The following is a 72,089-nucleotide window of genomic DNA, read 5'->3' on the forward strand; positions in this document are numbered from 1 at the left end:
CACCAGTGATCATCAAAGTTGACAGCGTCTGAAATCGACATTAATCCGCTTTCACCCAGCATGAAGTTAAAACACGCCAATGTACATGTATTTAAAATCTAAATAGAGTCTGTAGTAAAATGCGCTTGTTTCGGTATGAAAGCTATATAAAGTAGCAGATGTGTGTTAAAACACGTTTACAGGTAGAAAATCACAACATTATGATATATACTAATATTCGCTCACAAGCTTCCTATAATTGTGTACTGCTGGGTGTATGACTACACCCGTAAAGATCCGGGTAAGAATTGGTCTTCAGCAACTACTGCTTGTAGCTCAGAAACGTCGTGTTATACAATAAAGACGAAGTTGCCATTCCATATACTGATACTCGTCTTATATATTCACCAACTTCTAAATGCCTCTCAAGAATCTCCTGCTTGTCGTAAGAGGCGACTAACGGGATCGGGTGGTCAGGCTCGCTGACTTGGTTGACACATGTCATCATATCCCAATGGCGTAGTTCGATGTTCATACTGTTGATCACTGGATTGTCTGGTCCAGACTCAATTGTTTACAGACCGCCGCCGTATATAGCTGGAATATTGTTGAGTGCGGCGTTAAACAGCAACTGAACTGATCGGTATATATAGACCAACGCTTAGTCACTGAATATATATCATTTTGATAGAAACAAATAATTCCTTTTGAATTGAAAAGGCGCCCCAGTGATGGGAGATTCAGAGCCTGATTCACAGCCTCGACTTGCTTTATTTAGGGCTTTAGCAAAGGCTGGGCGGAAGGGAAAATAGTGCGGTTCAGGGACTGTGAGACAGACTATAATACACAAAAGTCAACACATTTAGCTGAGGTCGCTAATTTGTGCAGTTATAAGTGTAGGAACGGGGATAACATTATTTCAGTACGTTATTTACTGTATGAAGCGTCATAAAATCCGTCCAGGGGGCGTAATTTACACTGTTTCGAAATGAATGACTCATCGAGCGCACCTGTTTGACGGACATTGCCGGAAAATCACGAGTGGATTACAAGTTCAAGGACCACAGCCATATTCCAAGATGGCGTCGAATTCTTGCCCCTCTAGCCTGAGGGAATGCAACAGCCTTTAGATCATCACCGGAGAAGTCCACAGCATAGGTATGTATCAGTTATGCTCTTTTTGGATTAAATGTGTCAAAGACTGAAAAACAACTTGATTATGGTTGTGATTATTCTCAAAAGAATGTGTGTGTGTATGTAAACAAGACTGTTCCGCAAGATCCCTGCTGTCAAACTCGGCACGACTTTTACATGTTTCTTTCTCAATAATCCGCCTCCCTCATGGTATGAATAAAGTGCATATACTGAAACTTAAAGTATATCCTTATCTGTTATTCATTCACCTTTTAGTTTTGTTCATACATCCATGTTCAGGTATTGTCATTTTCCTACTCGATCAGTGTTCTCTGATCAGAACAAGCCTAATCGAATATTGCCTTGGTCAGTTTAGTAGGTAAGACTTTAGACATTGACGTAACATAATATTATCAAACTATGTCAGTCATAAATATATCTGCAATCACTTGGAAGAGTGGAGGAGGTTTGCTTATGGATTTTCCACATGATATATCTTTTGGGTGTGCGAAGTACTACAGGTGTAGGCACATGTACATACAAGTTATACAATAAAGGCTACTGCAGACTTTGTCCCACAGGTAAGCATTTGGAAGTCAGAGTTGATGCATGACTGCATACAGGTACATTCTTGTATAATCTCGCTCAACAAGTCTAGCAGTATTTCTTATTACTGGCAGGTATATGCTGCATATTTTATTTGACATAGTTGTGATGATCAAGTGGTAACTAATGATATGAATGTACACAGTGTGTCCTAGCTGTGGCACTTTAAACAAGGCCTCAGTGTGGACTCCAGTTCCGTAGTCCCCAGCAGTTTATGTGTGTCGTACAGAATCATTACAAGGATCAAGTGGGCAGTGTTGGTGACAGGGTAGACTAAGGCTTAGTCTCTGAATATATATAATTTTGATAGTAACAAACAAGCCCATTTATATTGAAAAGGAGCCCTAGGGAGACCAGAGATTCAGAGGAAATCTAGACTTGCTTTATTTAGGGCTTTAGTACTGCAGAGAGGCTTGGCAGTAGGGAAAATATTGTGGTTCAGGGACTGTGAGACAGACTAGTGACAGGGCTGTAAGTTACGATACATCGAACTATCAATATATTGCAATTGTTGAGTCTCCGATAGCAATTAATCGATGGTAGAAATAAAAAAAACTATCGATAGCATGTGTGACTATCGATATTTTAGTAATGGACTTCCGTTGATAAATGCTTATCGCAAAAAACAGGAAGTACCAGATTCATTCACTTAGATTTATAGTGCAGACTTGCAGCTTCATTGAGTTTATTTTTTAACTGTTTACCTGATCTTGGTTCAAGTATCTTGTCAGTTATAAAAAGAGACTGAAACTATTTCAACTTGTTTTTATTTCATATAAACTATACATTCATTTGGGAAATGACTTCAAATGAGACAATTCAAGGAGATGAAACTATTGCAATAGTATTGCAAATAGTTGGTCGCGATAGTCTATCGCAATAGCATGTTGCAATAGACTATCATTATCGCAATAGTTGTTTCCCCACAATAGTCACCCCTATGACCGAGTAACATGTTACTAGGACTGTGTGGGTGATGCTCACAATGTCAGTCACAGGTTTGTGTGAACCAGATATGTTTATCTACAGGCAGCTGTACTACCAACTTGTGAAAAAATTCATTTTTACTGGTATTTAGAGCTTCGTGGGGAGATCTTGTTAATATACTGTAATGCCAGATGTCACATGATATTTGATCATATTTACTAAGGCTGATATGATTCACTCACATATTCACTCAATTGAACCGTATCCCTTCATGGATTCAATTTGTTATTCATGATTACTTGTATCGAATATTCTTGGATGTTTTACGAAGGAGTGTTTTACTTGAATTTGGTATTGTTTATGAAAGAGAGATATGTTAAATAGAATATATACAACCCAGGCAGGTTAATAATCAACACCCTTATATATTAAATTTGACATTGTTTTTTGTTTTTTTGCTATTGTAGTTGAAAAATTGCAAAGGGACACTAAACAGTTAATTTGAAGATCACTCATGAGGGATGGTCTACATGATCCAATTATCAATCTTTGCAGCAGAAGCAATTCCAAGTACCATTAAATACTGTACAGCTGTCACTGTGTGAAATTACATAGTTTTCAGAATAGAAGTATGTAAGATGTATGATGCTTGATGACCTCCAATTATAAAACTAACCATTTTGACCTTTTGGGGATTCAGGTTTGATTGGGTCCCAAGCCAGTACTCTGTTGCCGTGGATTGGGGGTGGGGAGAGAGAAGAAATGGGGTCGAAAGTTCACATGTGGTTATCTGTTGGTCTGTTATCTACCTGTAGACTCTGCCCTGATAACACTGGACTAGCATCTCTAACATCAGTTGTGTATGTGTATCTCAGAGGTCACTATTTGTTTATACTTCCACGGAACAACAATGAACCCAGTATATAATGACCCAGCATGCACTTGTGTATAAAGTATTCATACCATTCTGTGCCCCATATAATGCACTACAACTGAAAAAAATATTGTGCATTCAGCATTATCTGGTCGGACATGCAATGATTGTCCTATCATCTTATATATAGTTTAGTGATACAGGGATGGAAATAACCCATTGCCCGACGTCTGAGTCCAGTGTTTTTCCCAGTCGGGCAAGCAAATTTGTATATCACGCTGTACCAATGTCGAGTTGACTTTCCAATGTTAATTATGTTGTTTATTTAAAAAATCAACAAGAAAATCAGCCGGTATAGAGGCAAAATTATCAGGGCAAGTGATTTTACATGTGCCACTGTACCGGTGTACTCTAGCAATTTTAAAGTTATTTCTACCCCTGTGATAACATGTGAAAAAGATGCTAGTTACAAAAATGAGTCTTAGACATCAAAGCTTCATACCAGCTCCACAACTGGAATTTTCAAAAATAGATCCATGTTTCTGGAAAAAACAGGCCTCTCCACTGAATTCAATGTATATTTTTTGTATTACATTTTGCTGTCTCTGATTGTTCCTATGTCTGATTCAGGGTTTAATAGAGATTCATGTTGACCACAGTTTGTAAACATTTTCTACTTTGCTCAAAGTGCTTTGTTCAGTAATGTTATTCTATCTTACCATGTTTACCTGCGATTTTCAGGGTAATGATCATAGCAGCATGGATAAATAGTGGTAAATAAAACGAACCCATTTCAACAATGATCCATGAACAGTCTTAATGTTATAGGATTTGAACTGTTATTTTTGTGATAGGGACTTACAACACAACCATTAAACATGTCAACACATGTTGCAGGGAAATTGTCAATATATATAACCTTGTTGTTTTGACAACCAGATTTAACATGTGTATATTCCTGTTTTCAAAATAAGGATTTTATTCATACACTTACAGTTTTACTCTGAAATAGTGTTATGATGATGTATAATCACTAGATCATGGCTTTAACATGTACTGCCATGCACTTTGCTTGTACACTTGATGCAAAGCTGTGTGTTGTCTTACAACCTTTTTGGACCGTCACCATGGTCTAGTAGAGAGAGCATCTGTAAGAGGTGTGCATCCTATCCTATCCTGTCTTCTCCATGTTGAACTGTATGGTGGCTCAGTTGGCCAGCAATGTAAACCAGGCATTAGTGAGGACTAGTACAAGCAGGTCTGTGTCAAAAACTCACGTCTAGTATAATTCTGTTGGTCCTTGTAAGCTTACAGTCAGTGCTGACAGACGTTCAGTCATCTGCTGTTCACTCCACTATGCATCTACCCCTCACCACGCATCTAACACACACACACACACACACACACACACACACACACACACACACACACACACACACACACACACACACACACACACACACACACACACACACACACACACCTCCCCTGCATCTCCCCTCACAACGCATCTACCCCTCCCCCCCTCACCCCGCATCTACCCCTCTCCCCGACTGGAGGTGCACACAGTCTGTGTCGAAAGCACTGAAACTACTGGCCTGAACACTGCTCTTGGCATCATTTTCAGTAGTTTTAGTGGTCAGGTGCTCTGACTTGGTTGACACATGTTATCGTATCCCAACTGTGTAGATCGATGCTCAAGCTCTTGATCACTGGTCTGGTCCAGACTCGATTATTTACCGGTACTAACCGCTGCCATATAGCTGGAATATTGCTGAGTGTGGTATTAAACACCAACCAACCAGTAGTTTTAAGAGTGATTGTGTGGACTTTTAGGAGCTATTTTATGTCAACCCTACTTTTGACTCCAAGTTGTTAGGAATTAAATTTGCCAGAGTATGTTTGTATATAAGGAAATCAGATATATACTATTTGTATCATTTCATCTAGCTAGAAATATGTGAGTTTCATAGTTTCACATCCCACATTAAAGATTTTTCCTCCATTGTTATCATGTAAGTCCACGACAAGGATCGTGTTCCAGTCGGGGGTGGGGGGAGTAGATGCGTGGTGGGGTGAACTACAGATGATTGAACGTCTGTCAGACTGTAAGCTTACAAGGGCCAACAGAATTATACTAGACGTGAGTATTGGACTAGTAAACATGGTAATGCTAGTACTGAAATCACTTTTCATTTCACATTTCATACACATGTGACTCATGAAGATGCGGGTTAAAATTGATGTTCAGTAACCCATGCTTGTCGTAAAAGGCGATTAAAAGGATTGGGTGGTCAGACTCGCTGACTTGGTCGAAACATGTCATTGTATCCCAACTGCAATCAATGCTCATGAAGTTGATCACTGGATTGTCTGGTCCAGACTCGATTATTTACAGACCACCATCATAAAGCTGGAATATTGCTGAGTGTGGTGTAAAGCTAAACTTGCTCACTCATACACATGCACCCTTCAGCACAATTTGTTGATCTTGTTCTAGTTAAAATGTTGTATGATGTTTTTGCTGGTGTTACCTTGTCTGTAGTCATAAAGATCCCCAAACAAATATGTCCAATTATACAGCAAACATATGTCTATACAATTTGGTGAGTATGTAATTAAGAATATCTCTTGCACCGTGTTATATTTTTTTAGATGATTTCAGACTTCTTTTTTTTTTGTAAAGATGTATATTTCAGAGACTAGTTGTTAGTCTGATATGTCTGCAGTACGTGTTTTTCATGAATATGTACAAAATTGAGAGTGAAGATCTCTGTGTAACCTTGCTCTAAGGCTGTACTGAAGGTTAAGCCTAACCTATAAGGAGGCTAGTCTAGATTAGCGGACAGTACAAGTACTACAACAAGTCTAAGTCCAGGGATGCCAGTCTGTTATTTATATTTTTTTAGAAATTTTCATTGAAACTGTTAATTATTACCTTAGAGACTTGTGCACATCTAGTCTCAGGGAATGTATCATGTTTTGTTATTAAATTACTGGTGAGAGTACACTGTATTGTCCTCTAAATGTGATAAGTAATTGGTATTGCATTTCAACACTACTACCACTGACCTAACATGTTTCCATAGTGATTTGATCAAGCCGGTTGTTAGTAACACATTTTGTCCATGCATCAATAGCTGTTGGTCAATAGTCATTGATAGAGACTGCGTGATTGTGGACATTGTGTTGGCAGCACATAGACTTTGACATCAATAAACAAGCATTTACAAGCTATCTGTTTGCACGTTTATGTGAAGCGTGATGTGGCAGTTGACCAAGTTTGTGATCTTGTTTATGAAATGTGAGTGGATTTCACCAACTGTGCACGTGAATCAATGACTTTGTTTTCATTTATCATTGACCCTACTAAGTAGGTGAGAGAGATCATGTCTTGTGTGGGTTCATGCAGATATAATACATATCTGATTGGTGCTTGTATATCTGGAAATGTATCCTAGACAACCAACGCTTTGTGTGTAATTCACTGTGTTAGCATCGTTAGATTATTGGATCCTCGTCAGTCAACTGAGAGCTTGGGTGAATTTGATTAACTGAATCAATTCAGTCTTTTGTGTGTCATCCTATAGTATATGCAGGTCTGGGTGGCTCAGTCAGATGTCTAAGGCACCACAATTCATTGTACAGAGTTACATCCCTTGGACACACCAGGAACCTATGAATAAATAGACCATTCATTATATAGCTGGAATACTTTTCAAGGCAGCAGTGAAACAAGCTTACTCCTTCTGTACTTGAATTAAAAACCACTGACCTTCTGAGATTTTAACACTAGGGTTCTGACAAGGCCCCCTTTTCTTCCATGTGTAATTGGAACACTACACCAGACATTACCTGAGGAAACCATGTGTGTAAAGTTGTGTCACTGTTCCAGAAGCGTACAGTATTAGAATAGCTTGACAAGATACAATGCACCATTCCTTTTAGCAGAAACATGAATCCCAAAAGAGTGAAGAATCCTATTAAGATTTGATGAGTGAGTGAGTATGGTTTTACGCCGCTTATTCCAGCAATATCATGGCAGGGGACACCAGAAATGGGTTTCACACATTGTACCCATGTGGGGAATTGAACCCGGGTCTTCGGCGTGACGAGCGAGCGCTTTAACACTAGGCTGCCCCACCGCCCTAAGATTTGATGAAAGTTGACTATGACAGTTCATAATGTTGGGATCAGCATTCTTGTTTGACATAGTGTCCTGAGTGGATTGCAAGTGTCACTCTGCTTCTGGTTTTTTCACCTGTTTATTATCATTTTATTCAGGAAATAATTGAAATGTATGGGCAAGTTAGATTACTCATACTGTAATTATATTTTAGACATATCTGCTTGTTCTGAGAAATTGGTTTCAAGTTTTAGTGACTTTGCAAATTTGATTCCTCAGGAGAAATTGGAAGTAGTTGTGTTATAAAGCTTCATTTCCTAAATGTGTGCGTAATTCATTTTCTAAATGTCTGTGAAGTTTCATTTCCGAAATGTCTGTGGTCAATCTCAACAGAAAATTGATAGCATGCTCTTTTTGTGAGTTATGGCTTGGTTGTTTGGTCTATTTGTCTTAATGCAAGAGCAGCCATCAATATCCCATTAGCTGTATATGGAGGCCAGGTGGTATGTGGGTGTGTAGCTGTATGTAGCAGTGTGGTTAGCATGGTTAGTGATGTATTGTAATTACCTGCTTGCTGGGTGGGAGGGGATGACTGACAGGGAGCCGGCAGGTGCTTGACTGTCTGTACCTTAAGATGTATAGCTGGACACAGTGATGACGTCAGAAGAAGATGTACCATGTATCCCTGGATGGTGATTCACCTGTTTCAGATTCTGTACAGTTCTTAGTCGTACACGAAAACCTTCGGGACCTAGAGGATTTTCTGGTATGAAGCTCCTGAAGAACTTTCCAGTGTTAATATCATGATGTCTGTGCAAAGTACTAGGTAATGTATATAATGCATTATACTGTATATGTGTGAGACTTCATGTCGAAATGAGCATTTCAACCTAACCATGATTTCTAGGGCTTTAGAATAGATAGTGGTATTTATGATAATATGTTTCAGAAACTTGTGTTACTTACTATTCATGTGTGGTGAGTTACTTTATTAAGATACAAACACTATGTATCATGTTAATAGGAATTCTTGTACAAAAATTCTAGTGAATTTAGGATGGCTTGATTGTATCCTTAATAGGTATTTAAGTTTTGATCAGGTATATGAAAGAATAATTTTGATATCTAGGTAATGGATATCTGAAATATTATGTGGTGCTTGCATTTCAGTAATTCCATGTCAGATGTGCTTTTTAATGTGAAAGACTTGTAGCATTGTTGAGAGTTCACTAGCAGCTGACATTTTGAAATGCATTGTCTACTTGGAAAACACATTGATTAACCCAAACGGCCAAGAGCGGTTTGATTGTGCAGTCACCTCATGGGTTTTATTGTAGTTTGATATAAACAGGACAAAGCAATTTGATGGTCCCAGTGATTGCTAGAGTGAAACTGGATGATTTGATTCCCAGGCCTGTAATACCGTTTCCTTGTTTGAATGAATGGTTTAGGTTGTGCTGATAGTTTCCCATCAGATGGCATTGTGTGTCACCTCAAGCAGGTTGCTAGTTGCCCATAGACAGACATTTACACCCAGAAATGCAGTTATATAAAAATGTGTATTTAGAAAATGGAAAAAACCAGTCCAAATAGAACCCTGAAGCCTAGATCTGATGCATTCTACACTTCAGTTAGACTCCTTGTTAATTTATTGTCTAAGTTCAGAGCGACTTAGTGTTCTTGATAGCAATTGTTACTGAAGAAACTGTGATGTATTTGCATTTATTACATGTTCAGTTATTATATATGACCGGATGTTAATCATGACTATGGATGTATCTGAAGTATTAAGGGTGTTATGTTACTTCTGGTCATGTTAATGAAAGTGTGTGAGAAGTATCCAATATTCTCAGTCTTAGACTGTGTTCCAGGTAGTAGCATTCATTAATGGTGCTGCTTGGACTGTTATAGTATTTGAATCTAGACCATCTAATTCTTCAGTGGTTAACAGTTGGGTTGTGATAGGACTTTTGTGTTAAATTTCTGACTCTGATGTAGGAAATCCAGTTTTGCAGCCAATAGTCTGCAATGTCAGAAGCTAGAGTGTTGTAAACTTCAGCAGTATTCTTTATTAAGCTTTAGCTGATACCAGCTATCCATGTCCAACACCATCATGCTAGTGGCCACTAGTCCAGGTGACTGGACCAGACAATCCAGTGATTGACATCATGAGCATTGATTGATCTACAAAATACCGGTAGGTGTACAATTACTTTCATCAACGAAGATGCTCTTTGACTGACAAGTGTTGGCCACCCTGTTTGCACACTGTCCTAAAAACGCATCCTCTGATACAGAGTTTAGTGGTGGTCTTCACCTCATCAGTTTAACGTATCGGATGTTACTGTAGCCATTTAGCTGTTACGTACGTCTGGCTGGTCAGTGTGATCTCAGGAACATTAGGAGGAGTTGTGGAGCAAGGGAAGTGCCTGCTTTGATGTCAGTGATTGACTCAGTGCTTGTCTGTGTGCTTCCTGGCCACCGGGAACTCTCCAGGATAACCTGGAACTTGGGAGTTTGATGATGGAAACTTCAAACATAGAGGTCTCCCTCTGGGAACAAGAGGTTCCTACACTCATCATTTTTTGCAAGATAAACATCTTTTGACCTTAGCGGTGATGGTAAGGGGTAAAAATTGAAGTTAAACTTCAGTCTTTGATTATTGATGTGTGAGGCAAAATGTTTGATGAGCTGCATTCATGCAGAGGCTATGTCAGGAAGACGAGATTGCACATGCTCCTATATTCTCTTTCAACGGCACTTTATTCTCTGCTGTTTGGGTTTTATTACTGGGGGCATGATGGTTTACAGTGTTAATGATGCATGTAACTGGGTCCTTGTTTTGTGCCATTTGTAAGCAGGGTTTCACCAGACACTAAATATTACATTGTGCACACATGGAATTAAGACTGGACACAAATAATGCCCACTGCAAGTCCTATTAAATGTAAAATAGCATGGATGTAGGGATTGTTAAAGTGATTCATGTATTGGAAATAAAATCTAGTTTGGAATGCTTGTATCATTTTGCTATTAGGCTCGTTCGACCAAAATGTTGAATCCTGCACATGACAATTAAGATTGGGATTCAAATAACATCCACTGCATGTTTCACTGAACATGAACGAGTATGGATGTTAGAATCTGAAACATCACAGCATGTATATTGGATATTTCTGTTCTGATTGGAAATAAGGCTGACAATTCATATGAGACTTTGCCTGTAAATTTAATGGAAACCAAAAACTTCCTATCAAGAAGAATCATGGGACATATCACAGAGTGTATGTTATATTTGCTTCCATTTGCTGCTGGGTCAGTCTACATTCTACACCAAGGGCACCCTACTCTAATACCCAGGACTATCTTAAACTGCATTAACTACCCCTCCACCCCCCTTCACGATATTTAAATCTTGGTAGTTGCTTGGTAATTTACTAGATAAAACTTGTATGACAGAATACCCAGACATATATTAATGATGAAAGTCAACAGGTGCTTGTCATGACTCTATACATCATGGTATAGGATAGATCAATGTGCCTGTAGATTAATGTATGAGGTGAGGTGAGGTGAAATTGGATTTAACGAGGTGCTTGAGAATATTTCGCTCATATAATGACCTGCATGCGTGTGTGTGTGTATGAGCGGCTGCTTGTACTAGCCCAGACTTAAGCTGGTTTTATAGTGCTAGCCCACTTAGATACCATGCAGAAGTGAAGCATGAATACCCCACTCAGACACATTATGCTGACTCTGAGCCGACCAGTCCTTGTTGTACCCATTAATGCCGAGTGCCAGGCAGGGACCAACAAGTACCATATTTTCACGTCTTTTGGTACGGCGCGGTCGGGGATCGAACCCGCGACCTTCCGCTCTCCGGGCGGACGCTCTAACCTCTACACCACGCAGGCGGTCGATTAATGTATGAAACTCCTCAAGGAGGCCCCAGCGTATCGATACTTGTGTTGGATTTCTGTCTGTTACTGCATGACATCACAGTCATGACCGTTTGTGACAATCAGTTTTCCTGGTCGCCTCCCCTATTGTTTCATGGACATTTACGACAATAAAACTCTATGGTTACAGTTCAAGTCGCTAATGTTTATATTTCATTCTGACTATGAACATATTGTTTAACTTTTGAAGTGTTACAGATAAAACTTCTGTGAAAGTCACTGAGTGATCAACTTTTTTGTTAAATGTATCTAAACAATTTGTATGCAGGGAAACAATTCCCAACTTAACATTTTGTACCAAACTCAGAGACCTATAGCAGGTACCCAGGGAGTAAATTCAGATTTGTCTCAGACCTAGACTTGCACAAGTCTCTAAGGTAAAAATTGATAGTTTACATGATAATTTCTAAAAACTTAATTAACAACAGATTTGGGGTTCGCTTATCTAGACTTGCCTCTTTGAGGGATAGAATTACTATACATCCATGGGCTCAGCATTTAGTACAGCCTTGGAGCAAGGCTATCCCAGACCTAACCACAGTGTATGCAGTACTCAGTACTACCAGGTCAGTAGACTGCATCGAGAAACTCTATTCAGGATGAATAATTTACTGTAACGTTAATGGAATTCAATGAAGAATGGTAATTTACTTGTGCACATTATTCACTGTTTATGTCTATTCAAATTATGAACTTTTGACATGGCAAAGAAATGTTCTATAAATTTGGGATATGTGCAGCCATTTTGATCACCAACTGATGCAGGGTGAAGATGTGTTGAATACTGGCACATGAGGATGTGGCGAATAATAATGTACATAGATTAGTAAGTAAAACACAAAGAAGAAATCCCCATGGATAGTGTCTGACCCCTCTGTTGAAAGGTTGAGTGACTGTGTGGTGGTCCTGTAGTTCGGTAGTCCATCTACATGCTTGATAGTGACCCCCGGAGAGAGAAACACAGTGGTTGGCGTGGTGACCAGGGATTGACGTTAACACAGCAGGATGCACTGGCTGGAAACGGGACTCAAATTTTGAGTGTTGATATTATGGCAGTTTTTATATCTTTGTGTCTGGTCATTGTGAATTTCTGAAACAGAAACCTGACGAACAACGGGAGAGAATGTGGAAGGTATTTCCTTTCTTATTGTACTGCTCTTGAATAGCTCAGTATGCTTGAGAATCATCCTCTATAAAGACTTAGTTATGTTCAGATAGATATAATTATGGGAGTTGTCCTTTAAAGTTCAGTGTAGCTTGATAATGTTGGCATTACTAAATGACAACAACCTTTACCAGTTTACACACTCGATAGGTTTCATGATTCTGCCCATTAGGCAGAAGCCTTTGATCTTGATCTAACCAATTTTGATTGTAAGTTTTTCTGCTGTAAATCTTAAGTGGTAGCCTGTTATGGGGTGGCTAAAATCACTGAGATCCCTTAAATTTTGTAAAGAATGTGAAAATAGTATTGACTGTGTTCACAGTACAGTATAGACCTGTGGATGCAACTCCCCAGAACATATTCCACCACACCAATCTTCTGTCTTGAAGGTGTACTCACTTAGCTTCAGTTCCCAGTCTGATGTATATCCTTGACTAGCTGGAGGAAAGCAATTTCTGTCTGTAATTGACTACTGTGATTATAGGCAAGTGGAGACTTTTTATCAATGTTTAGAGGGGAGGGATCCTTAGCTGGCTGATTGCAGCTGATTGTCCAGGTTGACAGGCATTGTTGTGGTGGGGAGAAGGAGGGAGGCGGAATAGTGTAACTGACATATCCTAATGTCAACTTAATGAGGATGTTGATCATATCTGACAGGCAAATGTGCTTCCACAAGGGAAGGTACAGCTCCAGGATGTATATAGAATAGTCCTGTTGCCTGGGAAATGTTACCACATTCTCAATACAGTAAGTCTTAACACAGATGTATGTAGGCTTGTACGGAACTTATATTGATTTACTTGATACCATGGACTATTCTATTCCAGATGCTAACGTCTCAAATCTGTTCCTGATGTATGATTGGATGTATGAGTATCTAGGTATAGATATCTAGCCAGGTGCTGGAGACAGGAGGAATTACACTGGACGGACCTTTAGTCCCTTAAATAAACTGATCTTATGTACAAATATAACTGTATACATAAATATTATCCGAATGGTGCCCATAACAATGCTTAATTTAAGGATACCTTGAGCTGAGGCAGTTAGAGTTGCCAAATGATTCCACACTTGAGTTGGAGTCCCTATTTGATTTTACTTATTAAGTCTTAAAGAATCAAACTAGACTATGTTGGCTTGGGCTTGTTGATTTAGACAACTTTAGACCTAGTTGATGTAAATGTCACAGTAGCTGGTTGAGGTAGGCATCACAGGAGCTGGCTAATGTATGCATCACAGGAGCTGGTTGATGCAGGCATCACAGGAGCTGGTTGATGCAGGCATCACAGGAGCTGGTTGATGCAGGCATCACAGGAGCTGGTTGATGTAGGCATCACAGGAGCTGGTTGATGTATGCATCACAGGAGCTGGTTGATGTAGGCATCACAGGAGCTGGTGGTTGATGCAGGCATCACAGGAGCTGGTTGATGATGTCACAGGCATCACAGGAGCTGGTTGGTAGGCATGATGCATCACAGGAGCTGGTTGATGTAGGCATCACAGGAGCTGGTGGTTGATGCAGGCATCACAGGAGCTGGTTGATGCAGGCATCACAGGAGCTGGTTGATGAAGGCATCACAGGAGCTGGTTGATGTAGGCATCACAGGAGCTGGTTGATGTAGGCTTCACAGGAACTGGTTGATGTAGGCATCACAGGAGCTGGTTGATGTAGGCATCACAGGAGCTGGTGGTTGATGTAGGTGTCACAGGAGCTGGTTGATGCAGGTGTCACAGGAGCTGGTTGATGCAGGCGTCACAGGAGCTGGTTGATGTAGTCTTCACAGGAGCTGGTGGTTGAGGTAGGCATCACAGGAGCTGGTGGTTGAGGTAGGCATCACAGGAGCTGGTTGATGTAGTCTTCACAGGAGCTGGTTGATGTAGGCATCACAGGAGCTGGTTGATGTAGGTTTCACAAGAGCTGGTTGAGGTAGGCATCACAGGAGCTGGTTGATGTAGGTTTCACAAGAGCTGGTTGATGCAGGCATCACAGGAACTGGTTGATGAAGTCTTCACAGGAGCTGGTGGTTGAGGTAGGCATCACAGGAGCTGGTTGATGTAGGCATCACAGGAGCTGGTTGATGTAGGCATCACAGGAGCTGGTTGATGTAGGCATCACAGGAGCTGGTTGAGGTAGGCATCACAGGAGCTGGTTGATGTAGGCTTCACAGGAGCTGGTTGAGGTAGGCATCACAGGAGCTGGTTGAGCTGGTTGATGTAGTCTTCACAGGAGCTGGTTGATGTAGGCATCACAGGAGCTGGTTGATGTAGGTTTCACAAGAGCTGGTTGAGGTAGGCATCACAGGAGCTGGTTGAGGTAGGCATCACAGGAGCTGGTTGATGTAGTCTTCACAGGAGCTGGTTGATGTAGGCATCACAGGAGCTGGTTGATGTAGGTTTCACAAGAGCTTGTTGAGGTAGGCATCAAACATCAGAGCAATCGCTACCCGCCAGGTCACACCAGAAGTATATGACCACCGAATCCTCAGTAGTCATTTCCTGCATCATGCATAGGCAGCCTGACCAGCCATTCTGTCCAACAAATCACCACAAGGCCAGCACACTATGTTCTCATGGTCTTCACAATCAAGACACTTTGTTCAACGGAATGCATGTCGCACATCTAGTTTGCAGTGGTGAGCAGTTAAATTCAACTTCAGTGCTCACAGAGAAACACCATTCAGTTAGAAAACAGAACCTCATCTATTATGTCAGTCTCATCACCAACTTACTTCAAAATTTCACTCTAATATCATAAATGTCCTCTTGCTACAATTATAGAACCTTGAAGTTTGAACTAATTTGTTGTAAACCAAATTAGAAATATGTGGAATGTAGGAAGCATTATTAAATAATGATATTGGTATCGAAATGATGGAGTATAGTGATCTTTATGCATGGAGTCACAGCCTAAAGCCTGTTGCAGCCACTTAAGCCTGGGTAGGTTTACAAGCCAACCCCGATCATTTCTTCCCTCTTCTGCTAGTTTTCTTGCTTTGATGTTTGATGTCTCCAGCCTCATCTGATAGCTTTAATGATGCTGGGTCTGTCCTGCAACACAAACACAAACGGACAAGTGTATTCAGTTGTATGCAGTGGGCGTGTTTCAGCTGCAGCCAGGGGTACATTGTCCTCTTACTTCCACTGACAACTGTGCATAAAGGATTATTTTGGTGATGAGTTTCTCAATCCCATAAACACTTGTTTAAGTGACAGGCCACGTATGTTCCTGCTTGATCATACAGACAGTGTATTTCCAGTTTGGCCGATGTTGAGACTGAGACTATTTTCCCGAAATTGAGGTACTCTGTCATACAATTCTAAAACATCATATGTATTATGAACAATATTGTTAGTTAAAGCGTTGACTGAGGTCAGTTTATGCGATCCAACCATCATGTGTTCGCAGGGTTTCTGTAATGGAGTGGTGGTTCAATGCTTCAGTACTGAGGGAGCAGGGGCTTTATAATGCTTGGTGTATTGATCTGAAGGAACTTAGTGCTGAATAGATTTGTATGGAGATTTGTGTGACTGACCATATTCTGTTGACAGACACCTTATTCCTGAGAACAATACTGTGTACTCCAAACCCAAACCAGGTCTTTGGAAGGACAAATCACCCTGTTCAGATTAAATATTTATTTGAGAGAAGAGGCAGCAATATGGCGAAAAAACACTTACTGTGAGAGCAAAATTAGCAGTATATTATCGCTAGGTCTTGTAGAAGAATGATTTGATCCTCACCAACTAAACAGAACTAGTCTTTGATCATGTTTACAATATCGCAGGTTCTCTATTTACCTCTTTGTAGATGTGGTAGATGTTCTGTAAAATCACAAATAAGAAATACTGAAATAAATTCCTGCTCTGACTGGCAACTACATTAATAAGCTAATGCTGTGTACCATCATCAGTTGTTGTTGTGTCCTACTCCACTGCCTCAATCCACGTGACTATAGATGTTAGGGATGTAATTATTCACTGATGGGACCAACACAGTGGGAGATGCTTCAGATCACATTATTTAATTGAGTGCAATGTTAAAATACATCTGAATTCAACATGTTAAAGCGAATAAACAGGTTTTTTTATTCTATTGTTAACAGTTCAGAAGCCTGACAATGGCTCTATGTTTATGGCTCTCTTTTTTAACTATTACTTGTAGTCTCAACAATAAACTTTATAACACACTTTCATGATAGTCATCCTGCTGAGCTATTTTAGATACTTAACATATTTTAGCTTGTTATTGTAATGGATCACGGTGCTAATTATGACATGAGAGTACATGGCAGAGGTATTGATGGCAACACTAGGCCAGTGTAAAAATCTCTGAGTACATTGTCACATAGTCTGTCGTACAGACCCTGAAGTAAATATATCCTAAAAAGCCCACGCAAATCTAGAAAATGTGGCAAGTCTAGATTTCCTCAGCTTCAGGGTCTCTGGAAATGAAGAAAGTCTCAGGGCTCCTTTTCATTATATTTTTTTTTTTTTACTATGAACTTTTTTACAGTAAAATATGTTCATTTCAGAGACTAGTTTTTAGTCTAATTATCACAGATTTTCCAGAAAATGAGTCAGGTATTTGTATATGATATCTTCCAAAGAAGCAACACAGCACTTATGACGCATTGATCCGAATCTGAATTCCATTAAACTGAGCTCTGGGTGGAGGTGGTTGAGTGAGGTGTGGGAGTACAATCTCATGATTAATTTAAGCTGGCCTATGAGGCAAAGTTCACAGGCATAGAATTCGCAAGGGACTTTGTAGCATTACACTTAGAAAGTGTCTGTGGCCGCAATCATGGATAATGGTCAGTGTTATGTTATGAATGGGGAGATAATTGCTCTAAGCTGTCTGTTCCTGTGTGATACAGGAAGTGATCATTGGACCATGTAATATCTGACCGCTCTGCTGCTTTCGGCCCTGGTTATGGACTCCCACAGTGATGTTGCTGGGTGTCCACTATTGTCCATCATGCCCCATGGGAAGGTGTATCCATACACCAGAGGCTGTGATTTATCATGGCTTCATTCGAACATTTGTTTAATGTGAAGGTAATGTTCTTGGAATTAATTTGCATACCAAAACCTTGAATAGATTGTATTTATAAGCAAGATTAATTGGGATCATCTTGTTGGATTTTCATCAAATGCATAGATTCATTGTTAAAAATCAAATCATGAATATGCATGAGGGAGACTAACATGCTTAATAAGATTCTATCTGTTTAGGCCAGGATACCATATTTGCCATAGTGATGCCGTAAGCGTTTGCTATTGTGTTCATGCAGAAAGCATTTACATTAAAGTTTTACTGGATATCCCAAACATATGGGAATGTGAAATGTAGTGACACATTATTAACTATAAGATATCATATGGATTAGTTTGGTCATCTTTCACAACTAGTCTGAATAATTGGTCCTCAGCAACCGATACTTCTTTTTAGACAACTTATGAGATCGGATGGCCAGGCTTGCTGGCTTGATTGATACAATAGTGTTATGCCAGTGGCATTGATCCATGATCATGATGTCTGTCAGGTGATAGTCTGGATAAGACTAAACTATTTAGTCTGCCATCACCAGTGATTTTATTGAAGGGTGCTGAGTACAGGGTTCAACAAGACACAAAAGACACAAACTGAATATTTAAGTCTGCTGCAGAACAATTTGGTTCATGATGTTATGACAGTAGCTGTGCTAATGAAAATGAATGTTCAGTATTGTAAAAAATAAATGAATATTTTGGGCACAATTTAAATCACCAGAAAATAGTTTATAGTGACAATTTCATTTGAATGTTTAGATGAACATTTTCTCTAGGGGGATTTAAAACAACAGGAAATACAGAAATAACCTAGTATTTCAATTCCAGTTTTATATTGAGTTAGTGAAACACTTGCTGGGCCCTAGCTGATATGATACCATATAAGGAAGCTATAGACAAGGCATTCCTGCCTTCTTACTATTAATCGTGACAGATAGAGCCAGTTATCAGCTGCTGATAGATGGTTTCACTTTTCCCCTCAGTCATCACTTGTGTGATGTAGAGATAAAGTGACAATGACGGAGAGCGGAATGACTGGGACTGTTTGTAATTCATCCATCATATTAATATGTACGGTTGTGTAACTGCATGTGTAGCGTAGTATAGATGTCATAATCAACATTCAGTATTAGGAGATAGTTTAACATTAAGGCTGAAAATATCTGGACGTGATAATCTTGATGTTAAAAGATTAAATTAAGGGGGCATGTAGATTTGAAAATTGTAGGAGAATTATTCTCAAGGACTCAGTTGATCGATGCTCATTTTGTTGATCACTGAGGGTCTGATCCAGACTCAATTATTTACAGACCGCCACCATATGGCTGGAATATTGCTGAGTGGCATTAAACACTAACCAATGGACAACAACAATTAACTGAACCTTATTATTCAAGAACACAGTATTCAATACAAGTTGTTATCCATAAATCAAGCCAATTTTGTCTTCTGTCAGTATGGGTATGCCTGAAACGTATGGTAGTGGATTCAAGTTTCAGTACACACCAGTAATATTTCTAGGTTTATCAGTGCCATTCCCATGCTTCTGTATTTCACCTGAGTGTTGAATACCTGAGTCTGTATCACTTCGTGCTTCCCTTCCACATTAAGCTTACACCCCATGGTATGTGTGGACTACACTTCAAAGTGTTGTTCAATCAAACACAATCACTTGTAAATCTGTCAACTTCTAAGAAATGCTTGCAAAACAAAGGCATGTAGCATGTGTAGAGGCCATAATATCTAACATGATGAAGTAAAACATTTTTATCTGAAAATACTTATTTACTATATACTATATACTTACCAGGTAAATCTTATTTTCTACACTATATAAACAGGTATATTCACATTGTTTTGTTTACTTAGAGTTTATCAAAAAGCTATTATGAAATAAAACAAGACATTTCAGATAAAAATGTTTTACACAGTCATAAAGAAGTGGTCCTTTTTCACGCTATCCTCACGCTGTCCTCGTGCTATCTTCATGCTATCTTCACAGTGTACTGCACCTACTACTACACATACTATCTTGACTCTGCAGTGGTAAAGGTACCTCTATTACACTGGAGTAAGGTAGCCTGTAATCGGTATTTAGTCCATGCTAAGCATGGAAGCTATGTTGAGGCTTCTGTCAGGGGCTTACCTAGGGGTTTACCCATTGTTATGTCACACAACCCATCCTAGCTACACCCACTAAGGTCAAGGCCAGCTGTGGGCATTGATGAGTGGCGGTGGGAGTGCAGGGAGGGCTAAGCGCTGACTGTAAGGTGAAGGTCAGGCTAGGAGAACACAAGCCAGTGAAGCATGGAGTCACTGGCTGTGGATTGTTTGTAGGAAGGAGGCGTGTTAGGGCCTGACATTAACGCAACACGTGAAACTCTACCTATTGTACTGAGGAATGTGTAGAGGAAGCCAGGTTCAGCTGATTGACAGAACTATCCCATGGGAGTGAGATTGTCAGAGGTTTATGTGGGATGAAGGAATAACAGTGTTATCATTGGAGGCATACCGACCGATACCATGGATACCAGAGGATTACTATAAGAGAACTCACTGTAGTTCCATTATGATGGACTAGGTAGTGTTTTTTGAGTGATTTGAGCCAAATTAACCTTTCATAAAGACCTCGGTCAGATTATCTGTATTTATACACTGTTGGATTATGGATTCCTGTTGTTTGTTCTCTCAATACATCAGATGCAGGAATCAAAAGAATAAAGGGACTTAAATCTGCAAGCATCTTCCAGATGCTGCATATTGTAAATGTTATGTACAGATAATGAAACTGTACTTTTGAAAGACAACAGTTCCCCAAAGTGATCGTAGTGCTGAGACTGTTGAAGTCTGTATTAAAGATTGATCATCAAAGTACTAAGATAGCTTTGAGCAGTCCAGGGCCTAGATTTTCGAAGCTCTCTTAGAGCTAAGATAGTCGTAAATTAATGTTAATATATGGCACTTACGACTATCTTAGCACTAAGTAAGCTTCGAAAATCTGGGCCCTGGTTGGTGTAGGATCTGTATGTTGAGCATTTCTGATTAGCTAGGGGCTCTAGTCACAGATTCCTATCAACACAAATGACCTTCCACTTATGCATGATTTGATTGCCTGGAAAATATTCTGTTACTTGTGACACAGTGACTTCCACCATAGTACATCATGTGACCCATAAGCCCTGACATCAGTCTGAATCAGGGTTGTTTTATTGAATTGTTCATTCTCTGTAACATGTCTATTTATCACATAATTATCACATATTTATCATATTTATTCTCTTCAGCAGGAGATGCTCTTGGATATTATGTACAATATCTACTGGCTGAGAGTACCAGTACACTAGATGTTCTTGGATAATACACGCATCTAATTGGCTAACTGTTTCATCACATCTGGCATGGTAAGATATTCATCATTATCACATACTTATTGCAAGTGGAAAAAATACCATACTAACATTTGAAATGGTCCCTTACAGTTAGCATGTTTATTCCAATTGGTCAGAGACCACCATGTGGGTCATCTCAACATCTCTCCTTCGCTGTATCTGGGAATACACCAGACTGATCACACGTTTGCTGTTTGCTTCGTTTCATCTCAGCACCTTATGTTAACTCAATTACGCTGTGATATACAAATCTGATTCACACTTTCTTCTAAGTTTACCAACAAATTACTCAACTCCCACCCTTCTTTTGACTTGATAAACAAACCCCTTAATAGTTTAAAGCTAAGAGGTTTTGACATAGCCCCCCCCCAAACTGACACCAGGGATTGAGGGCAACCTGCATCCTTCGACCAACTTCCTGCCCAGCTAAGCACAACATAAATGTCATCTAAATGTTGATCTCAACTTCATACACTCACACTTGGAAACTAAATATTGATGGGAAGGTTGGGTTGTTTGTTTAAACAGACAAGACAACAAAAAAACACAGGTGAAAGACAAAGATTGCTCTGTTTCTTGCCAAGAGAGATTGTGTTTAGTTTGTGTGGTGCTTGGATCTTTTAGACATGAGAGGGGAATATTCTGATCGGATATCGTATGTATCTATCTTTGTCAAATGAAAATATTGCATCTGTCCTGTTAACCATATTTATCCTATTTGTTGGTGAAGTTGATAAATTTCTGAGGTTAAGAGATTTAAAAGTTTGGAAATATATACTAATTTGTGTATCATACACCATTTGTAATATTGTTAGCTTATACCAAGTAATATATTAGTCAGCCTGTTGATCATTTTAGTCTGCTATTCTGCCCGTCTAGTTATTCATTCTTTCATTTATATTTTATTTACCATTATTTGTGTCACTGTGAACCTTGATCTTAAAATATTTTCTTATTGCCACCATTTGAGTTAATTGGCATGATTAGTGCATTTATGATTGGGACATGATCTCTGCCAGATATTTCATTTTCTAAACATTTCCATCCCTCTTCACTCATGTGAGATCTTATATATATTGTACCTTTCACTGTTGGCTAACTACCAGTGTGTGCTACGGTGTGGAATTGACTGGTTGACCAGTTACATCATCATGATAATGATAATAATATGTATTGTTGGATGTGTGGTCTAATGGGTTGTGATTTGAACAACACGATCATGATCTTGCCATTCATCCTTTATGTTATGTAGTGTAAGACTTGGTGATGTGTATTGGCCCGACTTTCTTATTGAAATTTATTGCAGTAATGATTCACTTATTGTGGTATATATTACAATATATTGCATGCATTCTTTCATCTGTAATTTGTAATGAACCTGAATAAATAACAACTTATTCCCCACAATGTTTACAACTTTGTCAAGGTCCGCCATTTTGTTAGAATACTTGTGTAACAGGTGTTACATACAGGAAACTGGTAGTGAATAGTTCGGCTTCTTTTATTACCAGAAACAGTTGCTTATTTGTGTAGCATCCTTTCGATAAACTTTGCCAACAAAATGAAAATGTGCATGATTTAGAGAAAAAAGAAATATACTGGAAGATACCATGGTGTATAGAGATACATATTCATTAATATTTGTTCTGGTTGTATCCTGGGGCATTACTGTGCACCTCTAGTCGGCCCACTGAAGGGTAATGTGTCAGTGTATTCATACAGCCCCACAGTGTTGATGGAGGCTTCTGTCAAGTGCCATTGTTTCCTGTTGAATCGCTTGTCACAAGATCAGGACCAGACAGGCCATTAAGTACGGATGTCCTTGTATGTCACAACATCTACATCTTGACTAACTTATGTCAATGCTATGTGAACATTTATTTAAACTATAGATGCAGCTGACTGCCTTGTTTACAGCCATTAAGATTGACAATGGGGAGGTGGAAAATTTAAATTTGATTTAAACATATATGTTTCCAATGAAAGAAACCAGATTGGTAAACAAGCGTGAGCTTATATGAATACCGCTCCGGGATACAATGGAAGGAAGAGTAAACATGTCATGATGAATGTACAATGTGAATGATGTATAAATGTTGCAAAAACAAGAAATAACGCCAATCATTGTTAAACAGTAAATGTCATAAAAACAAATTATTTTGGATCAAATCTGCCTGTTAAATTTATAAACGAGTGCACTGAAATTAAAATTAAAATTTAAGCTTTTATGGATGAAAATGATAAAATTCAGGTCTACATAGTTCACTTTTATATATATATATATAATGTCAGTGTCATCCCTGGCATTAGGGGCGGTGGGGTAGGCTAGTGGGTAAAGCATTAGCTCGTCATGCCAAAGATCCAGGTTCGATTCCCCATATGGGTGCAATGTGTGTCCCCTGCCGAGATATTGCTGGAATATTGCTAAAAGCAGCATAAAACTAAACTCATCCCTAGCATTAGAACCTGCTGTTTGAGATTGGTCATCATTCAAATATTGCTGCATGTGTTATGAGAACTGCATTATACATCATTGAAGTACTTCCATGCATAATGAATTTAATGGCCCTATTAATATATATAAGATCATTTCATTACCACATACAGCACCAGTGTTTTTAGACTCAGTCAGCATGCTTAGTGATATAAACAGCAAGAATGGTGCCATAATGCTTGGGAGATCTGTTCTCATGACAAGCTTGTGTTTACAGTTTAGATAATGTACCCCAGTGACATGATTCATGCTTTCAACCACTGTTTACTGTAGTCCAGAGTCACACATTCACTCGTCATGCTGACGACCCAGGTTCGATTCCCTACATGGGTAAAATGTGTGAAGCCGATTTCTGGTGTCCCCCGCCATGATATTGCTGGAATATTGCTAAAAGCGGTGTCAAACCAAACTCACTCACTCACTCCAGAGTCACACATGTACATGGCACTGTGATATAACTACAATATTGCTGACTGCAGCTTAACTCAACACCCACACACTCAAGGGGAAGTGGTGATGTTATTTGTCCTTTAAACTTCTTATTCTCGTATCTGTCAAGGTAGCCATGCAACATTAAAATGATGATATGTACACAGAGGTTGCAGTTACTGGCAGAAAGTTAAGATTATATGTAGGTAAATTAGGTGAATGAAACATACAGGCCATTGCTGTGACTGCTGATCAGGCCTCCATCAAATGGGCTGTATCATGTCATTGGTGGGCAGGAGAGGGAATGTTTTAATGAAACCTTATAAGAGAAGGAGGCAGAGAACAGCATTTGTATTGTGTTCCACAGGTTTGTTCGATATCACAGTGAGATATGGGACAATGGATCTTTCATATGAATATGTTGAAGGTGAACAATAAGTGTACGTGTTTTACTTTATTTGGTCGGATGTTTGGACCCTTACGTTAATAATTTCCTTGAACAGACTACAATTTTGTCTACAATGTCCAAGATTAAATGTACAAGTGATAATCTATACATTACACTCTCTGAGCATATGTTAGTTCAACACATTGAAGAAACACTGTATTAAAGAAGAAGCATGATAATCCTTGTCCCATATACTATTTTTGAATTCTGCATACTGTGTGAATATGTTTGTCATGGGGCTGAAATGTCCCCACAATCCTTGGTCTGGCTGGCTTCATTGATCAAGCTAAAGCACAGACATATCTGTAGTCCACCACTGTACATCTGGGCGTTGCCACTTGACAAGATCTATACTTGAATTATGAATACTGTTGGTGGTTGAATACTGAAACCTGTACATGGGCTGACTGATTGTACTAATTATCCCTATTTCTTCTATTGTACGTCATATTGGAGACCGGAGTTGTCTCTTTTTTAAATAACATTGTGCCAGGTGGAGAGAATATTTGATAGATATTTTAAAAGTACTTTGTGACATACAGGATTCTGAAATGAAATCACATTTTGTTTTTTTCCTGACTCTATCCAAGTTTTTAATTAAAACATTGTCAAATTTCGAAAATAAGATTTAAAGTTCACCATCTTCTCAACCCTGCCGAAGCAATGAACATGATGAAGCCATCATCTCTGTTCCTATGGTTACACCTGCATGTCTTCATGTGTTTCCTGACCAAATTTTATTTCATTTGAAAACATGTATTGTGTGAGCATCATTTCATGATCAGTGTTCCCGTCATACAGCATGGCGAGGGCCTTACGCATTGTAACCATGTGAGAATCAAACCAAATTCTTCAGTGTAACAAGCAAACGCTTTAACCACTAGGTTACCCAACTGCTCCTCTGTAGCATGCATGGTGCTAGACTTCACTTGGCAAATTCTGAATCTTCCTATCTGACAGGACCGCCTCCATGGTGTAGTGGTTAGAGCGTCCGTCCGGAGAGCGGAAGGTCGCGGGTTCGATCCACGACCGTGTCATACCAAAAGACGTTAATATATGGTACTTGTTGGTCCCTGTCTGGCACTCGGCATTAATGGGTACAACAAGGACTGGTCGGCTTGGAGTCAGTATAATGTGTCTGAGTGGGGTATTCATGCTTCACTGCAGCATGGTATCTCAGTGGGCTAGCACTATAAAACCAGCTTAAGTCTGGGCTAGTACAAGCAGCCGCACATACATATACACATGCATGCACGTCGTCATATGAGCGAAATATTCTCAAGCAAAACGTAAACCCCAATTTCATCTCACCTCACCTCACCTCCTATCTGACAGACTTTCTCTAACAGATTCCCAGGATGCCATTTGAGGTATTTCTTTAACAGATGTGTACTTTACTGTCATGTTTAGATTTGACACTAATGTATCTGTTCTGATTTGTATATCTAGAAGATCAGTTCAGTAAAGAAGTGTATAAACAAAGTTTGTTGGAACAGGCTCTGTTATCAAATCTGTCAGGAGGTGAAGATGCTTCAGATTCATTTCTGATTGTTAGAAGGGTTCATGGTGCTTAATCAGCATGGTTAGAGCCCTGTTACGCAAGCACAACTCTCTGGAAAAAAATATCAATTAATCATTAGATCTTCACTCCTCTTGTGGGTGGTGAGGTAGCCTAGTGGTTAAAACGTTCCCTCGTCACGCCAAACACTGGGGTTTGTTTTCCTACTTGGGCACAATGTGTGAAGCCCATTTCTGGTGTCCCCAGTGCCGTGATATTGCTGGAATATTGCTAAAAGCAGTGTAAAACTAAACTCACTCATTCATTCCTTGTCATGTGATTGCTTATCAAGAATCATGTTCAGGTTTGACGTAGAGATGTATTTAAAACGTGATGCATCTTTGATTCATGAATGACAACTTGGTTTATTACCTGGGTGGGGTAGCCTAATGGTTAAAGTGTTGGCTCGTCACGCCGAAGACCCGGGTTCGAATCCCCACATGGGCACAATGTGTGAAGCCCATTTCTGGTGTCCCCCGCCGTGATGTTGCTGGAATATTGCTAAAAGCGGTGTAAAACCAAACTCAGTCAGTCAGTATTACCTGGGTATTTCCCTGAATCCTGGTACAGATATACTACAGCAAGTCATCATCACCCTGCCCACGTCCCTCACCATATCCCTGGACTCTGCCCACTTGATTACATTCTGACATAATATTGCTATCTCCAAGTGTAGGAATAACATCACGATTACAGATGCAGGCCAAGGGCCAGATTTCACCCAGTGGTTCTCATAGATATTGATAGACTATCAGTTCGTGGTCATCAGGGTATACAGAAAGTCCATCACCATCTCTCATAATAGGTAGGAGGGTTTCTCAGTATCATTTAACAAGTACAGAACAGTGAACTGTTGTTGTTGAGGATTTTTCATTATCGTTAAGTAAATACAGAACAGTGATCTACTGTTGTTATTTAAGATTTTTTATTATCGTTTACCATATAGTTAACTTGTAGTATGGACTATGTATGATCTTTACTAAATATCACCTCTCTTGACTCGTAAGCGAAAAATATTGTCATTTTAAATTTTTGACAAGAAAGGATATGGATAGATATATATATTTTTTTTTCTATCAACAGAAAGTGTTTTATATTTAATGATTTTTCATGAAAAACATAATAAAACAAAATTAACAATTTGACAGGTATTTTGTCAATTCCAATATCAATAACTTGGTGACACTACACACTGCTGATCATTAAATTTCTTGCTTTTGAAAGATTTTTATTCATGGCACAAGAACAAAGAAAATTATGAACAAAACTGTGACACATAGAGTTTATAAAGATGTCAACGATGTGACTGGCATGCAAGCCTTCTGAAAGCTGTCACCAACAGTTAATGTGCACTAGCATGCTTGAGCTGGCAATGGATAATGAACACGCAGGTATGTCTCTTATGAAGACACTGGAGTGAGCCGCAGTTCATGAACAAATTGAATACAGTCGGAAAAGTAGTTATCCTTTGGTTGTCATAAAACATTAATGGACCATATTGATGACATGCCTAACGGCACAAAGCGACTCATGTACTTTTTTCTTGTTCTGTCTGTTTTATGGCCTGTTTCTTGTCCACGTTTTACACCATCTGATATAATCAAGTCCGGAACAAGTCAATGTCATAAAATGACACATTAATGATCTTGCTGCATTGAAATATTTTTTGTTGACAGGAAAAATATGATGATAACGTAAGAGCAAACTGAACTGTTCATTATGTATGACATATCATACAGATGTCATCAATTTAATGTGAAATGTATTATGTTTTGCATATGCATAAAACATTGCATAGGATCTGTTGCTAAGAGAAACTCAGTGATGCCAAGATACGCACCACAAACTCTTTCATTTCAAAGTGCGTGCGTACTGATAATAGTGGACTGGAAGCTCCCCTGTAATTAGCTTTATTCTTTGTTATTGAGAAGGGGCGGTGGGGTAGCCTAGTGGTTAAAGCGTTGGCTCGTCACCCCGAAGACCCGGGTTCGAATCCCCACATGGGTACAATGTGTGAAGCCCATTTCTGGTGTCCCCCGACGTGATGTTGCTGGAATATTGCTAAAAGCGGCGTAAAATCAAACTCACTCAGTCAGTCGGTGTTATTGAAAAAGAATATGTAATGTCTGCAACATGTGTGAGGTTGGCGATGAATTTCATTACATTTTCCTCTGCGCTTTCTTCAAACATTATTGTAAAATATATATCCTAAACCATTATCTTAATCACCAACACCAGACATCGAGATCACATCTCCCCGGTCTTACAAGACCTCCATTGGCTGCCAGTGAGACAACGTATCCAGTTCAAGATCCTGGTGTTTGTTTTCAAATCGCTGCATGGTCTAGCTCCTGAGTATATCAGTGAACTCCTATCAACCTACACTCCAGGGAGAGAGCTTAGGTCAAGACCATCAAGAGCACTGGATGTTCCTATGACTAGGAAAAGACACTATGGAGATAGATCGTTCTCCAAAGCCGGGCCCTGGCTCTGGAACCGTCTTCCTCGGCACATTCAGAACATTGTCAATCTCGACCAGTTTAAACGACAACTAAAAACCCACTTGTTCAACATAGCCTTCGCCTAAGAGCCTTTGAGCAATACGTTGGAACAGGCGCTATACAAATATTAACTTTATTATAAACAAATGTGTTAAAATTTAACAAATTGTTTAACTGTAAACAAATAAGTGTTTTAAAAAAACCTAAATATATTCTGTATTACCATCATGAAAACTGTACCATCTTCGGTGTAAACCATCCCACCATCCTTTGTATTCTTAACTATCTATTTGTACCTCTTATGCCGAGTATCCTGGCCTGAGCGTAATAAAAGTTCTGTTCTGTTATGAGATTAGACCATGTACAAATTCAATAGGCTCCTTCATGGACTGCCACAACAAGTTTTCCCTCATAGTACAATCTGAGTGGAGTTATTCCCACAAGTGCAAGCCATGCTGTGTGAGTAGTAAGTGTACTCTAAACAGGGTAAATTGATGTTACACCTCCTTACACAACTGGCCATAAGGGCAAGTGATTATCCAGCAATTAACACTTGAAAGCACCAATTAGAGGTACACAGCTAATTACTCTGCCACCTGCTCGTAATCCTGGTAGTACGTGGTATAGAAGAGGAAGTCCATGCAGGCAGAGTTTATTTGACTATGTTTATTTAAGTTGATATATGGAGTAGGTTGGCGTGGGATGGGTTCTTCAGGTGAATCAGTCGCTGTTCACTCAAGACTCACAGTGGTACATCTCTTGACGGTTTTCATGTTCTGGTAAGAACGTTTTTCAACTGGATATAGTTAAGACTTGTAAGGAAATGTGGTTTAACTTTTCTGGCTGTTGAGGGATAATGTTGAAAGGATTTCAGTGGAGTATTCATAGTCATCAGTCACTTCAAGATAGTTATGCCAAAACAAGATTTGATAATGTTCTTAAGTACCTATGTACATTCTTAAGTGAAGCCAGTGAATTCTAGCGGAGTTGACATTTCAGCTGAGCTCTGTGTATAGGTTAGCTGACCTACAGTTATCAGCCCTGTCTTGTCTCTGTAGAACAGTTAGGTCACATGGCAAAGGGGAATGAATCACCTGTCACTGTAATTTTCTGTTGATCAAGAAAATGTCTAAAGATTTCATAAATTGTAAAAAGAATTCTATTCATATCAAGTTATTTATCAATTATAATTTGGATATATCTCTGAAAGCAGGATATAAAATGAATGAGAGACTTCAATGTACACTTTATGTTTTATGTCATGTTTTTAAAGGAAGTGTCAAACTACTTCTGAATTTAAAAATAGATATAAACAAATTAACAGGTTCACTAAACAATTTACATCTTGGGGCTTTTTGTTCAAACTACAAGAAAATCCTAGCTTTTTGCTGTATAATCTTTATTTGCCAGTGTGACAAGGTGATGGACATGTATTGAACAGTATCATGGGAGAAAAAACTGTGTAAATCTTTTTTTACACAATACTGTTATATTTAATACTGTAAGAATTTGTTTTCAAAAACCTAAAGAGAACAATATTGTTATGAAAATATATAATAGTAATGAATGGAACCAAATGCAGTAATAGTAAGTTTAAATGAAAGCTCTGTTTACGTTAAAGGATGATTTGCTGCCATTCCTTCATCTCAGCAACATCACTTTGTTTCACTGGTACAAGGGTTGAAGCACTACACAAGTACTGATGATTCGCCTGCAGGTTTAGAGAGTTTATAAACACTCCCTTACAATAAGCATTGGACTGACACCTCATATATACAGTTAACTCAAACCACATTCAACATAGATATTGTTTGTGTATACAGTTGCCTAGCAACTGTTTTTCACCCTGTGTTCCTGTAAGCGATACTCTACAGTGAGTGGAGAGGACAGGCTGTCTACAAGCAGTGGACTGAAGGTATGTAAGTCTTTACTGTTAGTCCGGAGTAGGTCTTGAAAAATGCCACTCTTACTTGTAACCTTAAAACTGAAATAGTTTCTTGATCCACTTTCTGTGACAATCATGGTTGGTTTAATAAGATCATGAATTATGTTTCTAAATAGTCTTAAACATTAGCATCATAGCCCTGTGTTGGAGATTGTCATAGTAGCTCTGTCATATCCATCAGCGGGAAAGTTTTGTACTTGTTGGATCAAATTTAGTACAGTGCTTGGTCGTTTTTATTAGTATTGTAGCGGTGTCTGAAATGAAGATTTCCTTCTGTGTGGTGTGTCTGACATAAAGATTTCCTTCTGTGCTATGTGTCTGACATGAAGATTTCCTTCTGTGCTATGTGTCTGACATAAAGATTTCCTTCTGTGAGATGTGTCTGACATGAAGATTTCCTTCTGTGTGATGTGTCTGACATAAAGATTTCCTTCTGTGTGATGTGTCTGACATAAAGATTTCCTTCTGTGCTATGTGTCTGACATAAAGATTTCCTTCTGTGTGATGTGTCTGACATAAAGATTTCCTTCTGTGTGATGTGTCTGACATGAAGATTTCCTTCTGTGTGGTGTGTCTGACAAAAAGACTTCCTTCTGTGTGACGTGTCTGACATAAAGATTTCCTTCTGTGTGATGTGTATGACATGAAGATTTCCTTCTGTGTGATGTGTCTGACATGAAGATTTCCTTCTGTGTGATGTGTCTGACATAAAGATTTCCTTCTGTGTGATGTGTCTCACATAAAGATTTCCTTCTGTGTGATGTGTCTCACATAAAGATTTCCTTCTGTGTGATGTGTCTGACATGAAGATTTCCTTCTGTGTGATGTGTCTGACATGAAGATTTCCTTCTGTGTGATGTGTCTGACATAAAGATTTCCTTCTGTGTGGCGTGTCTGACATAAAGATTTCCTTCTGTGTGATGTGTCTGACATGAAGATTTCCTTCTGTGTGATGTGTCTGACATGAAGATTTCCTTCTGTGTGATGTGTCTGACATGAAGATTTCCTTCTGTGTGATGTGTCTGACATAAAGATTTCCTTCTGTGTGATGTGTCTGACATGAAGATTTCCTTCTGTGTGATGTGTCTGACATAAAGATTTCCTTCTGTGTGATGTGTCTGACATAAAGATTTCCTTCTGTGTGATGTGTCTGACATAAAGATTTCCTTCTGTGTGATGTGTCTGACATGAAGATTTCCTTCTGTGTGATGTGTCTGACATAAAGATTTCCTTCTGTGTGATGTGTCTGACATAAAGATTTCCTTCTGTGTGATGTGTCTGACATGAAGATTTCCTTCTGTGTGATGTGTCTGACATAAAGATTTCCTTCTGTGTGATGTGTCTGACGTGAAGATTTCCTTCTGTGTGATGTGTCTGACATGAAGATTTCCTTCTGTGTGATGTGTCTGACATAAAGATTTCCTTCTGTGTGGCGTGTCTGACATAAAGATTTCCTTCTGTGTGATGTGTCTCACATAAAGATTTCCTTCTGTGTGATGTGTCTGACATGAAGATTTCCTTCTGTGTGACATGTCTGACATAAAGATCTAACATGTTCAAGACTGTATAAGTGACATTTATTCAGATATTTAGTGTTCAGGATGTAGGCCAGGAAATAGTTTCAGTTTCATTGTTGCTCATGAAGCTATAGGATACAGAACCTTGACTCAGAAATAAGATAACAATTACATTAGGATTTATCAACACGTTTTGATGCAGGTGATGAAGATATACTATCACAATGGTTGCAGGTGAATATAAATAGATATCATCATGTGATATATCTGAGATAACACTTGTTATTAAGAGCACAACTGTAGTATAGCATGCCTGCGTGTTTCGTGTTTGCTACCACTTTAGTCCAGCGTAAACAGTGGTCTGTTGACAAACAATACATTTGTAAATTACATCTGTTGCACATTGACACTGTTAAGTGGACTCTAAGTTGATTATTGCTTGTGTTCAAGGTATGTTTTGTACAGCTTTATTCAGTGTTATTGATCATAGGGCAGTATTGACTCGAGTCAGATCCCTCATCAGGATAAATTAATATTTTCATTTTGTATTCATCATGTTTAATGTGTTTGATTTATTTCCCGGACGATAATCTGAATCGAAACCAAGATATGTAAACCCAAAAGCAAAGAACAGATTATTATTTTCATAAACTTTGAGATGTTATCTTTGATAATTAATTAAATAATGTATTGCTATTAACTCCTGTTTTTGAAATTGATACGATTTTCGCTCTAGCTTGATATCAGTAATATTCAAATACAATATCTCTTGATATGTAAAATTGTCATTGTTTCTGAAGGATGTTTGTGGTAGTATTATTGGTCTCACGTATTGCCGAAGATTTGAAATTCATGAGGTGTTCTCTGTTGTTTTTTAACACCGATATACTATGATATGGCTATGGGTATAAACTTGATAAGAATGGGAATTTGGAAATAACAGAATGTATGACTTATGTTAACTTCATATTCCACTCTGTTTTACCCAGTAGTACATGTTTAATCCATGTTAATATTGTTGGGAATTTCTCGTTTTAAACAACTAGGAACAACATTTATAATGTATATCCAATGAAAGTACTGGTTGTGTTGACTCTACAACCACAACAATACTGCCCGGCCAATGAGACAGCTGTGAGTCACGTCCTGCTGTAGAGTGAGTGTAGGGAAACATGTGGTACTTCCCAGGTAGATCAGCATGGGCGATGGAGGTATTGCTAGCCTGTTGGCTGGCTGTGTTGGTTAGTACTGGTCAGAGGAGTGTGGACATGTGCTGCCTCACCTCTGGAATGTTTGCTCCCTGGCCACAGTCTACCTCTACTGTGTGTTGTCATGGGAGATAACAGCTGTACAATCATATACACATGATCGTTACCAGTTTGTGAAAGAGTTGAATACACGGTATGTTGTAATTTTATGTGGAAAAACCCAATGTTTTGTCAACTGAAAAGTTCAGGCTGTGATATCTGGTAAATGTGATCCTTGTTGTCATGTTCTATGTGATAAGGCTTTCAGACTGATCCACGAGTAAAGACCTGTGATAGATTTTATTCCCCAAATTTAAACAATTTCTGTAAACACCAATTTTGAAAGAAAGAGAAAAAGTTTAAACTGATGACATAGTGGAAATGTACTAAAAGTTGTAATTTCATTTTATCGCCTGCCAAATCCCATCATTTAATGAGGAACACCCAAGGCTTACTAGATTCAGCATCACATCAGGCTCACGTTTTGTGATGCATCATGTGGTGTTAGAATCCTGCAAGGAGAGGATTATCAGGACATAACTTTGTACAGGTCGATTTTTTTAATGACAAATTATATTGAAAAGTATCTCTTGTGTAGAAATGTTATTGATGATCAATAGCAATAACACCATACCTTTTTAAATGGCCAAGGCTGGTGTGACCTCCTGTGAGGAGTACATTAACAACTGAATGTGAGAGGGTTTCGTGAGTTTCTGTACTGCCAGTTGACAATTTGACCAATAGCGACAAGGGCACTGGAGAGATGAGATAACATGTTTTCTATCTCATTGATTTCTTGTCAGCATGGGATGGCGATAACGGTAATAATCACCTAGGCATGTGCAAGCATTGTCACGTCAGTGGGTGCTGACAGGGGGCAAGTCCAACAAGAATAGATCAATGAATGGAAAGTGGGTGCAAGTAGGGCAGTGGTGATAGTGTGAATTCCATGTTTTCTACATGGTTTTATTTTCAACTAGATTTTATTATTCAGTTTGCTTTGAGGTGTGTTTATCACAGCTTTGTTTTATCGCCACGGAAATGCCTGTACAGGTTTATCGTGTATCACCCATGTTTTGACGATATTTTCTGGAATTTGTCACAATTGGTATCTGCTGTGTTAAACAATACATAACAAACAATCAAAACTACTCATTTCATACAATAGATTATAGACTGGCGCCATATAGCAGGAATATTGCTGAGTGTGGCATTAAACAACAAACCAAACAAAACAACATCAAACAACAGAACTGAACAATATTACCTGGGTTTTCCCAGCATCAAACAACAGAACTGAACAACATTACCTGGGTTTTCCCAGCATCAAACAACAGAACTGAACAATATTACCTGGGTTTTCCCAGCATCAAACAACAGAACTGAACAAGATTACCTGGGTTTTCCTAGCATAGTCAATGTTCGGATATACCCATTGGATCAGATTACGTTATAAACCGGTTTGTCTGATTGTGTAACAGGCTAATGTAGTCTTTTGACAAAAAACGTTTCTCCAAGCTTGTTTGGTCCTGTTCGGTTGCTGTGGATCTACAACGTAATGGCAGGTAGATACAAGGTAGGTGCGTGTGTCTATTTGTTAGGGGTGACAGTACTTGTAATCCTCTGAGTCTGTAGTAGAAGAGAGTGTAATTAATTAAATGTTTAAACTGTTAGTTTAATATATGTATTATTTAATATTTTACCTCAAAAGTTGTTTTAAATATTCACTGTGAAAGTGATAAATAGATTTGACATTTGGATGTGGTATACATTTCTCTGAGGCCTTGTTGTAGCTGTATCAGTAAGCTGAAGAGGGAGATGTTGTAAGCCTCAGATCAATACAGGCCTACCTGTTGACTCGTTCCAACTGGAGAAAATGCTTGCAGGGAAGGCCATGTTACACAATAATCACATCGTACCTATCAGATTATGGTCATTATTGGTGCCCTATGACTTAATCTACTCAGTAGTCCTTCTCCTTACTCTTGCCTGATTCGAGTCTGTCAGTGGGATAACCTTCCCGTCTCGTCAGCAGTAATTGGCCGGCAGGATAATGGGACATGAGAAAGATGAGCCGTGTGAGTCACATGACCACCCTGGTGATTCATTCAGCTCCAAGTTCTGCTTGACTGACAACACGGAACAATAGATGCTGGTCAGGACGTGCAGAGCATGTCTCGTGGATTCTGTCAGAAGCACATGGCTGATTGTGTCGGAGGTGTTGTTGTGGTTGTATATGCTGCTGTGGTTGTCTGAGAGAGGCAGACGGACCAGGAGTATAGATCAGTGGGTCACATCGCTTTCACTAGTGGAGATGTGTGGATTGTGGGACTTGACAGATGTGGATAGACTTCATACTGAGGAATTTATTTGATGGAGGAGGTCTGTGTGGGTGGCAAGGTACGGTGATGGTTGAAAATGTGTGACTATCTATTTTGATTATTAATGTATATGCGCATTTGATTGATCCTAAATTTATTAGTGCAGACAAGTATGCAATATAAGCAAGCTCTTGTTAATGTCAAATGCAGTGCATGATACTGTATGTGTTGGATGCCTGTGGGCATTCTGAGTTAGAATGGGCCCCCGAAACCTTCTCATTAGAAGCAACAAAGTAGATTCGATGGTCAGACTCTGAGAAGTGAGTGAGTGAGTCCATTTTTATGCCGCTTTTAGCAATACTCCAGCAAAATCGCAGTGGGGGACACCACAAAGGGGCTTCACACATTGTACCCATGTGGAGAATCGAACCCGGGTCTTTGGCATGTTGAGCTAACGCTTTAACCACTAGGTTGCCCCACCACCCCTGAGAATTGGATGACCACAGGTGTTTGTACCCTGATGGTGTGGTTGTTTGCCCACAATATCCATAAAGTATTGTCTGACCTACTATATATACTGGCTGCCATCATACAGCTGTAATATTGCTGAGTACAGGATTAAATTGTGAAACAACACATGATGTACTGTTGGGCATTGTCATGATCAGAATGTATTTGAATGGAATATCCCTTCATGTTATCCAAGATGTGTCAAAACTGTTGTTATTTATAGTATTGTCAACAAAAATGTTCAAGAAACAAGAAAGAAAAATAGTGTTATAATATTTTCAAACTCCATAAAATTTACATTTTTGTAATCAGTGATAGAATCGTTTTGATGTATACCAGCTGTACTGAAAGTATGAAAATGCTGAAACATCTGTGTATAGGTATATGGCATGTTGAGGACAGTTGGTAGCTGAGGACAGGTATACGAGTACCTCTGAATACATGGTGTACTGTACCTGACGACACATGGTGTGTATTTGTAGGCAACCTGATACTATTCAATGCAGGCTGGTGAAGAACTTGCTTCACCCTTTGATCAGCAATTCATGGGTATGGAGAACACAATGATAACATTAACCTGTACACTTAGTTTGACAGCTGAATACAACTACTTCATGCTCTGACTCTCCTAACTCTGCTGTGCTTGCCACAAGCTTCCTGCAGCTTGTGCGATTAAATGCGAATGTGTTCCCTGAAAACCAATTCATGACATATTGAACATGCGGAAATACTGAACCTCTCTAGGAGAACATATGCATTCCTACTGCATTTTGTTTCACCGGTACTGTATACTTTTACTTGACGGAAACCTGGCTATACCCTTCCCAATACGCTGTGTTTGAAATTAAAGTGGGTCCTGTGTCCTTGAGGTTGGCTCCCATAGTATTTAAATTTTGGGGACTCCTGTATTTTTAGATGATTGATTATCCCTGTCAAAACCTGAATGGTGAATATCTCTGGGAGGTATACAACTCCCTGGCTCAATATAATGTACTAATCACTGCTTCTGCTAAGCTTCTGCACGGAAGAGAATCTTGGTGATAAAACCTTTGGTTACCTGGAGTCAGAGACCTATGGGTCATCTAGATGTGTGCTTTTGTGCCAGACCCATCATTTTCCCAGCTGTATCTTCAAACTCTCTGAAGGTCGTCTTTTGGCATACCAGGAATTTTTTGCTCCTGACTTTCTTTTGCTGGGACACCAACATACCCCTGAGGCTGCTTGTACGACTTCCTTGTCATGGAATGATTTAGTCTGTTATTGTTGTTACTGTATTCTGAAGGTGTTTTGTAATAACACCACATCTGGTAGATATATCAATACTGGAGGCAGTAGACACATCGGTCAATATATGTCATCCTCAAATGCATATCATGAACTGTAGTTGAAGATCGCCTTTAACAGTGATCTTTGTAAAGGTAATGAGTCTTTGTTTCTATATTGTTTTTGTTTAAGTAGGTTTTTGTTGTTTAACATGGCACTCACAATATCCCTCGGTACTAAGTCTGAATGAATTATTCAATATGTGAAGCCCATTTCTAGTGTCCCCTGTCATGATATTGGTCTAAAATTTCTTGCATAAAACCCAACCCCTTCACTCACTGAATAAATTATTGAGTCTGGAGCACACTCTTCAGTGATCAACATCATGAGCATAACTGAAAAACAACATATGCTTCAACCAAATCAGCAAGTCTGACCACCTTTCCTGTTTATCGCTTCTTAAGACAAACTTGGGTTACCAGATGTGTAGTCAGTCATAGACAATATTTTGTGAAGAAGATACAAAAATCAGAATTATTTTCAGTGAGATGAAATATTGATGATTATCAATATGAACATGATGAAAGTTGTATCATCAACAATATCATACATAACTATTATGATAGACAACTAGTCTCTGAAATGAATATATTTTACAGAAAACACAGCTCATAGTAAATAAAATAAAATATAATGTAAAGGAGCCCTGAGACTTCCTGAATCTGTGGAAATCTAGACTTGCCACATTTTCTAGACTTTTGTGGGCTTTCTTTGGGGTCTGTATGACAGACTAGTATTATGATGAACTAAAGTTAAATGCACCCAAACAGATTTGTTTTTATCAATTACCAAAACAGGAAACAATTCATTTTGTTCAATATTCAATGTCGTCAAGGTTGCTGGAACAGCTGTACCACTTTAGAGTTATTGCCTTGGTTATATTAAGACTGAATCTCCAGGTATGTACGTAAAGCTTATTGTTGGACGTGCAAGATGTTAATACAACCCTGCCCTCATGACGTCCATGGTATTGATTTGGTTCATCTATAGATTATAGAATCACAGTCAACATATGTGCCTTACAGTGCTCTCTTTTCGTACAGTGACAGAAATAGAATAATTGATCATTTGGACAAAAAACGAATAAGCATTTGACAGTTGTTCACATTGTATTGTGTACCACAAACATGTTGTGTGTTATTGTGAATGAGGGTGGAAAATTGGACAGACATTATCCACTGACTGTGTGATAAGGGCCGACAGTTTTGACTATAACGACCTTGTTACCGCAGTATTTGGTTTATGTGGTTCATGTTGCTTGAGGATAATTTATGCCAGGGAACAACAAATCTGTGGATGTAGACAAATTATGCTTCATGTTTGCAAAGATTGTTTTGGGCACACAAGACCTGTTATAAAGTAAAACAAATATGACATGGAATTGCAGGAAGATAAGAACATTAATAAATCATGATATTAAAGAAAAGTATGTTTAAGTATATCAGAAAATATGCATTTATTATTGTGTACTGTTTAAACAGCAGTAAATTTCATCACAATTTAGAAGAGATTGATCATGTAAAATGGAGATGATTGACCTAGTTCAATCATAATGTGAGTAAACATCCATTGTTGATTCACTGGTTAAAAATGGAAAGAAGTGACCTCGAAAAAATCATACTTTTCATTGTTTGCTCAAGGAATGGAATAGTTGTAATTTTGTCTTGGTGATTTATACATGGTAAAGTGAACGCAATCAGCAATACAGCAATCAGGCCGTTATTGTTACATCATGGTATGTCTAGGTCCTGTTTGTAATAATATCGATGCTGTACACACATTTGATGATGTTCATTGTGTACAATGGAATATATTCCAGATTAGTTTAGGAAGTGGTAAAACACTGGAAATAGCTTGCGTAACTTGGACTGGCAAGTTTGGGGTCTTTCTCAAGTCCATGTGTGTTGACATTAAGGGTTTTCTGTGCAAGTGTCAAATATTTGACTTGATCTCTATTTGAAGAAGATAATCGTGAAGAATACTCCCCATTGTGTTCTAAAATCTAGAGGTGTACTGTCAGCAAATAGTCCTGGCAATGTTAATGTCACCATTTTTCTAGCAGTTGAAAATATTGTTCAGAGTAAAAAGTGCTGACTATGCAAGTTGCATTTTCTTGATTGAGCATCCAATACAAATACTGTGTCTTATACACAATACTGTTGTGTTACATAATGTGCATCACAACATGGCAACATCAGTTGATGTGGCTTATCTAATCAGTTGCAGTAATGTCAGTTAGAGAGTTTAGTTTTACGCTACACTCAGCCATATTCCAGCTATATGGTGGCGGTCTGTAAATAATCTATTTGAGGTGCTTCCTATTTGAAGCCTATTTGTGGTGCTTTCTATTTGAAGCCTATGTGTGGTGCTTCCTATTTGAAGCCTATGAGTGGTGCTTCCTATTTGAAGCCTGTTTGTGGTGCTTCCTATTTGAAGCCTATTGGCTGTGCTTCCTTTTTGAAGCCTATGTGTGGTGCTTCCTCTTTGAAGCCTATTTGTGGTGCTTCATGATATAACTTGAAAATTGCTTAAAGAGGTGATAATACCCACTTGCTGACTCACTCATTACAAATGAAAGAATTATATGGATTTATCTTGACCTTCTAAGAGGCAAATATTCATCACAGGTGTGCGGCTAATGTCATCAAACACTTCTTCTTTGAACATGTTGGATTTAAGAGTTTCCAATACATGTTAATCTCTATTTCATTTAATATGTCCAGCTATTGTTATGTCTTTGCAGCAATGACCTGTATTGCACTTATACCAGGACCAGTATAGAAGAAGAGGTTTTAATTTATTGATTCACATTATGGCATTGAATGCTCTGTTAAACATGTTAGAACCCTTGAAAAGTTCCTACATAAAGTTGATTGTACTTCATTTACTGAGGACACGGGGTCTGTAATTTGGAATACTGGTAAGAGGTGCAATTTACACAATCCCAACAACCCACATTAATTTCACCCACTGCTGATTCCTTATTCTAAAAGAAGTATTTTATTTTGCAGCGAGGACATCAAGTGGTGCTGAAGAAGACATCACAGTGCTGCCCCTGATCGATGTGGGCAATCTCAAGGAAAGACTGCACCACAGTTAGGATGGCATGTGTCTCTGTCTAGACACTGCTTCAGCCAGAAGGGATGGGGACCCAAGTCAACATAAAGAATAAGATCTCTGCACTGGATGTTCAAATCCATCAAGCAGCGATTCATCCGAAGGGCAGATTCGAAGTGAATGGCAACTACATCGAAAAGTGTAAAATGGCTGATGTAGATTCTTTGAATTTGGAGAATGGTTTTCTTCCGAATGGTTTACCAAGAATTATCTCCCCTGATGATGAGGCCCCATCAGAACATCTGTGTAATGGACATCAGGAGGAGGTTGAGGAGGGAGAGGAGTCCTCAGGAATAGCAGATCAGTCCTGCTCCTCTGGAGAACATACCAACAGTGCAGATGCAGTTGAGGGTGATGATAACGACAAACTAGTGACTGTTCCAGGGTGTAATGGTCCTCTCCCACGTGTCACGGAGGAAGTAGAGCATGTGGACCCCACCCAGGGGGATTCCACCCAGGGGGACGCCACTCCGGGGGAATCCGCTCAGTCGGATTCCGCTCAGGGCAGTGATTCCGAGAGGACTAAGGGCGATGAGGAGGACAAAAAGTTTGATCCTAAGAAAGGAGTACGACTGTCACTAAACCTAAAACATGCATTTACTAGTTGTAGATCTAGCAAAGATAAGAATCTCAAAGACAAACCACCTCTACCTGGAACATTCAAACCAAAGTCAAGACCAGCTCCTCGCCAGTCATGGCTGTTGCGGTTGTTCGAATCGAAACTTTTTGACATGTCCATAGCTATTTCATATCTATTCAACTCCAAGGAGCCTGGTGTTCAGACTTACCTAGGTAGGTACTCCTGCTTTACATTATATCCATTAAACCTCAGTGTAGAGTACCTGTTTATGTTTATGTGTTTACACAGCGGTATTAGTAGAACGGCTGTATTTTGCCTTCGGTTCGGTATACCGTAATGCAATCCAGAAATTCAGTATTTTTGGTTTTCGTGCCGTCATTTTATCAACATTTTTAAACCTTTTTCTAAAATTTCTAGAAATCAAATCATTTTGTAAAAATATATCTAGGTTTGGCTCTTGTTGTGTCAATTTTCTGCATTATGGTCATATCTCATATACCGAATGGAAACGAAGGCCTTGTACCACAATATGTACCGTACCGTGGTAAGAGCATACCGTTTCACCCTATAATTCCACTATGCTTACTTCTGATTTCAGTGACCCGTGAAGGTCCGGGTTAGAATGAACCTTCAGTAACCCATGCTTGTCGTAAGAGGCGACTAACAGGATCAGGTGGTCAGGCTCTCTGGCTTGGTTGACACATGTCATCGGTTCCCAATTGTGCAGATCGATGCTCATGCTGTTGATCACTGGATTGTCTGGTCCAGACTCAATTATTTACAGACCGCCGCCATATAGCTGGAATATTGCTGAGTGCGCGTAAAACTAAACTAAACTCACTCACTCACTCTGATTTCAGTAATTGTGGGTGGATTACCGATTGTCCTCAATTATATGCTTGTGGGTTTCACCAAACTGGTGTTCCAGATGTCTAGAGGCTTCCCTCCAACAATAGGATGACAAACACAGTGATATATATGGAATACTATTAAATATATTGAACACATTTTAAATTCGCCCAACCATAATCTCATCATTTTAATGTACTGCCCTCGGTGAATGAAAACAACATAGACCTTCAGCGAGATAAAACATTACCCCAGGGATGCTGTCTCTTCAGTGTATGTTCATTCCAGACCTTCCGCATCAATATTCAGGCTTATCACTTTATTTTAGGGGAAAATGCTGGTGTATTTGTTCATTAAGACTTGGGATGATTTGCTGTCACATTGAGCATGTCCAGCACAAAAATCAGAGCTAATCTGACATTGAGACAAAGATTACAATGAGAGGAATGTTATTGTAAAAATATATGTTTCTTGAGGTGTGGAGCTAATTACATCAATGACCATGGTTATAAATGAAATATTAAACATGATATTGCAGTAGGAATATGTATGGGGTCCCTAAATTGAAACACTACTGCAGCAGACGTCCAAAGCTCCAGAACCTGAATCAATTTTTTTACCCTGATGTATTGACGCTGTATCACAATGATCTGTATCAGTATGGCTCCAGCCTTTGAAGTATAGACCTCTTTCCATTACTCTGATTAGATCACGCTATGGCTGAAGCGTATTGTATAGGACATCATTGTTTCCTGACATTGGTATTAAAATCGGTTTAGTATCTGAAGCAGATTTGTTTAGCAGCAAATCACGTCACCTCTTTCATGTTAAACTAACAACTCGTTTTCATGTTTGCCTTGAAAGCCTTGATTAGGTTTCCATGTAATTAATGGATGTTAAGATTGCATGCAAATAGTGATAGATACCTGCTCTGGAAATTGATATATTAAGCACATGCTCACAGTGTACAGGAAAAGCTTTAGACATTTATGATTTAATGATGGGAAGTATAGGGTTTGCCAGAGGCCTTACATGGAACCCTAGGGAACCAGAGGTGGGGCTGGCAGCCAGATTCCACCTTGACACAAGAAGGTTACATGCATATAGCTATTGATGTATATTGATGTATATATGACATTGATTGATGTCGTTCAGACGATGCTGCCTGTGAAGTGTCAACATGGAGAATTTACAACTGTCATGTTTGAGAGTTGTAAATACTCCATCTCATGTAAATTTACACAAGTACAAATTTGCACTGAATGTGTACGTTGTCATGTAAACAGTTATGCAAACATCCCAAAGTTATATAAATAATTCATGTGTTGATTTGGAAACAGTTGAGTTATACATTGAAGCTGTTTAGTATACAGCAATATCAACCTTTTAGGCGAACATAGCTTGGCGGACTGTGTCAAAATTTGCTGTACAAATCAAATCAAACATATGTTGGTTCATGCCAAGATTTAAGTTAACACTCTTCTCATTTGACTTCAATTGGAAAACAATCTTTCATGTTTGAAACGACTTCTGAATATGTGTGACATATTTTATTTATGTACATGAGTCAATTTTCATGTGAAGGTATAGTAAGTTTACATATACACATGTATGTATAGTTACACATGAGCAGAATAACTCAGATGAGTACATGTTGCATGTGAACAGGGCATTACACTGCTGTGCTGCATAAATGAGTTTGTAGAGGAGCAAGGTGCACCAGTTGCAAAGGACACTTAAATTTGCTGAGTTACGTGTTCCTCTGATCATTAGTGGGCCAGAATTCTGTGAATGCGATTGTAAATCCCAGACCCTCCTGTTATCTCTTGTTTTGTCACCACTATATGACAGTTTCACAAAAATGGTTAAACCTTAGACAGCCGTCACCTTAAAACAGAAATATTGACTTCTCAGTCACACATTGTTTTAAGTTTTCACCCTTAATTTGAACACTGTATATTGGTAATGAGTTGAAGATAGCTCATTTTCTAGGAAAGAGTGAGTTTAGTTTTACGCTGCTTTTAGCAGTATTCCAGCAATCATATCAGAGGACATCAGGAATGAGCTCCACACATTTTACCTATGAGGGGAATCGAACACAGGTTTTCGGCATGATGAGAGAACGCTTTAACCACTAGGCTACCCCACTGCCCCTTCATTTCCCTTCATTTCCTAGGACCTTGATTACTGATTACCAATCAGACCACCGCCATAAGCTGGAATATTGCTGATTCTGAAGATTTTTTCATATCTGTAAGTGATGTAGAAGAATGTCCTATGAAAGTTGAGAACCGTCAGCATGTTTGTTTGTGTTTAGAAAAGTCACTGGTGTGTAGTAGTAGCTGGATGTTTGTAACTCAAGGTCACATGACGTGAGTTAGACACTGCTGCTGATGATGACTGGGTCCGAAATTCATGATAGCACCAGTGTCACAGTTACATTCGTCACAATGCCACAGTTAATAAAACTTCATAAAAAAGTAAAAGACCTGGTGATGATGTGAATAAACCGAAGACAGTGATAAATGGTCTTTCTCAAAAGTAATCTTGACAAACAGGCGAAATGTATGAGTTTAACGCTCTGTATGATTGATGACGTACACCTGGGAATTCAGAAACTGAAATGGTTATCATCAATCTCAATGAAAAAGGGGAATCACTTTTATGTTACAACTGCTTATTATCTAATGTCTATTTCATGGTAAAATGACATTCATCAAGTTCTAAAATGGATCAGTAGTAATTTTCTTGTGAGCATAAGTACGATCAAAAGGGCACATGTGAAGATCTTCTTCATGTGTGATCATGGTGATTCACTTGAAAATGGATACATTTCTATCACTCGATTAACATATTATGGTCGTAGACTATCCTATACTCTTCCAAGATATAAACAAGCTTTCACATAGGTAGTTCCATGCCTTGAGACAATAGGTTATACATAATGATTCAGTGTTGTTTCTTAATGTCCAGGACCCATGAAGATGGTTAGAATTCATCTGTAACCCATGCTTGTCGTAAGAGGTGATTAACAGGATCGGGTGGTCAGGCTCTCTGACTTGGTCGACACATGTCATCGTATCCCAATTGCATAGATCAATACTGATACTGTTGATCACTGGATTATCTGGTCCAAACTCAATTATTTACAGACCCCGCCATATAGCTGGAATATTGCTTAGTGTGGCGTAAAACTAAACTCACTCACTCACTCACTCACTCACTCTTAATGTCCTGGGCCAAGATTTTCTAAGCTCTCTTAGTGCTAAGATAGTCGTAAGTGCCATACATTAACATTAACTTACGAGTATCTTAGTGCTAAGAGAGCTTTGAAAATCTTGGCCCAGCATTTTAAAGTTCATGGACAGTGTGTACATGAAACATTTGCAAGAACTTGAACAACAATTCTCACTTTAATGAGCTACAGCATCCCCAGGGGCAAGGAGTAAGAATATGCTTCCTTGGTATTAGTGACAATCTCCTGATACCTCTGGTAACAATAACCCCTTCAGAGTTTCCCCATCACATCAGGTCCACAGCTAGCTTGTGACCATATAAATCGGGTGGACAAGCTTTGTGACTTAGTTCGGAGTGTACCATGAAACCCTGATGGTGTGGGTCATGATGAAAACATCAGTGTTGTCTACCACAGGTGCCATTATTTGCAAGATATTGTTAAGAGGGCAACTGAACAACAAACAAACAAATCATTACATGTGTATTTGGTTCCTGTTTCCAGGTAACAAAATGTTCAGTTTCCGTGAGGAGGATGTTGACTTCTATTTGCCCCAGCTACTCAACATGTACATTCAGATGCATGACGTCGCCGAGGCCATACACCCCTACCTAGTGCACAGGTCAGTAGAGGGTTTCACCAGGCCCTCACTCCTGGTATGTTTGTTTATAGTATCTCCATGACGTCGCCGAGGCCATACACCCCTACCTAGTACACAGGTCAGTAGAGGGTTTCACCAGGTCCTCACTCCTGGTATGTTTGTTTATAGTATCTCCATGATGTCATGATAACTACCCTGGACCCAGTTGCTGCTACTGCTTTGTTCACCCTGTTCCAAAGGGCATGGCACCAAAGAAGCCATCCAATCAAGGGTCCAATGAGATGTGGATGTAATTTTGAACGTAGGTTTATGGTGCCTCTCATTACAGAGGGCGTTTGGTTGGTTACTGATTTGTGGATAGTATTTGTAAGGTATTTTAATTTTCACTGAAGAAAAGGACAGTAACAAATAAGCTTTGAATGAAATTGTTTGTATTTTAACAGGAACTTTTGAACTTCTTTTATGTTTTTTTCTTTATATTTGCTCTAGGTGTCGGAACAGTGTAGACTTCTCCATCATGGCGTGTTGGCTGCTGGGAGCATACTCAGCAGACGTCCTCAAACCATCATGGAAAAACTCACAGGGTGTCAAGTTAAAAAATATGATCCTCAATGAGGAATTACGTCCCCCAAACAACACTCCAAGAGCCAGTCTACCGTCACAAGCCCCACCCACCACGGGATGATTCTACCTGGAGCCACACCCAACTCGTTAATGGCAGTGAAGAAAACTCATCATCGATCAAAGTCAGATGCTACAGGTAACTAGCTCAATTCAAACAAGATATTGCATATAGGGCTTTGTTTTTAAATTTCTGGAGGTAGGGCTTTCTTTGTTATCGAAACCAAATTAGAACAGTTCATGGTCAAGACGTCTTGAACTATGGCACATACATACGTTTATTTGTATAGTGGTGCATTATGGGAATGGCTTGGAAGCCTAGATGATGGGTTCGCTCTTCATTTTGAGTAAATCCAGGACTTTTCCCTTCTTGGATGATTATGACTCCCATTTTTGTATTCCCTCTGTGACATACTTGAAATTTCTTTCACAAAGAGCATGATACTCTACCCAGACTATGGGTTTGCTCTTTATGTTGGGTTGATCCAGATCTTTTCCCTCTTTGGGTATGATTTTAGTGCCCTTTTATGTATGCCCTCTGTAACATGAGTGAAATGTTCTTAACTACATGATGCTGTACCCTGTCACAGTGGCCACATATATTTGATGTGTGTTCCAGGCATCTATCTGCGGCACAGTGACAGCACACCCAACATGCAGTCTGTGGCCGGAGACCTGGCATCCGGCAGAGCCTTCGACAATGGGTGCACCTGCCACCAGAGCTCGGAGGCCGTCCTCAACGACCTGACGGGGAAGGAGACACTATGTATGTGCGAGGTGAGTCTTGTCTTGTTTAGTCATTTGAATTCAGTAGAAGTAACTGAAGCATATAAGTTACAGATAGTTGTTTGGCACTGGCCATCCATTCTATAACATATTTCCATTACACCTCACTCCCATTTATGAGTTATCTGTATACAGGTTCACATTTATGACTTTTGTTGCAAAGCAAGAACTGATTTTATTTAATGCACCGCCTCTCCACTTCTGTTGTTGTTTTGGCAGGCCCTTTTAAACCACCTCCACCTCTACTGTAACTGGTTAAAGTAGAACTGAAGCATGGATTATTTAGTGTGACTGGTGTTTGTGTAATGGAAGGGAGATAATCTGATTTGGGTGTGTATGAGTATGCTTTGTCTGATATTACCTCCCTTTCCAGGCTCCACGACTCATGCCCCAGAACGAGTTTGTTCAGGCTCTGATGAACATCGGCAGTAGACTACAGCTCCTTCCTACCAAAGAACTAAGAAGTAAGTGAATATCTTCATTATTAGGATTCTGAAGAGAACCTGCAGCATGTGTTTGAATCCGTGTCAGCCCCAATATACTTGTGGGTTTGTCAGCACCTGGCCTGTGTTGAGGGTTCCCTACAATGGTAATAGTCTGAGACCTGCATCACTTGGGTCCCTCCTCCCACAAGCTGACACATGGTGACATGACTGGAATACAGTTCACATCTGTGTTAAACCAAACTCTCTCAATATATCACATGGTCTCTGTGAATAACTGCAAAACTTCTTACATGTCATAACTGTTAGATGATAATATTTCATTCCGCAACTCAACCCTGCCAGTGATTTCTTCCAGACTTATCTTGTATAATTTCAACTAAATTGCTAAATTTCCTTCCTTTCTTGTTATTTTAGCGTCTCGCCTGATCGCAGAGCTTGCTATGTTAAACCTGAACCTCCCTGCCCGTGTGTGGCTGCCTATAGCTTCACAGGATCACCATATTGTCAGGATACCCCATACACAAGCTGTTGTGCTCAACTCCAAGGAAAAGGTAAGGACAGGATGATCAATTCTGAATACATTTGGGAAGACCGCCTCCGTGGTGTAGTGGTTAGAGCGTCCGCCCGGAGAGCGGAAGGTCGCGGGTTCGATCCCCGACCACGTCAAACCAAAAGACGTTAAAATATGGTATTTGTTGGTCCCTGCCTGGCGCTCGGCATTAATGGGTACAACAAGGACTGGTCGGCTCGGAGTCAGTATAATGTGTCTGAGTGGGGTATTCATGCTTCACTGCGGCATGGTATTTCAGTGGGCTAGCACTATAAAACCAGCTTAAGTCTGAGCTAGTACAAGCAGCCGCACATACACATACACACGCATGCACGCCGTCATATGAGCGAAATATTCTCAAGCACGACGTAAAAACAAATTTCACCTCACCTCACATTTGGGAGATTCATACAGCCTGTGGCATTAATGATTACCATATGACCATATACCACTTGATAACATCAGTATCAAATTTGGATTCATGAAAGTGTTTGTGAACAACTCAGCAGATACATATGCGTTCAAATGCCTCAGATTTTGAAAAAATGTTTTACTTGAAGACATACATTTTTATGGAGTACATCTTCTTTCTTGTTTATAACAACATTTCAGAGATAAAACATTGTAATAAACAAACAAGTAGTTGTTATCCATAAAGGTATCATGTCTGCATGCTCTTACACCTGCAGTCTGTAACAGTCAACAGCTGTAAAACCAACAATGATATCAGTGCATATTGAGGTGCTGACTGAAACCCTTTGTTTGTCCATTTGTACTCCTCACCATTCATGACACAGATCACTCATTATAGTACATTCATACACAGCGACAGATAACTGTTTGGGTCATTGAGTTATGTACTCGCTTGTGTTCATCTCAATTGGGTATCCTAATTTTCCAAATAAATTGTACTCACCTCACTCAAACTCAATTGGGTATTTTGCCATTTTCCATTAATTTTAAAAACATAAAAAGTGTAAATGTTAGTGTTTGTTATTTATATTTGATCTGTGATATGAGAAACGATAAGAAAGACTGCAAGTTGCTAAGTTCATGTCCTGAAATTGAATCTTTCAGTATACCTCAGTTATTCTATCTATCCACCAGTACGCAAGCAAAGATTTGACATTTGTGTACGCATGTAAGATCACATTCATTGAGTATTTACAAAAATTCAAGCGTACTTGTCAGTGTATGAAATACAGCCAGTCCGACCGCCCGAGATGGTCTAGATTTCTGATGTACGGTCTAAATTTCCATCTAGCCAGCCCGATGGTCTGGTAAATTTTTAGATGTTCCATACATCTGAGTAAGTTCACCATATTTGGTCTGGTTAAATCCATTTTGGGCTGGTAACATTTTGAAGTTACCAGCCCTGATGTCTGGTTGGATTTTTGGCTTATTTCATACACTGGTACTTGTGCGCAATAGACTTAATAGGAATTGAGTTTTCACATAAATATTTGCGTAATTTACGCAGATACGCAGCTTCTCTGTACCTCTGTTCTTATGTGTTTCTACTGCAATAAGGCCCGCCTATTGTTCTTACTTTGATATTGATAGCAATCAGAACAATGCTTTGTGAGGTCTGTGGACTAATGTCAAGTTTTCTTGATGTCAGGCTCCGTACCTGCTGTATGTTGAAATTCTGGAGTGTGAGAACACAGCGTCCAGCCAGGTGCCGCACAAGCTGCTGGAAAACACACTCCGCTTCACCCGCTCAGAAGAGGACCTGTCTCACTACGCCACACGTACCAACGGCTCCCCCAAACCTGACTTCAGCGTCTACTCCATGAACGGAGACTTTGATGACGCCGACTGCTGGTCACAAGAAGATGATGAGATCATCCAGGTCAGTTACACGCCTTATAAAGTCGGCACATGTTTGGTATTTGTTTCTAGTTAATCATTTAGGGGGAAATAGTTGCTATATTGGTGTAGGGTGTTGACTATCTCTACAATAACAATGTGAGAGCCACTATCTAGTACCTGAATCCAGTCATATTTGTTCTGATCTATTGAGATCGGCTTATTTTGGTCCAAATCCTGAGACTTAAAATGAAAATAATGTATAATACAAGTCCGAGCTTGTAGATTTGATAGCAGAGACTGTTGTTAGATGTTTGCATCTAATGATTATGTTGAAATAGATTGGTTTTGATATATTTGGTGCATTTTATGACATTATCTGTATATGCAAATTGTCCAGCAAAAGTAGAGCTGACAAGCAAAAAAGGACCCCGTATTGTTAATCCAGCAGTCTTCATACAGATATAACAAAAGTGAAAACAGTGTGACCAAATATCTTATTTAATTATACAACTGAAGTCGTGACTGTAGGTGTAGCGTTTGTACTACGTTAATAAGGAACTGTGACAATAAATGATGCTGAGGATGAGAACAACATGTGTCTTCTCTCCCTCAGTTTGCAATGAAGTGCCGGTCCAGTGACACAATATCACAGATGTCCACCGAGAGTTCAACGAGTGCAGACAGTAAGGACCCTGTGTACATTGCAGCAGGAGACATAAGGAGGAGGCTGTCCGAGAATATCTCCGCTCCCAAAGGGAAGTTTGAGGTGTGTATCATTTAGTTTGAGTACTATTTACTATGTTTGCTGAGCTTATGTCAAGTTGGGTTCGCTACTTGTAAACTTGGAATTGACCTTCCCCTGGGGAAAAAATTCTGAGGCATTTGTTGTTGTTGCTTACTGGGATGTTTTCATAATGCTGCTCAAAGATTGTGATGCTTCAACCCTGGGATTGTATTTAGAAATGAAAATATTAGATACACCATGCTCCAAACAGATAATTCCATACACGTTTTGCTAGGCAACGCAGTAGCCTGTCAGTTGAAGCATTTGTGTACTGTGTCAAAGAATATTGACCAGAGAATATTCAAGTTACATTGTAATGTCTGTTTATGGTGATATCAGCCGAGAGAACACAGTAATATTGCTGAAAACAGCATAAAGAAATATCTTCCATTGACTCATCTCATTTGAAATGATGCACATTCCAGCGCGACCCTGAGGACCCATCAGCTGCAGCCCTGAAGGAACCATGGGAGGAGAAGGTTGAAAGGATCCGAGAGTCCTCCCCGTACGGTAACCTCCACAACTGGCGACTGTTGTCCGTCATCATCAAGTGTGGCGACGACCTCCGACAAGAGCTTCTGGTTTATCAGGTTCTACAACAGTTGAAGGTCAGTACACATCTCTGTGACACTGCAGTGGCTTTTTCTGTGAAATTCTTTGCTTATGATAAAGGTTAAAAATGTCTAGGATGACAGGAACCTCCGATGGAAGCTCTTTTTGGCATGTCCACTGACAGGAATGTGTTGCCATGGACTGTTCATACCGAAAATGCTTTGAGATGAATTATTGTCAGGTTTCACAGACTTCAATCCATAAGTGTCTGGTCAATAACCTGCCTGCTCTCTTGAAACATCTTCCACAGAGATTGAGATCTTTTGGGTCTTGTTTTCATCCAGAAAATGTGCTAAATAGCAAACCTGATTCAGTATGTGGTATTGTGTCATCCCTGTATCACGTAAGGTTACCTTGTTCCTCTGGTCAGATTAGAGGTCTAATGTCAGTTACTGTGTCTGCAAACTGGATGTTGTTGCTGATGTTTAGTCCTGTAGAAGAATCAATGAGGTAACTGGGCCCAGCTGTACAGACATGTTACATCTACAGTGTTGTGTGCTCCTTCTTCTAGAGCATATGGGAACTGGAGCATGTGCCGCTGCGGATCCAGCCCTACAAGATCGTGGTGACATCCAACGATAGCGGGATGATTGAGCCTGTCAGGAATGCTGTGTCTCTGCATCAGATCAAGAAGCACAGCAAGAAGTCACTGTTGGACTATTTCATTCATGAGTTTGGACCTCCAACATCGGAAGGGTTTTTGACAGCTCAAAAGAACTTTGTTCAGAGTTGTGCTGGTTATTGTTTGGTGTGCTACCTCATGCAAGTGAAAGACAGGTAAGCACCTGCTGATGTCAACAGCAGTTACAGCACAGAGTAGTCGGGTAACATCCCTGTTGAGATTGACACACCAAGGTTTGATAGCCAGTAGGTGTCGTGTGTAGTCATGTTACCAGCTCAAAGATTAGGTGGTCAGGCTCACTGACTTGGTTGAACATGTCATCATATCCCAATTGTGTAGAATGATGCTCATGCTGTTGATCCCTGAATTGTCTGGTCTAGGCTCGATTATTTACAGACTGCCACCATATAGCTGGGATATTGCTGAGTGGGGCGTAAAACGACTGTCAATCAATCAATCAACTCACAGGTCGGCAGTGAGGAGGCTATTTCTTCTGTTTCCAGTTAAATCGGTGACATGAACAACTTATTATGAATAATATATGTTGTTTGGGGGTTTGTGTGCCGGAGTTTCTGGTGCTTGTTTCATAAAGCAGTCTTAGTGCTACGACTGTAAGTCTATGTTTTAGTACTGGTGTTGATATAGTCATAGCGCTATGATCACTTTGTGAACCACGGACCATATAGCTGGAATATTGCTGAGTGCGGCGTAAAACTAAACTTACTCACTCACTCAGTCACTATAACAATGGTCCTGCAACCATCGGTATGCTCAATGCAGGGTGTGATACAATGGCACACCTATATAGTGTATCAGAGCCATGAACAAGTTATTGCCATGACAGGTAGTTGTGTTGGATGGTATTGTCCCATTGCAAATATCAAAGAAACTGCTGCACAGTGTTATGTTTATCATTATCATTAATTGTCTGCACAAACTTGCGCTTTATCAGAGGCCAAGATAAGCTGCGTATCCGGGTAAAATACGCATAGAAAATTTTCAATTACGCATTGAAAAATAATTGTTGCGTACCAATTTCGCATTTAAACTGTTAGATACGCAAAGAGTTTACAACAAATGCGTACGGAATATACTTATAAAAATCGCTCGCGTAATGAAATAGACATCGATTGCTATCAATTTGTACTGTTAGTATAGGACAAGTGTTGTACTGTCAGTATAAGATGAGTGATTTTTTATGAAATCATTTCCCTTATATTTAAGTTGGTTTTGAGTAGGTATGACATAAGGCAGAACATACCTGCTTAGTAAACTTACTCAATGACACAATACTTAGGTAGGTAAAATGACTGAAATACGCACATATTTCAAAGCAGTGGGTAACGGAAAATGAAATACCCACTCAACATTCATAATACCCACTCCAAAAAAGTACAGTGGGTACAGTACCCACATTAGCTAAATCTTATCTGGAGCTCTGCTTTATACTATAATGTGTTATGTGAGTGACACATGTGACAAGGGAGATAACTCTGGTCGCTATGTATTGCAGACACAATGGGAATATCCTGCTGGATTCAGAGGGTCACATTGTCCACATCGACTTTGGGTTCATCCTGTCCAGCTCTCCAGGGAAAAATCTGGGCTTTGAGAACTCACCATTTAAACTCACACACGAGTTTGTTGAGGTAACACATTGTCATACATTTACAATATAACAAGCAATGCTGATCTGAATAACAAAGTCTCCTTAATCCTTCTTTGCCTTTACAAGTGCTGCTTTTAAATCTGAAATATCTTTGGCTGAAAAATATTTACTGTATTGACATGAGACTAGCGATGTATCCATGTGAAATTTATAGGATGGGGTCGGGTAAAGGATGGGTGGCAGTTGTTTTTGTTTTTCTGTTAATTTTTACTATTTACACAAAAATTGTGTTGTTTGGATATTTTCTACATATCATATATTTTCCAAACTATCAATTTTGGTCATCACTGTCAACAAGCTGTTACTTGTGGACCTCCTCCTGGACAGTGTTTGAAAGTGTATGTGTTACTGTGTGCAGGTGATGGGCGGTCTGGGTAGTGACATGTTCGAGTACTTCAAGATCCTGCTGCTGCAAGGCTTCTGTGTGTCCAGGAAGCACATGGACAAGATCCTGCCCATCGTGGAGATCATGCAGACAGGTAGGGGAGAACATAGGGAAATAGTGCAAGGCATTTTAGAATATAAACATCTGATCCTTATTTAGATAATAACCATTGACTTTGTAAAACCCAAGGATATTCATTGCTAGAACCAGCTGTTCCTTATTAAGAAAGGTATGGTACTGTATGGATGACAGCTTCTGTATTTCGGTATAGACTCTTGCTTGATAACGGTATAAGAATCTATACCGAAACATTGCATCATGATATAATAAAGAAGTTGTTATCAAAAAGTATCATACCTTTGTTGTCATTCATCAAATTTTAAAATGCCAATCAAACAGATCATTCCTTATTAACACAAGCAAGATTTTCCATTTTACCCTAATCAAACCATTTAATGTATAAGCCGCTTACAGGGAAATAAGCTTTAAATGGGTTCTTGTTGTTGATGTTGTTGTTGATGTTGTTGAGTATAGATTCTTATACTGTTGTCAAGCAAGACTCTAGCTTGACAAGAATCTATGGTGGTGGTGGTACTTGGTGTGGTGGGTGTTGTTGATGATGTTGGTGGTGGTGGGTGTTGTTGATGATGTTGTTGGTTGTGTGTGTTGTTGTTGTGGTACTTGGTGTTGTGGTTGATGTTGTTGTGGTGGTGGGTGTTGTTGATGATGGTGGTCTGTTGTTGTGGTACTGGGTGTTGTGGTTGATGTTGGTGGTGGTGGGTGTTGTTGATGATGTTGTTGGTTGTGTGTGTTGTTGTTGTGGTTGATGTTGTTGTGGTGGTGGGTGTTGTTGATGATGGTGGTCTGTTGTTGTTGTGGTACTGGGTGTTGTGGTTGATGTTGGTGGTGGTGGGTGTTGTTGATGATGATGTTGCTGGTGGTGTGTGTTGTTGTTGTGGTACTGGGTGTTGTGGTTGATGTTGTTGATAGTGCGTGTTGTTGGTGGTGGGTGTTGTTGATGATGTTGGTGTGGTGGGTGTTGTTGTTGATGTTGGTGGTGGTGGGTGTTGTTGATAATGATGTTGTTGGTGGTGTGTGTTGTTGTGGTACTGGGTGTTGTGGTTGATGTTGGTGGTGGTGGGTGTTGTTGATGATGATGTTATTGGTGGTACTGGGTGTTGTGGTTGATGTTGGTGGTACTGGGTGTTGTTGATGATGGTGGTGGTGGTGGGTGTTGTTGTTGATGTTGGTGGTGGTGGTGGTGGGTGTTGTTGTTATATTGGTCAGCATTCTATGAGGACTGTATTTGTTGCAGGGTCCCAGCTGCCGTGTTTCAGCAAGGGGGTCAGCACGGTGCGGGCGCTGAAGGATCGCTTCCACTTGAACCTGACCGAGGAACAGCTGCAGCTGCTGGTGGACAACTTGGTGGAGTCCAGTCTCCACTCACTCACTACCAAACTCTACGACGGCTTCCAATACTTCACCAATGGCATCCTCTGAAGCAACAACCAATGACAGCGAATCTTACAAATACCAGAAGATGCAGATTCCGTGTTAACAAGCATTACTAGTCTTCAGTGAATCAGAATTTAAACAATAGAACTGGTTCATTTACACCCGAGTTGTCATACTGTGAGAGCTGGTGTTCAGTAGAGAAGGGACTCTTAAATCAACATCAAGGATGGGTGTTCCGAAGAGGAAGAGCTGGTGTTCTAGCATGGAGCTGTTAGCAGAGGAACAGTCGGTGTTCAGCCGAAGAATATGAGTGTTCAGCAGAGGAACAGTCAGTGTTCCGCACAGGAAAATACAGGGAACCTGAGCGGGAGGTTTGGTAGCATGGCATTTGGATGTTCCTGTGAGAAAGAATCATGCCAAGTGTATAATAACAAATATATGATGAAGTGACGCTGTGATTTTCTTCCAGGAAAGTGTGGGTGATTCAGAGAATCTGGTGACCATAACCATTGTCAAGTGTATCGACCTTTCTTTGTCAACTTCTGTGGCAAGAGCTATTTCATCTCATCTGTTGTGGATATGTAGAATAAAACACCTTCAGCTTCTCATCTGTAGATATCATAAGATCATCAAATTTGGCATCACTGTACCAAATAATTGAATAATGTCTCCCAATATCAATTATGTTGTGACTGTCTTCTGAGCATGATGGACAAATGATGCGTATTCCCAGAAAGGATGTTTGTGTACCGTGAACAATGATGGGGACTAAGTACCTATCTCTGTATCTTTGATCCAGACATTGGACAGGAAGGATTCACCATAATGGTACGCTGTGAATGAGATTCCTTTCCATTGATGCTGTAAACCCCAAATGGTTTCTAATACTTTTCACAACTGATGTTGGAGCAACGACAACTCTCATGTGTTAGAACATGCTTTTGTGAGGATGAGAAAGGTAATCTGTGAATGAATAGTCTTCAACAACGATTCACAGATTACCACGGTAATGACATGTCCGATCAGGACTGGCCACGACTTTAGACATCCATATTGAGGATGTGCTACAGGCACAAAAGAGGGTAGAAGAACTATGGATGTGTTAGTCCTTGTTCGTCATTTGATTCCACATTGAACCACAGGCCATTCAGGGTTACCATGTGCTGTGTATATATGTCTGACTGTACATCATGATGTGTGGTGCATCAGCTGTTGTGTACTACCATGTATAAATGTACCCCGTGGACTATGTCACATTGTTTAGATTCAAAATGGCTCTCTTGTCAATTGTGCTACTCACTCATACATTTTTAACAATCATGGTGATGCATTCATAATTTATTATCCCAACACTATAGTCATGCTCTCACATTTGAGCACAGCAGGTATGGAGAGTTCTTGTTGGATATTGTTTATACAATTTTGTGGGACATATTTCACCATCCTCACAAATTGATTGATGGTGTTCAAGCTGAAAACATGTTGGTTGCCGCTTTGCCTGTAAGGTGTCACGGCAGTCGAAAATATGTGAGGCACACTTTCTGATCTTGTCTCTCTCTTACACGCAGTAGGATTAAATGGCATATATTTTTTCTATTATCCTTCATCATTAGAGCTATTTTTTACCTCCATGTGAAGATTCATCGTTCGATAATCATTAATTGTCTTATGTGTTTCTGATCACTGTGATTGTCATTGTGTCAGTGGTTGTCAGTGATATTGGACTCTGTACTTCTGTGTGGTTATTTATCAACACTCTGTCATCTGTCTCCTTGTACATATAGTGGAAGTACAGTACAGTACTTTCAGGACAGAATCAGTATTTTCTCAAGCAACCTTGCATGTTTCAGATCCTGGGTAAGGACAACAGCAAAGTCGATTGTCTAGTGTAAATGTTAAGTATAGAATTAAATTAAGATTTTTACAAATTCAGCCATATTTAGCATGCTTTGCCTGCATTCTGTTCTCTTAGGCTTTACACTAACTTTCTGTCAAATAGGCTTAAGTTCTCTCTCGACCTTACCTTCTTCACATTCAGTCTAATATGCTTGAAATCTACATTCACTTTAAAAGATTTATTGCTTTTACTCTATTCTGAATTTGCCTTTATTTATGCACCAAGCATTCATCCAGGCATTTTTTATTGGCTCAGTGGCTAGTGATGAAATTTAGACAATATGTCACTGCAGATTAGTGATTTGGATGAATGAATATATTCACTGAAAGGGTAACAAACTTTCAACATGTCTTATATTTCAGGATTGCCAAATTGCAGGATTTCTGTTGAAGCTTTACTGTGTTTTTGTCACATCGTGCTAGTCATGCCCCAGCCAATGCAATACATTGAGAGACAGGAATAGAGAGAAAGAGGGAGAGAATGAATGTGCGCCAACGAATCAGATGCTTTGTTGCTTCTGACAAATATGCATTATCGCCAAAGGTCACATGTAAATATGAGCATCTTACTTAACATTCTTATAACTGATACCTTAATGGATACATTAGGGGAAATCTCAAAACATTTTGGGACGACTTTCCAACTGTGGACTGCTGGTTTGGTGTTCTGTGGAATTGGTCTGATCTGAGTTGTTAGGTTTAGTCTAACTGCAATATGTGTCATTAAGTCGATGTCTTTTGGAGAAACAGTACAAAAGGTTTTGAGATGGTCCCTGTTGCATGTACAGCAATTGATGTCGTGTTTGTTGAGTAGTCCACTGGAATGAGCTGGTTTAACATGTAATGAAGGGTGAGACAAGCATGTGGTGTATCTAAAGACACAGACTGAACATGCTCTTTGATGTGAGAGGCAGTGCAATAAAAATGTGGCATTAATGAAATTATCAGACTGCAGCACAAAGGGGAGTGTCCAAGTAGTGTAATGTATGTGGGAGTGACGTCATGCACAGCAAGAGGGACATTCTCATGAATTTTAAACTTGTTATGTTTTCCAGTTTATCATCATGATCATGTTTCTTTTTCATTTTTATTAACATGTTGACACCTACCAGTGAATATGGGGAGTTGTCCAGTCATTGTGAATATTTCATTGATGTCATTTCTGGTGTATTGTCGTTTTAACTGTAAGCAGCTGCAACCCCCTACAAATAAACAGAATCGAAAAGCAGAACATAAGATAATATGTCCTAGAGTTTCTTAATCAGTCTTAATCATTTTGACATGATATATGATTGGCATAACATGGAAATTTGATCATATCAAGGTTGTTTTTAATTAGTTCCTTTTGAATGTCAGTTTAAGTATGCATGCAATCTCTGGATCTAACTTAGAATGTTGAAGGCCAAAAATATGGCTTCGAGTCTAAAGTAGATGTCATAAAAGTTCCCTAAGTGAGATTAGAACTTTCAGAGTGAGCTTTTTATGACTGCAAGTTATTTTCCTGATGAAAGGAGAAGGAAATACTTGATAACTAGGTTTTGCACTGAATGCGATGGTAATATGCTTCTGAAATTAGTGATATGGATTTTTGCAAAAATACCATGTTCTGACAAAATATTTATATTGGGCATTTCTTCTAAATTTGTCTCTAAGCAACCATGGTGACAGTTAGATATCAAAGAAGAGTACCTAGTCCATCAAGATAGTTTGACAACTGCATATGAACAGAATACTGCTATATCATCCCGTTTGTATTTTATTTCTGCACTTTATTTGACATCCACCCATAATCCTTCTCTACCATTGAAACTAATTTTATTAATCAGTGTCACAGTCTATCGTAAGCATTTTATAGACTGATAACATCTATCATGAGACAAGACTTTCCTGTTAAACTGTAGTCATATTGACCTATTGATGAAAGAAAATTATGAAATACATATACTAGTACTGCTCTGGTAGCCATTATGTCCAAGAGGTAGCTGTTTGTTGTGTTGCCATTGCCGCCATCTCATTTAACTGTACATTGCCAAGTTTTAACTGTAAATATTACATGATGCTCAAATATTATTTATGAATAAAACAAATGAAAGATGAAAATGTTTAGTTTTGTGGATTTTTATTAGAAAAGTTCATTCCTGTCAGAAGGCCGATGTTCAGAAGATGTTAAGACTGGAAGGATTCAGCCTTAGAGAATGGCTGTCTGGACTGACCTGGTTTAGTGTTTCCAGGGAACAAAACTACAATTCAAGCTTTACACATTATTTACAGCACATGGCAAATAGATACATTACATTCAGTCATAGCTGACACGTTTCAAACATATATTCGAAATTTACACATTTCTCTAACTCTCTCAGTTTGTCTCTGAAAACTGTTACACATTATTCAAGTTGCAGAAGAGATTTTACACAGCAGTGCATTGAAAAGTAGAAGGCTCTTATACTTCAGTACCATTTTTGAAAGCAAGAACTTGGTGAAAAAAACATTCTTGTCAACAATGTTTTGTTGGAACAACACGTCCAGAACCACTTCAATTGTTTGACACCTTTCTGACATACAAAGAACAATTGATTTTACCACTCCAATCTGATGCATAATGCGTAACATTTTGGAATGGGTTGCCATTCACACTGTTCATGCTTCTCCATAAAAATCATCATCAACCTCCTTGCCATACATTATGAGGTCAGAATATCAGTTGGCACCTAATGTAGTACAGATCATTACATAGTTCCGTATAGCAGGACAGATCATTACATAGTTCCGTGTAACAGGACAGATCATTACGTAGTTCCGTGTAGCAGGACAGATCATTACATAGTTCGTGTAGCAGGACAGATCATTATGTAGTTCCGTGTAGCAGGACAGATCATTACATAGCTCCGTGTAGCAGGACAGATCATTACATATTTTAGTGCAGCAGTACAGATCATTACGTAGCTCCGTGTAGCAGGACAGATCGTGACATAGTTCCATGTAGCAGGACAGACCATTACATAGTTCCGTATAGCAGGACAGATAATTACATAGTTCCGTGTAGCAGGACAGATCATTACATAGTTATGTGTAGCAGGACAGATCATTACATAGTTCCTTGTATCAGGACAGATCATTATGTAGTTCCGTGTAGCAGGACAGATAATTACATAGTTCCTTGTATCAGGACAGATCATTATGTAGTTCCGTGTAGCAGGACAGATAATTACATAGTTCCTTGTAGCAGGACAGATCATTACATAGTTCCGTGTAGCAGGACAGATCATTACATAGTTATGTGTAGCAGGACAGATCATTACATAGTTCTTTGTAGCAGGACAGATCATTAGGTAGTTTAGTGTAGCAGGACTGATAATTACATAGTTCCGTATAGCAGGACAGATAATTACATAGCTCCGTGTAGCAGGACAGATCATTACATAGTTATGTATAGCAGGACAGATCATTACATAGTTCCATGTAGCAGGACAGATCATTACATAGTTCCATGTAGCAGGACAGATCATTACATAGTTCCGTGTAGCAGGACAGATCATTACATAGTTCCGTATAGCAGGACAGATAATTACATAGCTCCGTGTAGCAGGACAGATCATTACATAGTTATGTATAGCAGGACAGATAATCACATAGTTCAGTGTAGCAGGACAGATCATTACATAGTTCCATGTAGCAGGACAGATCATTACATAGTTCCGTGTAGCAGGACAGATCATTACATAGTTCCGTGTAGCAGGACAGATCATTACGTAGTTCCATGTAGCAGGACAGACCATTACGTAGTTCCGTGTAGCAGGACAGATCATTACATAGTTCCATGTATCAGGACAGACCATTACATAGTTCCGTGTAGCAGGACAGATCATTACATAGTTCCGTGTAGCAGGACAGATCATTACGTAGTTATGTGTAGCAGGACAGATCATTACATAGTTCCGTATAGCAGGACAGATCATTACATAGTTCCATGTAGCAGGACAGATCATTACATAGTTCCGTATAGCAGGACAGATCATTACATAGTTCCGTGTAGCAGGACAGATCATTACATAGCTCCGTATAGCAGGACAGCTCATTACATAGTTCCATGTAGCAGGACTGATCATTACATAGTTCCGTATAGCAGGACAGATCATTACATAGTTCCGTGTAGCAGGACAGATCATTACATAGTTCAGTGTAGCAGGACAGATCATTACATAGTTCCGTGTAGCAGGACAGATCATTACATAGTTCCGTGTAGCAGGACAGACCATTACATAGTTCCATGTAGCAGGACAGATCATTACATAGTTCCGTGTAGCAGGACAGATCATTACATAGTTCCGTATAGCAGGACAGATCATTACGTAGTTCCGTGTAGCAGGACAGACCATTACATAGTTCCATGTAGCAGGACAGATCATTACATAGTTCTGTGTAGTAGGACAGATCATTACATAGTTCCATGTAGCAGGACAGATCATTACATAGCTCCGTGTAGCAGGACAGATCATTACATAGTTATATGTAGCAGGACAGATCATTACATAGTTCCATGTAGCAGGACAGACCATTACGTAGTTCCGTGTCGCAGGACAGATCATTACGTAGTTCCGTATAGCAGGACAGATCATTACATAGTTCCATGTAGCAGGACAGATCATTACATAGTTCCATGTAGCAGGACAGATCATTACATAGTTCCGTATAGCAGGACAGATCATTACATAGTTCCGTGTAGCAGGACAGATCATTACATAGTTATGTGTAGCAGGACAGATCATTACATAGCTCCATGTAGCAGGACCGACCATTACATAGTTCCGTGTAGCAGGACAGATCATTACATAGTCCCGTATAGCAGGACAGATCATTACATAGTTCCGTGTAGCAGGACAGACCATTACATAGTTCCGTGTAACAGGACAGATCATTACATAGTTCCGTATAGCAGGACAGATCATTACATAGTTTCGTGTAGCAGGACAGATCATTACATAGTTCCGTATAGCAGGACAGATCATTACATAGTTCCATGTAGCAGGACAGATCATTACATAGTTCCATGTTGCAGGACAGATCATTACATAGTTCTGTGTAACAGGACAGATCATTACATAGTTCCATGTAGCAGGACAGATCATTACGTAGCTCCGTATAGCAGGACAGATCATTACGTAGTTCCGTGTAGCAGGACAGATCATTACATAGTTCCATGTAGCAGGACAGACCATTACATAGTTCCGTATAGCAGGACAGATCATTACATAGTTCCATGTAGCAGGACAGATCATTACATAGTTCCGTGTAGCAGGACAGATCATTACATAGTTATGTGTAGCAGGACAGATCATTATATAGTTCCATGTAGCAGGACAGATCATTACATAGTTCCGTGTAGCAGGACAGACCATTACGTAGTTCCGTGTAGTAGGACAGATCATTACGTAGTTCCGTATAGCAGGACAGATCATTACATAGTTCCGTGTAGCAGGACAGATCATTACATAGCTCCGTGTAGCAGGACAGACCATTACATAGTTCTGTGTAGCAGGACAGATCATTACATAGTTCCGTGTAGCAGGACAGATCATTACATAGTTCCGTGTAGCAGGACAGACCATTACATAGTTCCGTGTAGCAGGACAGATCATTACATAGTTCTGTGTAGCAGGACAGATCATTACATAGTTCCGTATAGCAGGACAGTCCATTATATAGTTCCGTGTAGCAGGACAGACCACTACATAGTTCCATGTAGCAGGACAGATCATTACATAGTTCCGTATAGCAGGACAGATCATTACATAGTTCCGTGTAGCAGGACAGCTCATTACATAGTTCCATGTAGCAGGACTGATCATTACATAGTTCCGTATAGCAGGACAGATCATTACATAGTTCCGTGTAGCAGGACAGATCATTACATAGTTCAGTGTAGCAGGACAGATCATTACATAGTTCCGTGTAGCAGGACAGATCATTACATAGTTCCGTGTAGCAGGACAGACCATTACATAGTTCCATGTAGCAGGACAGATCATTACATAGTTCCGTGTAGCAGGACAGATCATTACATAGTTCCGTATAGCAGGACAGATCATTACGTAGTTCCGTGTAGCAGGACAGACCATTACATAGTTCCATGTAGCAGGACAGATCATTACATAGTTCTGTGTAGTAGGACAGATCATTACATAGTTCCATGTAGCAGGACAGATCATTACATAGCTCCGTGTAGCAGGACAGATCATTACATAGTTATATGTAGCAGGACAGATCATTACATAGTTCCATGGAGCAGGACAGACCATTACGTAGTTCCGTGTCGCAGGACAGATCATTACGTAGTTCCGTATAGCAGGACAGATCATTACATAGTTCCATGTAGCAGGACAGATCATTACATAGTTCCGTATAGCAGGACAGATCATTACATAGTTATATGTAGCAGGACAGATCATTACATAGTTCCATGTAGCAGGACAGATCATTACATAGTTCCGTATAGCAGGACAGATCATTACATAGTTCCGTGTAGCAGGACAGATCATTACATAGTTATGTGTAGCAGGACAGATCATTACATAGCTCCATGTAGCAGGACCGACCATTACATAGTTCCGTGTAGCAGGACAGATCATTACATAGTCCCGTATAGCAGGACAGATCATTACATAGTTCCGTGTAGCAGGACAGATCATTACATAGTTCCGTGTAACAGGACAGATCATTACATAGTTCCGTGTAGCAGGACAGATCATTACATAGTTCCGTGTAGCAGGACAGATCATTACATAGTTCCGTATAGCAGGACAGATCATTACATAGTTCCGTGTAGCAGGACAGATCATTACATAGTTCCATGTAGCAGGACAGATCATTACATAGTTCCGTGTAGCAGGACAGATCATTACATAGTTCCGTGTAGCAGGACAGATCATTACATAGTTCTGTGTAGCAGGACAGATCATTACATAGTTCCGTATAGCAGGACAGTCCATTATATAGTTCCGTGTAGCAGGACAGACCATTACATAGTTCCATGTAGCAGGACAGATCATTACATAGTTCCGTGTAGCAGGACAGATCATTACATAGTTCCGTGTAGCAGGACAGATCATTACATAGTTCCGTGTAGCAGGACAGCTCATTACATAGTTCCATGTAGCAGGACAGATCATTACATAGTTCCGTGTAGCAGGACAGATCATTACATAGTTCCGTGTAGCAGGACAGATCATTACATAGTTCCGTGTAGCAGGACAGATCATTACATAGTTCCGTATAGCAGGACAGATCATTACATAGTTCCCGTAGCAGGACAGACCATTACATAGTTCCATGTAGCAGGACAGATCATTACATAGTTCCGTGTAGCAGGACAGATCATTACATAGTTCCGTGTAGCAGGACAGACCATTACATAGTTCCGTGTAGCAGGACAGACCATTACATAGTTCCGTGTAGCAGGACAGATCATTACATAGTTCCGTGTAGCAGGACAGATCATTACATAGCTCCGTGTAGCAGGACAGACCATTACATAGTTCCGTGTAGCAGGTAGCAGGGACAGATCATTACATAGTTCCGTGTAGCAGGACAGACCATTACATAGTTCCGTGTAGCAGGACAGATCATTACATAGTTCTGTGTAGCAGGACAGACCATTACATAGTTCCGTATAGCAGGACAGTATAGTTCCGTGTAGCAGGACAGACCATTACATAGTTCCGTGTTGCAGGACAGACCATTACATAGTTCTGTGTAGCAGGACAGATCATTACATAGTTCCGTATAGCAGGACAGACCATTACATAGTTCCGTGTAGCAGGACAGACCATTACATAGTTCCGTGTAGCAGGACAGATCATTACATAGTTCTGTATAGCAGGACAGACCATTACATAGTTCCGTGTAGCAGGACAGACCATTACATAGTTCCATGTAGCAGGACAGATCATTACGTAGTACCTACTATCAAGGCAGATCAATACATGGCTCCTAGTATCAGGGCAGATCGACACATGACTTCTAGTGTCCTGCCTAACCTCTGGTGTCAAGACATATACTTTTATTCGAGTGGGTAGCTGGGTAATCTGCTTAGGCAGCTACGTGAGATACCCAGTACAAACGTGGACAGCATGACGTACGGAACCAACTATGGAATGGTCTTCCCCCTTGCACCATGAACAATAGCATTTTGTACCCAATGGCACCATGAAGTTTAGAACTGTGTACCCTATGGATTCCACAGATGTCGAAGTGTTCCTCTTGGTGGTGTGTCTTCCACAGCAGAAGAAGTCGTGACGATTTCAAATCTGTCATGCAATGTTTGAGACAACTTTCTCTTTGACTGAATGATAGAAATGCATAACCAGCATCTTCCTTTGCTATCACATAATATACAGAACAGAGAAACGCTAGTATAGAAAACTGGTTTAATTTGACAGATTTATCATGGTGATGTATATCATGGCAATGTATATCCTGGCGATGTATATCATGGTGATGTATATCATGGTGATGTATATCATGGTGATGTATATCATGGCGATATATATCATGGTGATGTATATCATGGCGATATATATCATGGCGATGTATATCCTGGCGATGTATATCATGTCGATGTATATCCTGGCGATGTATATCATGGCAATATATATCATTGGGATGTATATATATTTTATGAGTTTCACTTATTTTATGTTCATAAATGTTAACAGAATCACCTTGTGCAAATCTCAGGTATTTGCCTCTATCAACATTACACACTATGTATCTGTTTGTGAGTAACTTTCCTTCAAAAGACCAAGTACATTGTTCATAAACCTGCCAGTATTTATTTCCGTCGCATATAGCGACTCTCTGAGCAACGCGAGGTAATAATGCTATACCCCAAACCCTCTAACTGGTCCCGTCCCAGAGTCGTGGAACACAACCTCCCACAGATCATGGTTCATATGCTTCATCAGTACCACAACCTTCCGCTACTTAGTTGCTCCTTCTTTGACGTCATCTTCTTGTGTTGCTGCGGATCTGTAGAACAACGACGCAGCGCCGAAGATGACGGTGACCACCATTAGGATCCCACTCATGAGAAAAAACAGGTACTCTGCGTGACACGTGTTCAGATCATCAGACAGCCAGGGATCTGAAATAGTGACAGTGTCAAGTTCTTCAGATACCCCGTGGCCTAAAACTGTGACATTGTTTCGTCTATCAGATAACCAGGGCCTGAACAGCGTGAATAGTTCATCAGGTAAGTACAGATGTGAAACAATGACAGTGTCTAGTTCACCAGATAACGACTGAGATATTCTTCTATTCTACTATTACCATTGTGTGTAGCAGCGTTGACAGCAGCGAGTATCCCTGTGCCAATGTAGTTCCCCACGCCAAACAGAGCCAGCACAGCACCTTGCATCATGCCCTGCATGGACGGGGGCAACTGAGTGAATCCCAATTCAAACGCTGCAATGTATTCACATTATGTGAACATCTTGAGTCTATTTATTCACAGTGAACAAACCAATAAACGCCAAAAAAATAATAATTTCAAATATTCATTTGTATGGATGACTTTTGCTTGGTTGAAAATACTCCTGTGAAAGCTATACGTCATGTTTTGTGTGTGTCTGAGCCTAAAGCATCGCTTACTTTTTCCACGAACTCCTGGAGTCATCACTAATTTTCAGTGATCAATCCATATATTTTTTACGATGACGTTATATATCATGTATATACCAATGAACGCATGTAACTTTTATTATTATAGTCATAGTTTCACTATACCTGGTACAAAAGTGAAGACCTCACTCACTCCACCGATGAAAATCTGAGGAGCTTGCAGAAACATTGTATAGTGGGACGAATTGAAGTTCTTTCCCCCTAGTGTCTGAATCATACCACCAGAGGTTGCGATCTCTCGCTTCCGGTAGATTTCAACCACCCCACTGACAATAATACCGATCATTGCAATGATCATCCCGGTACCTGCAATAGGAGTTTGTTTTAAGGCGGTTTTCAACAGTATTATACCACTGGGTGGCAACAGGACGAGAAATATGCCATGAGCCAGACAATTTTTCGGTACCACTCAGAGGGACCAAACACTTTTATGTTTTTAAAGTTGTTTTGGTCTCTACATATAATAAATGTATGATGGCCATGTCGGTTTGGTGGTTCAAACTCAGAACGAGGCTAAATCCAAATGGCCGCCAAGAAACCCCCAAACCTTAAAAATGTCAATTCCAAGCACTGATACTGTCAGTTCTTTTTGAGGCAAAGGGAAGGTCAAAGCATTCAAACTTCTTGTCAACATCAAAGAATATCAAGAGGCTTTCCAACAACTTGTGAATGAGTGGACTATGCCACCAGGTTTGATTGACTCACTTCAAGCATTCAAACGTATTCGCCTGTCCGCCTCAGGTTCTCAAATATGGGATGTCAATCAATTGCTCTACCACGTATTTGAAGTGAGAAAAGAGGCAATTGAATCAGGACAATTGCCACCCTCCTTTGATTGTCTATCTATGCACATCCTGAGAGCAAATTATTAAGCTGAAGCTGAATATCCAACTTCACGGGCAACAGATGGTCATGGATGGGTGGAAGAAAATGGTCACATAGAGATTTGCTGGATGACAGGACCTGTTTTTCCAGATGCTGTTCTTGAGTTCATTTCTTGCAAGTGCACAACAGTCTGTAAGCTGCCAAGTTGTCAATGCCTTACCAATGGACTGTGATATGTCAGAACCAGACTTGTGACAACATGGTATGCGAGGACCATGACATGCCAAGGAGTGACACTGATGATGATGCAGCTGATGTTTATAATGCGGAACAGTGACTATCACTAACCAACTCAAGGAACTTGAAGGTGTTCTCACTCTTTGAAATCAAAGAGCAGTCTTCAGAATAAATAAAATGATGAGTTTTCGAAAAAGCTCTTTGAAGTTCCAATTTTGACTCTTACAAAATCCGGAAACGATATGATTTAAAGGTATCAAATAACACAACTTGATATAAATTAAATCTTTGTTATCATGTTTGCACTATTTTACCTCCCTTTTTTCATTTCAAACCTATTTGTTGAACTTTACTCACGATTAGAGCTTGGAACTGACATTTTTTTTAAAGTTTTGGGTTTTTTGGCGGCCATCTTGGATTTAGCCTCGTTCTGAGTTTGAGCTACCAAACTGACATGGCCATCATACATTTTGATATGTAGAGACATATAGGAATATAAAACACTAAAACTTTTGGTCCCTCTGAGTGGTACCAATATGTCAAATTTCAGCTCCTGGCTCATGGCCTAAAAGGAACGAACGAGACAGATCAGTTCTTGGACGTTCTTTATCAACATTTGTATGGCGCTCACAAAGAAAGAATTATTACGAGTACGAATTTGGGATCCAAGAATTTCTTGTATGCCTTTGAGGTGCATCTCTGCACAGCAACTTGTGGCGTAGAATGAGCGAACACTCATGGACACAAATGTTGCCATTCCAGAAAGTGCAAAGACAATATCATGGCTATAGTGCCACAATCCTGAAAGCGGATGTCCTACCAATCCTCTTGAGAAGCGTGAAGGGGCGACCGATCCGCTCCATACAGGGTAGAGGACTCGGTCCACGAAGGGGATGAAGATGAGGACTGCGATAGTGTTGAGTATCCCTATAGCTGCCACCGGGATGGCGAAGTTGCCGACTTTGACGTCCATCCCCAGTGACTGGAGGTACGTTATAGATTGGGCCTGTTGAACAAGACCTCTTACTGATGATTAATCTTCATGCCACCCGTTAAATATTCATACATCTGTCCAGTATTTTTACAAAGCATTTTGATATATTTGATGCGAAAATGCAACACTAGGTATCAACAGGTTACAACAGGTTAAATCATTAAGGTCAGCATCTCGAGATCATCTAGAATGCTGTCTTGGAATTGTAATGATAAAATACGCCTCATCATTTGAGTAGTATAAATTTTGAAGTAAAGTCTTGTTATACGCCTCGATTGTATAGCGCTAAATGGACATTGTTCAGCTGTTGGCCATAGTAAGTAATACAAATACTGTGGTTCTGAGAATACCTGAAAGTAGCAGGCGGCAAATCCCGCGACTGGGAGGAGAAGGAGTATCAGTTTGCCAAAGGCAATTACCCCTGACACAGTTTCGTCGTCATAGCTACCACCGAAGCGTTTCCTTGCAGACCGAAAGAATGACTGCCCATTGCCTCTCCTTTTGACCGCTTCGACAACAACACCCAATGCAAGTTTCACGGAGCTCTCTGAAATTCATAGAAACGCTGCCATCACACTACAGAACTATTTAGTCCCCGGAATCAAGATATATACAAATTATCTACAGATTATACAGTAAAGTGTGTATAGAGCCATAACAGTTTTGAAATTCTGTCCACTTTAAGTAAATTTGGCACCTCCCATTGCCCCCTTCTCACTTATTCTCGACCTTTTGTTTTACACTAATCCATTTGGTATTGTATTTGTATTGAATCGTAGCCACGTACCTGCCGGCTACGCCTTGGCTCAGTGTACGACTATTACGACTATTTCAAGAAGCAGTATAAAAACTCCGGTGTTTAGGTCAAAACATTCATCCAGGTGTTTAAATCAGCAGTATCGACGTCCAGGTAGGTCGGTCAGCAGTATCGACGTCCAGGTAGGTCGGTCAGCAGTATCGACGTCCAGGTAGGTCGGTCAGCGGTATCGACGAGGTAGGTCGGTCAGCAGTATCGACGTCCAGGTAGGTCGGTCAGCAGTATCGACGTCCAGGTAGGTCGGTCAGCAGTATCGACGTCCAGGTAGGTCGGTCAGCAGTATCGACGTCCAGGTAGGTCGGTCAGCAGTATCGACGTCCAGGTAGGTCGGTCAGCAGTATCGACGTCCAGGTAGGTCGGTCAGCAGTATCGACGTCCAGGTAGGTCGGTCAGCAGTATCGACGTCCAGGTAGGTCGGTCAGCAGTATCGACGTCAGGTAGGTCGGTCAGCAGTATCGACGTCTAGGTAGGTCAGTCAGCAGTATCGACGTCCAGGTAGGTCGGTCAGCAGTATCGACGTCCAGGTAGGTCAGTCAGCAGTATCGACGTCCAGGTAGGTCGGTCAGTAGTGTCAATGCCCAGATAGTCAGTCAGTAGTGTCAATGCCCAGATATTTCCGGCACTCGGGTATTTCAAACCACAGTGTCACCCAGGTATACTCATGGAAACGAATAAGGGAACACATGGAAGTACAAGTGTTCCTTTATTTATTTCCAGAATTTCACCCACAGTGCAATACATCCTTGTGAAGAAACCTGGAAAAGAATAAAGGAACACTTGTACTTTCATGTGTTCCCTTACTCGTTTCATGGCCAGCATTGTCGCTACCCAGGTATTCATGTCATCACAGTTGATACCCAGGTATTCAGAGACCGCCTCCGTGGTGTAGTGGTTAGAGCGTCCGCCCGGAGAGCGGAAGGTCGCGGGTTCGATCCCCGACCGCGTCATACCAAAAGACGTTAGATATGGTAGTTACTAGGTCCCCACCTGGCCCTCGGCATTAATAGGTACAACAAGGACTGGTCGGCTGAGTCAGTATAATGAATCCGGGGTATTCTATGCTTCACATGCGGCATGGTACAGTGGGCTAGCACTATAAAACCAGCTTCAGTCTCGGCTAGTACAAGCAGCCGCACATACACATACACACGCATGCACGTCGTGATATGAGCGAAATATTCTCAGGCACGACGTAAAACACAATTTCACCTCACCTCACCAGGTATTCAGACAACAGTTACTGCAACACCCTGTAAGATCTGACCCAATGAATCCGGCTAGCCCATCCGTACATGAGAACTACATGACAAAATGATACCGATGAATTGCAATCTAACACAAAAACAAATAGACATAAAAAATCAAACCAACGCGGACTGCAATGAAAACAACAGACCAACTCTAGTAAAAAATTGCATAATTTTTGTCACAAAAATAAAAAAGTAGTTTAAGAAACTGTCATCATTTATTTGTGCGTTTTCCAAGTTTGTTACAAGGGCGCATTGGCAACTAAAGGAAAAGCGAGATGCACGTGCTTTAACGGGTTCTCAACAAATTTTTGAGCTGGCGAGATGACACGTACCCTAGCTGCACAAGCAGTGCGCTGTATGTACTTAGTAATTGCATACTTGGGTAACCCCCTGTCATTTTCATCCTTGAAGAAATCATAGACTTTGTAAATTGTAGACTTTCATTTTCTGTCACTTTGTCAATCAGCAGTAATCACATGTCTCTGACGTCACTAATGCACGTGCATCTCGCTTTTCGCTTTTTTAGAGTTGGTCTGTTGTTTTCATTGCAGTCCGCGTTGGTTTGATTCTTTTATGTCTATTTTTGTGTGTGTTAGATTGCAATTCATCGGTATCATTTTATCACAAACGGACTATATCTATTAATACCACACTGGTATGATCACTTAGATTACGACATTACTCCAAAGACTCCCTCGGACCACCAGGGTTCCACAACAGCGCAGCCGGTGAGCTCACCTCCAGGCGAAATGTGTCTGTAGAGACCC

At 39.9% G+C, this 72,089-nt stretch overlaps 2 protein-coding genes across 2 annotated transcripts in view; one reads left to right on the top strand and one right to left on the bottom strand.

Annotated features, from left to right (window-relative positions):
* Window positions 1-1,046: 1,046 nt before the first annotated feature.
* LOC124291285 (phosphatidylinositol 4-kinase beta-like) lies at window positions 1,047-59,624 on the top strand. Its single transcript, XM_046728258.1, is given in 16 exon segments — window positions 1,047-1,137; window positions 21,107-21,223; window positions 40,516-41,413; window positions 45,790-45,907; window positions 46,376-46,515; window positions 46,518-46,646; window positions 47,127-47,284; window positions 47,667-47,757; window positions 48,154-48,290; window positions 49,911-50,141; window positions 50,715-50,867; window positions 51,311-51,493; window positions 52,009-52,274; window positions 53,633-53,768; window positions 54,147-54,267; window positions 55,489-59,624. Coding segments are annotated over 14 exon segments (2,814 nt in total). The 5' UTR covers window positions 1,047-1,137; window positions 21,107-21,223; window positions 40,516-40,647; the 3' UTR covers window positions 55,674-59,624.
* A 6,309-nt stretch (window positions 59,625-65,933) lies between these two features.
* The window catches only part of LOC124291281 (solute carrier family 15 member 4-like), a 9,705-nt gene continuing 3,549 nt past the window's right edge, over window positions 65,934-72,089 (bottom strand). Inside the window, exons 5-10 of the mRNA XM_046728254.1 lie at window positions 72,061-72,089; window positions 69,606-69,802; window positions 69,082-69,267; window positions 67,305-67,505; window positions 66,849-66,983; window positions 65,934-66,663 (exon numbers count right to left, since the gene is read on the bottom strand). The exon at window positions 72,061-72,089 is cut by the window's right edge and continues 141 nt beyond it. Of these exons, the coding sequence (XP_046584210.1) occupies window positions 67,494-67,505; window positions 69,082-69,267; window positions 69,606-69,802; window positions 72,061-72,089 (424 nt within the window). The 3' untranslated portion in view covers window positions 65,934-66,663; window positions 66,849-66,983; window positions 67,305-67,493. The remainder of the gene's footprint in view (window positions 66,664-66,848; window positions 66,984-67,304; window positions 67,506-69,081; window positions 69,268-69,605; window positions 69,803-72,060) is intronic.

This window comes from Haliotis rubra, unplaced genomic scaffold, assembly GCF_003918875.1.
Source record: "Haliotis rubra isolate DU_JTF1 unplaced genomic scaffold, ASM391887v1 Scf49, whole genome shotgun sequence".
In the NCBI taxonomy this organism is placed as follows: domain Eukaryota; kingdom Metazoa; phylum Mollusca; class Gastropoda; order Lepetellida; family Haliotidae; genus Haliotis; species Haliotis rubra.